Source organism: Molothrus ater, chromosome Z, assembly GCF_012460135.2.
Source record: "Molothrus ater isolate BHLD 08-10-18 breed brown headed cowbird chromosome Z, BPBGC_Mater_1.1, whole genome shotgun sequence".
In the NCBI taxonomy this organism is placed as follows: domain Eukaryota; kingdom Metazoa; phylum Chordata; class Aves; order Passeriformes; family Icteridae; genus Molothrus; species Molothrus ater.
In genome coordinates this window covers 40,587,206-40,659,294 of record NC_050511.2, presented here as the reverse complement: position 1 = coordinate 40,659,294, position 72,089 = coordinate 40,587,206, and the positions used below count along the sequence as shown (strand labels likewise).

Below are 72,089 nucleotides of genomic sequence, written 5' to 3'. Positions count from 1 at the left end.
ATGAGCAGAAAGCTGGTGTGTTAGATGTAGGTCCCTAAGTCTTATATTATACTGATCTCATGGGAAGCTACAAGAAACCCATTGAGTAATTCAGGTTTATATAGCACATGCATGAAGGTTTGTAAGTGCAATGTTTAATCATTTTTTGCCCAATGCAATGCTGCATGTACAAACAGAGCTTTCTACTTTCTAATCATAATTTTCCCTGAAACTGCACAAACTTTGAAGGTCATATATATTGTTTTGAATTGTGAGCCAAATTTCCTAATCACAGAGACTGTGTAGGATTTCTTTTTCACTTGACTGAAATCATACACATCAGTGATCTCTTTCATCATAATTAAGACCATGATACACAGAGATACTTTTTGCTACCACAGCTGAGTTGTATCTTTGGGGCCTGAGGTGTGATGCTAATAGCATTTTTATCTTCTGGCATGTTGGGGGGAAAAAAAAAAAATAAGGCAGGAAGTACCCGGGAATGACATGGAAATGTCATGTGGTCAACAAGGGCTGGAGGATGAGCAGATGCAGAGCAGCCCTGTGAGAAGGACTTGGGGGTGCTGGTGGGTGAGAGGCTGCACATGACCCAGCCATGGGCACTCCCAGCCCAGAGAGCCAAACGTGTCCTGGGCTGCATCCAGAGCAGCGTGGGCAGCAGGGGAGGGAGGGGATTCTGCCCCTCTGCTCTGCTCTGCTGAGAGCCCACCTGGAACCCTGCATCCAGCTCTGGGGTCCCAGCACAGGAAGGACATGGAACTGCTGGAGTGAGTACAGAGGAGGGGGCCCAGAGGAGCCACCAAGATGATTGATTAGAGATGGAGCACCTCTCCTGTAAGGAAAGGCTGAGAAAATTTGGATTGTTCAGCCAGGAAAAGAGAAGGCTTCAGAGTGACCTAACTGGGGTCTTTTGGTAACTGAAGGAAGCCTGCAAGAAAGATGGAGAGAGACGATTTACAAAACCATGCAGTGCTCTTAAACAACGCAGTCAGTAGGCTTGTATCACGCAATGCCAGTGACTTCCCATATGCCTACCACTATTTTCTAAATCCCATTAATTAAAATAATCCTCACAATTAATTTTTATTTCATCAGACACAAACATAAGACAGAAATATTTAATTAGACACAAACTAAAAATAAAAAGATGAGTCTGTATTTCATCTGGACAGGCAGAGTGCATGGTGTTTTAATAAGAATGGCATTTTTGGGATCCCAGCAAATGACTGTAGAGTACTGACCTATCTATCTTTCCTTCTCCAGAAGTTCAGATTTTTGAACATATGTCTAAAGAGACTGAAACATGAATTTAATCCTGTATTTCATCTTAATAAACAACTGGAGTGACATATCACGCATCAACTTTATTTAACCTCATAATTTTATGTCACCTCTTTGGAAATGATTGGTTTGATACGTGTTGTTTGGTCTCAGAATAACAATTAATTTAAAAAATCAAGAACAACATAGCAAGGGATATAGACAAAAATGTGCAAAATATCACCTTGCATGAACAAAGCTGATGAAATTCTTCTCTTATTCTCAGAGACTGATGTAAAAACCTGAAAGCAGTTATAGCTTAAGTAGTAAGAAAAAAATGCAAGTCCCTGAATTTACATGCATGTTCTACCTCCTCATTTCCCCCAAAAAGCAAGGTGAGCGGATATATTCACTCTCATCAGTCTGAAGCACAAATTCTAATCTGGCTCATAATTAGAGAAAATAAAATTTGGAGTGAATTCCAGCTGACCCAATTAAGTTGCTGGCCTAACACTCCGTGGGTTGTTCATCCCACTAGAAATCACAAACATGGTGAGCAAAAAAGTTTGCACAGCCCTTTCTGCAGTATCAGAAGCTTCTAAGTTGCATTCACAGTATCATTAAATTGGCCAATGTATGAAAGGTTTTCTGTCAGCCTAAGCATTCATGCTGTTCTTTTGCTGAAAAATGCATTCTCATATTGCTCAACTAATATAAAATAAATGCTATGAGAAGATGGAAAATTTTAATGCTGCTCATGATCAGGGGAGTAAACATCCACTGTTTGTAACAGCCATGGTAACAGGAAGCAACCTAGACTTGTGTAATAATAAGTCATTCATCTTTTAAGAAATCAGGAAAGTTAAAAAAAAAAGGGTTCTTTTAGGGATTAGCCTTAGATTTGTTCCAAAGTTCCCATGCTTCATCCCATTCATTTACATAAGCAATCATGTAACAGTCCTGATTTTGCCCTCTGGCTCTTCTCTTGCCATTTCCTCTTCACAGTTTCTTCAGTGGTGACCATCCCACTGCCTGTCTTGTGACTGGCCACTCAGCAGCACCCATCTGCAGTGACCTTTTTCTTCCTGTCTCAAGCCAGACCCGTGGGGGCTGCTGAAGCATTGCTGGGAGCTGGAGCTTACCCATAACTGCTCCATGGATGAAGCAGTCCAAGATGAATACACATCTTTTCAGATGAGAAGTTATCTGATTCAGCTTTTAAAAATTTTTCATATTTGTAAAGCAATGATATTCTAAGGAAATTGGTAGACTTTTTTTGCCATGTAGTATAACATGCATTGTAAGTGTATTTAATATTTTATTTTATATAGGATAGTCTAAGATGTACAAATATAATATTAATAATATACCTTTGATGAGTGTGGAGGTGATAAGGATATAGGGAGTTCTACTGGGGGACAAGCTGAATAAATGACAGTCTTTATCACCAGCTTACATTAAAAAATCACCACTGAACAAAATGATATCTTTATAAAATAAAAAAAAGAGGCCCACCCTTTCCATTTGACACTACCTTTGTTAAATAGTGTTCACTTTGAACTTTTCTAGGATCATAGCTGTGGATTCCTGACAACCCTCACCATCCTGCACAGCATAACCTGCAAATAAATGTAACTTTTCTTCTACTACTCTGAAATGTAAAATAAGGATTGAATGACTCCAGCCAGCCCCACCCAGCTGGTGCACTGGGCATGATGTTCTGTTGTATGGAATATCCCTTTCACCAGTCTTTGATCCACCTTGGGGAGGTTTGTGAAGGACTGTATTCCATGGAAGCAAGAAAAGAGCAAGAAAAGAGCAAGATGAGAAAGAAGTGGCAGATACAAATCATAATGAGCAGACCACAGCCCCTGTTATTCTCTATGGCCTTTGTGTGTCTGTGTGTGTGCATGCGTAGGAGTAGAGGAGACAGGAATGAAGGAATGGAGATGAGCCCCCAAAGAAGAGGAGCATGGGGGGAAGGTGGTTGCAGTCTTGTTTTTATTTTTTGTTACCCTATTCTTAATTGGCAATACATTCAATTAATTTTCTGGAAGTTGATTCAGTTTTGGCCATGCTGGTATTTGGTGACTGATCTCCCTGTCCTTATGTCAACCCATGGTCTTTTTCTTGGTATTTTGTTCATCTGTCCTGTTGAGTAGGGGGAGTGAGAGACAGTTGAATGACTGATTCATGGTTCAGTTCCTCAGTTAATAAGCAGAATATCTATAAAATCCAGCAAGTTTTCAGATTTTTTCTTTATAGTATGTCAAATATGCAGAACATATATTGGATTCAGGCATAATAATCTGATGAAAACTGGAACTCTAACATTGCTTGAATCTAAATCTTCAGTTTACTCTTTGTTGTATTAAAAGGATCTAAAATAATTTTACAAACTTCAGTAGTTTAGCAGAAAAATATCTACTTTGATGTTTTAGAACTAAAATGCATTTCAATTCATTATTAACTAAAAAGAAAGTGTTGTTTTGAACCATCTTTAAGCAATGTGTATCCACAGTGCACACATGACAGTGTCTGTAATGAAAGACACAAAGTGTATTGTCTTGTCAACTTTCCAAAAAAGCACTGCAAAAAATGAAAAGTATTTCTAAATCAAGCAAAGTAGAAGCGGTGCTTCTTACCTCAAAAAACTATAAATCTGTCAGTGCATTTAAAGAAAAATAGTAGAGATTGAAAACCTGGAAAGCAAAGTACATTAATGCAAGCTTCTTTACCTGCAATTGATCACTGCTGTTGAAATGCAACTGTGTTATTTTCTCTCCTTTTCAAGTGATGTGGAGATTTCAATTCTAGCTGCAATTCTCCAGATTTTGTTCTAGTTTGATTTTTATATTGATCTCAACATTTTTCATTTTTTGAATGGATGCCTATTTGAATGTTTGACACCATCTTCCTGGCACCAAGATTTTATATTTGGTGCTTTGGAGCAATCGATACATTTAAGTACATTAATGGAGGCTTTCAGTAAGCTTTTCTTACTTTGGAAGTTTATGCTACTCTTCAATGTTATGTATTACACATATCTAAGCATTGGATACTTTTTTCATGATTAAACGTTGCACACTTCCATATAGGTATATTGTTGAAAAAATGCACATGCCATTTTAATATACTAATATTAATATTTGAAAAATAGTAGGTATAATATTTGATACAATTTTCTGACTAAAGCACCTGTATTTAAATAATATTAATGTATTATTTAAAACAATAATACACTAGTAGAAAGACCAAAAATCCAGGTAGTTACTTCTTTTGAGAATAGAAGGTTTAATCTACGAGAGTCATCTCATATGTCTTTTCTATCTCCAATAGAAACCTGAAGTCTTTGCAAGGAATGGAATTCTTAAAGACTATTGCAACAGGCCAAGTGGCTTTCTGGTATAGTGATTATATTGATTATAAATATGTGCTTCAGGAAGAGATGATTTCAAAATAGAGTGATGACAGTTTTCTTCCTTACAGTCTTTTTGTATGTCTCTCACGGTTAAGGACTGCCTTCCATGAAACTGTTTGGCTCTCATGTTTTTCATTTGTTTTTGTGGCTGCACCACATGAAATCAATTCCAAGCAACAAAATAAAATATTTCTGAAAGCAGAAAACAGTTGTGAGTTTTATGTTTTTACTACAACTCTGCTATTTACAAGAAAACATATTAACAATGACAAATAAGTGCAGAGTCCAGAAGGGAGTTCTGAGAATCAAGGGTCAAAGCTTCTGGGCCTTATATAACCATAATCTTTCAAAAAACAAAAAAACACTAAACAAGTTTTGTTTCTCACTCTTCTCCTCTTTTAAAAGGAAGTAATAGTAAGCAACTTCAGAGGAATACTGCAAGTTTTAGTTACCTGATACACTAAAGAGTTTTAATATTCTTAGAAGGGACAAAATGTTATTATTTCTTTAAAGATTGAGATTTTAATTTTCTTCTTTAAGAATGTCTGACTCTCCAGCGGACTAATTGCCTCCATATGGGAAAAGCCTGTGCAAGAGGCACTGAAGACAATGGCATAAATCAAGGGTAATGTTATGGACCTTTACAAATCATTCCAAAATTGTTAAGAAATGTGATATTTTGCTGCAAGACATTTTCTGTGGTTTGTTTCCACTTAGCACACAGAGTGTCTACTACATCCAGACATTTGCAGCTTTCTTGATGTGCGTTTCCTTAGAAGCCAATGCTGAGAGCAGAGCTTTGTTTAGCTTAGAAACAGTTGCACCAGTAAATGCTCCTCTTCACCTTATACAGTACATTGCACTAGAAATTTGCTCAGGAATACATCAACGTGACTGTACAAGAACAACTCTCTCTGACTTCCTCATAGCTGAAACCTCACGCCATATCATCTACATTTATTTCCTTACACTATTGTTCTTCAACATTTTTAATTGACAGATCACCTACCTTTCTGAAATACACATACATAGCTGTGTATCTTTACTCTTATGCTGCAGACAAGAGACCTGAGCACTACTTTGTGTCATATGTAAACAGAAAGTTATTACTGTATTAAAGTGCATTTTATCTCAACGTTAGGAGAAACTAAGTTTACAATTTACTACAACAACAACAACAAAACAAACAAACAAACAAAAAGATGGCAGTTAGTCTGGGATGCAAGAGGATACCCACAGTAATCATTAACTCCCAACTTTCCTTCAGGGCACTTGCTGTTTCTCTGATTGCAATATTTTTATAGATTATCTTCTCCTGCCTTACTATTAACCTTTGATTTATAGAAATGTGATAAATAACACTGTAGATGTACTAATGCGCTTCCTGTGAGAGAAAGAAAATACAGATAGCATCTGGAATCAGGTGGGAGTGGGGAGAGCCTGTTGGAGGGATGGGGGCACAGGAGACAATTATAAACAAAATGTGTTTGCTTAAGGGAAGTCCATACTGGTGTCCTGCCGTCATTGAGTTGTTCAGCTGACAGCACTAAGCCTCCATAGTTTTCAGGACATGTTGGCTTGTGCTTCCACCTAGAGGAAGAATTAGTGTCCTCAGGGGAATTCCTGAGGCTGCAGCCTATAAATCATATTAGTTTGTACAAAATGCCAGGTTCAGTTCTTGGGATTCTTAGGGATCTTGGAAGCAAGTCAGGTCTACGTGACATAAAGTGTACATTGTGACATACAACATACCTATGCCATGTTAGCAGAGAGAGCACACATTTGAAATATCTATGTGGAAAGGCTATCCTTTGTAATTTTTTGTGCCAAATGGTATCAGACTCCCTGACTCTGTTTATAAAAGCATCTTCTGTAATGTTGTTCCTTTTTTGCTTCCTTTTTTGGAAGGAAATAAGTCATAAATGCTATAACTTTGGGTATAGACTGCTTCTTCATTTGCTGCTTGAAAATGGTTACAAATGCGTGGTTTTGTTTGCTCCCCTGCATTTTTTGCTATGGAGGACTGTGAAGAAGAATACTTAGAAACAAACCCTTGAAACAGCAGTTTTATTCCTGGAAAAAAGCATTACCATTATTCATTTGTTATTTGAAGAAGAAGCAGCATGGAGCAAACCTGAGTTGCTGTATCATTTATTACATGACTCTGTGAACTGCAAGTGGGAAAGGGGAACATGAGCAAAATATCTGCTTTTTCTTTCTCTTTCATTGTACCTGCGCAAAAGTAGAGAGGACTCAAATTCTGTGCAGACATGAAAATGCTTCTAAACTGACTCTAAAATATACACATGCTTAATAGTTCTATGACTGCTTTGGTTTTTGTCCTTTCTGAAGCTCAGAAGGCAAGACCCAAGACTGCATATTCAAAATAACAAAAAACTTTAAAAGAATGTGAAAGAGAAACAAATATTCATACAAGGGGGAATTCCGAGATCTGATATAGGTGTAAATAGAGCTGCAAGGGAAATAACTGACTCCACTAAAGCTTAACATTCTCTGTACTGGAGGCACATATTCTCAACTACTGAGTTTCTCAGAAAGTGCTATAATGGGTTATACCACTAGAATTCACAATTTCCCTGTACCTGGAACTTATATAGCTATACTTGCTAAGTGTGCTGTGAATTCACCCATCAATTTTTATAAATTACATTGATTCTTTAGAATGCTACTTGTTAATCACTGTCTGCTAATGATAATTTTTGTCTGGTGAGTATTTTAAGAGCAATTTTCTTCCAAGTGAAAGAAAATAATCAGCAATTTAAAGGATGGTATTAAAATTCCTGAAAAAGTTTTAAAAGCTGAAGATGTGCTATTGCAACGTATTTATAGGATCATGCACTAGAAACTGAAAACTGGAGAGTTATTTTCTGAATGGGACATTGGAGTGAAGGGGTGAGCAGCAGTAGCTGCTATGATAATTCCTCTTGTGGAAAGCTACCAAACACTACTCTACAGTGCCTGGGGATATATGAATCTGACATTCAAAGTGAAATGCTGTAAATGCTTCAACCTCTAGGCCTTTACAAAGAAATTAAATGCCTGTTATAGTTAATATTTTATTATTTTAGTAAAAAGGATAAAAGGTGAGAACTTAATTCTTCTTTTTAATCAGTGACATATATGAAGAGTCGGGGACATAGACAAGTCAAAACATTAACAATGGCTTTTCTACTACTTAATATGAGTGGAAGAAACTTTTGCTTTACACCAGAGAAGCAGAGGAACAGCAGTGTCATCAAAAGATCTAGTTAAGTGGCTAAGAGTAATGCCAGCTGAAACTTCAATAGAGGAAATATCTGGTATGCAGTTGTATACATTGGAATTTTGATATTCACAATTTCTGTTTCTTGAACAAAGTCAGGCTTAAGTAAGTATGTTCTGCCATCTTGGCATTTTTCATTTACTTCAAATTGACTGTCCTATATTTTTTAGTTGATCTTTTACATTGTACAAGCTCCTGCAAACTGTTAAACTCTTTTAATATAAAGCAAGCAGGCAACACCCACTTCAGTTATGGCTGATCTTTGATTTCCAACCCCCACAGTAAATGAATCTAAAATTATTTAGCTTAGCTGAAATGAAGTAGGCTCTGTGTTGATAAAGGTCAAACACCATCTCCCTTTCTCTGTTTAAGTCTGAAGTCTTGCATTTGAGTTTTTAGCACTAGCACCATAACTAACCTGCCATTTTCTGCTGCCAAGGATTCTTCAGCATTTTAATCTGGTAGCATTTTTTAATAATTTATTTCTACTACTAAATGTCATAAACAACACAGGAGAGAAGCATGTATTTAGAAGATATACTTTTAAAATATAGAACAACGAAAATTAAAAATGTTCCATATTTGTTGCAAACTGGATCTCACTTGATGAAGCCGTATTTTAATAATGTAATTTTCATTTCAATTCTTGTCCTTTGACTACCAAGTGCTCTCAAGATCTAAACTCTAGCACACTGATATATGTGTCTTTAAAACATGGCGTCAATGTCAACCTCACTACATGCCTGAAGCATCACTGAATGTGTTTTTCCCTTGCAGACTAAGCAGAGAAACAAGAACCTAGAAAAACTTTTTTCTAACTCATTTCCCATCAGAAATCGGCTAAATGACCTTCTGAACCTCTAAATAGTGGCTCATTTTTTTTTTTAAGTACTGCTGTGAGCCAGCAAGATTTCCCATGTGGCCGCTGTATGCGTTCTCCTGGATGTCAACATCCCTCTTCAGACTGAAAGCATATACCATTTAGATATACAAACAGGTTTACTGGTTCCCTTAATCCTCCTCATTGATTAGTCTGATGCTATTATGATGAACTAATTTTCAATATTGTCCCACAGACTGGCAGACTGTAGACTATGATCTGAATCAATCTAATTCATTTATCTGATCAGTTCATTAATAATAGGAATATTCAGCTAATCCTTGCATTTTGTAATAAAATGAATTATTTGTGACTTTGCAGAAAGTAACTACTGTTTTAATTAAATCAATAAAAGGATGGTTGGAATTATTAATGTTTTAATTGGATAATGTCTCTATCAGTGACAGAGAAAGGAGGATCAAGTACACTCTCAGCAAATTTGCAGGTGATACTGAGCGGTGTGGTGCAGTTGCAATGACTGAGGAATGAGAAGCCATCCAGAGGGACCTGGAGAAGCTCGAGAAATGGGTCCATAAGAACCTCACAAGATTTAACAAGACCACCTGGGATGGGGCCACCCTCAGTATCAGCACAGGCTGGGGAATGAACAGACCAAGTGCAGCCCTGAGGAGTAGGATTTGGGGGTGCTGGTGGGTGAGAGGTTGGACATGACCCAGCAATATGATATTTACCTAAATTTGATTACATTAGCTCAAATATTTTCATATATTTGAAAATAAAGAACCTTGTGATGAAGCATCCCAAGACTACTTTGAGAAGAAAGCCTAAATTAATGTCTACTCCTTGATGTACTGCTATAATAAAAAGGGGTAATAAGTGCATATCACCTTTTTCAATTCACAAAGAATAGAATCTTGATCTTGAATGACAACTGGCTATCATATTTTCATATAATCTACTTGAAAAATATTGATAGAAATGATGGAGAACACAACATCATTGCACTGATAAATCTGAAGCAAACCCATTACAAACCTTTTAAATACTCATGGGTTTCTCTTATGGCTGTATACAAACTAAACACTAATAAAATTGAAAATTGTTTCCAAAACTGCGGGCAAAAGGTAAGAAATTACCAATATGCTGCAGCTGAAAAATTATCAGTAATGTCAACCACTCTTGATGAAGATGTTGTCATTTTACATGTCTTTAATTCCAAGGGTGTGAAATATTGCCTTTACTCAAAACAAAAAGCTTTTTTCTTCCAAAATTTAGACTTCAAATAGAAAAGTCTTAGTATCAGGTATCACAAATATTTAATGTCATGCAGTGAGTAGAATCCAATGCTTTTAAGTCTCTTTCAAACTTTTTTGAATGTGCTGCTCTTCAAAATGCCACTAGAGCTAATTATTTTCCATTTCCAGCATTACCATTTCTTGAAATATGAATTATTTAACTGTTCCTTCTACCTGGACACGGGGAAAGTAACAGACATGTCGTAGTGCTGCAGAACTAAGTCAGCGTGCCTGCTCTTGTGTTGTCCCAGAAGGCAGCCTCCATTTTCTGGCACCAGCCCTGGAGAAGTGGTGGTGGTGCTGTTGTATGCAGAACAAGGGCATTTGGTGACAAAGGCAGTGCAGGATTGGCACGAAAAGGGCTGTCTCAGTCCAGTCTGGCAGATGAGCTGCCAGGTGAAATAATGAAAGGAAGCATAAGGGGGCAGGGGCTGCCCTTGGTAATGGAGGGTGGCTGCTTTGGACTGCAGTTAGGGAAGCCACCAGACAACAGCACACTCCTGTCTTCTCATTCCTCTGCCACTGAGCTGTATTGTTGACAATAATCTACAGGACAGATAAGAAGGCAGCAACCCCTACCCAGTAGTGGTCTCACAGAGAGCTGAAGACCTCTAAATCCTTGGGCAAAGAGACCTCTGTACCTTTCTTTCACTGGGTGGCATGGGGCTGAGCTGCTGGCATGACCTCTAGTGAGGTAGTGGCCATGTCAGTGGGTGAATGCTGGTGGCAGACAGCACAGTTCCCTCAGGATTGGTGTCTCTTGGTCATCATGGAGGCATGCAATGGACAGCTTTGTTGTGAGGCTGGGAGAGCTGTGGGCACAGTGGCAGGTGCTGCTGGCAGCATCAGAGGGTGGTTGCTTCATTTAGTGGCTCTCCTGTCTCTGACAGCTGAAGCCCTGGACAGGAACATGAGCACATCTTCTGCCCTCTCCTTCATTTGCCACTCAGCCAAGGAGTGTTGCAACTTTCTGCAGAGATATTTACCTAAACATAAAGAAGCATCCTCTCCTGCCCCTCAACATCTCATCTAGTATCTTGAGATATATAGCATCATGGTCCTACAAGTAGCTAGAAGTTCCCCAGAGCTGTGGACAGAAGCAACTCTCCAGCACCCACATTCTTTTTTCTTTCACAGAGTGAAAAAAAGTTTTTAAACACAAATTTTCTGACTCAGTAAGCTATTTTTCCTGAACCTAGTTTTGCTGAAGTCTAGTAAATCTATTCTGCTGCAACTAATAAAGTAAAATAGTATGTGGCTATGAGATTCTTCATTCAAAAAAGACAGAAACCACCATACAAACACTTTATACATTTATTCTGGATGTGTGTATATACACATTTCACAATGCAAGTGAAATTGAGTAACGGTAAGAGCAAGTAAATTTTTGGATACAAAACAAAGTTTTGAACAAACCACAATGCTAAACTCCTTAATTGTGCCATAACTGTAGTAAAAAAAAAAATGAAAACAACTGCAAAAAGGACTTCTAATTAATTCCAAGATTAAGCACAGAGAAGAAAAAATGTAACATATAAGCAAAAGCTGACTTTCTTATTCATGAGTTAAATAAATTAGCAACACAAAAGTTTCATCACAGCTGAATTATGGTGCAGTGCATACATGAAATTGGAAGATATTTGGCAAGCATCATACGAATTAACATAATGTATCTCAGTATTCAACAATCTCTAATAGCCCATAATACAGTTTCCACTTACTAATGCCATCTTGAATATCCTGGGGAAAAAAGTATTTTTAAGTTTGGCAAGAATATTCAGAATTATATTAATGAACTCAATTATCTCACCTAAAGAACTCAGAAGAAAACAAATTGTCACTCTATATTCATTATGCTTTTTTTTGGTTTCATACAGTAAATGACAGTACTCCTGACAGCTACCAAGCTGGAAATCTCTTTTCCTGGAGAAAAAGACAGGGTTCAAATATTGAGAGTCAGTGAGGCAAAAATGAAGTAAAAAACCCCACACTCTGTTATTTCTTCTTTTTTCATCCCATAGTCTTCTCATTTGTCACACTTGTTGTTTGCACTTCTCTTGTAATGACTGACTAACTATGGGTTCAATATAAAGTCAGAAATTCCATTCTCAGAATTTGAACTAAATTAAAACTCATACTATGGCTAAGGAAGGGAGATATTACATCACTTCCAAAAATAGAGTTTTGGTAAGTTTTAGATAATTTTTAAAGATGCTTGATTTTCCAATGCCCCTTACTGGAATTCTCAACATTTGATATTAGCAATAGGTTACTCTTAATTTCCCTGCATTTCTGTCCTTGCCCATTTCCTCCTTTTTTTCTCTTCCGGTGGTTTTAAAAGATAAATTTCATTTGTCATCTTTTGTATCAAAAATTGTAGCTAGAAATGATGTAGTATTAATCTAATTCAATTAAATTCATTAGAACAAGGATAACCCTTGACATTCCTATCATCATTCTTAAAGTGTAAAATGCAAAGCATTCCTATAAATATTAATTAAACTGATGTAGGAATTGAAGTGTTCTAAGCATAACAACAACAAATATATGGTACAAGAGTATTAACGTAAGTTTTTAAATAATCACAAACCAGACAATGTCAAAAATTAATTTTGTCTTTTACCCTCAATTTGTTTTCACTGGATTTTTGTGCATGCATTTTTTCTTTTGGTTATTACTATTTTTGATGAATACTCATTTGAGAAACTTCTTTTAAAACTGAATAGTAAAAAGGATCTAAAAACAATTATTAGAATAATTATTACTTATATTCAATGTAATTATTTAGTGTTGACTTCAGGAGAATTCAAACCCAGTTATATCCAGTATCCCTGTGATAACCAGTTTTCTTTCACAAAAATTAATAAATAAACACACCACTGTTCCAAACATTTCATAGGTTATGGCACCAATGACGTTCCTAATGCCAAATTAAGATGATTTGTGCTAATTTTTTTTCTTCTGTAACTGCTGTACAGCAGCAGATAAAATGGTAATGAAGTAGTGTTAAGGACAGAAAAGAAAGAAACAAATTTCAGCCACTTAAATATATGAACAGTGGCAACACTGCCCCAAACACATCAATAATTTACTCATATAAAGCTATTATAGTTTGTGCTCAATGTAGAAATGGTCAAAAAAAATCTACCAGTGAACTGAAAACAAAAAGACAATATATTCTAAGTTTACAAGATTATGCTGCCAATTTGAACAATTAGAAAGCAACAAAAAATTGCTCCTCCTCAAACTAGATGAGAAAATAGTCTTCCTCTGAAGCTATAACACCATCTAGTGGGACTTCTTTTTAATAGCTGATAGGATTTGATCTTTTCATTGCTCTGAGTGATGTGTTAGCAAGGACTACCAAATGAAAGTGGGAGATTCTCAGGTTTTGTCTTCTCAAGATTTCTCCTTAAAGGATTCTGTCTTTGCTACTTTTATAATTACCTCATCAATTACAAAGGGTTGGCACAGGAAGGAAGATATCTACCTTATTATTTGGATAAGCTGTAAAAAAAACTTAGCACATCATTGTGGAAAAAACATGATTATAAGTAGAAAAGTACAATGTAGGAATAGTGTTGGTCAATGTTCCTCAGAGTACCTCGCCTGCATGAATTTCAAAGTTGTCTTCCCTCATTGAAATTAATAAACCACAAGGGGACCCAAGAGCATAAAAGAACATAATGGTACTGTAGTGAATGCTGGGGACTAGGATATGATGAATTTAACCAAAACACTAATGAATTCTTGCAGCGTTCACAGATAAATTGCAGTATGAACATACCTACTGGTTTTATTCCATGTCTTTAATGACACAAGGAAATCAAGGAGTTAGACGGCTCATAGGTTCTAAACTCTCCTCTCCCTGGGAATGATGACATATAGAGAAGGGAGAGAGTGGAGGGTGTTTCTGGTCCCTAGTACTTATAGTTTATCACATTACTGTAACATATAGCTCAGACTCAGGGCAGAAACCATGACAAGTGCCTGTGCTGTAGAATAAGCTGGCCCAACTCTTGCACACTCTATTTTGCCATTGATTGAAGCCTTCCTGTTGTTTTATTGACAGCTCACTGAGTAAGGCTACCTTCCTCAGCACCCTGCCAAGACAGAGCACTCTCACAAGCTGCAGAGGTTGCTTTCAGAAACTTTGCTGACCAAACAACATCATCTTCTGCATTCAAATGATTCTGTAATCTTTGGTATTCATTTGATCAGTAATTTTGGTTATCAGCATTGACATACAATTCCTCACCAATTTTCAAAAGAGCACATCCAGTGAAACAAATGGGGCAATTATACTTTACTCAGACCAGCCACTGCATACTTGGAAAGCTGGTCAGACAGTGCAATTGTGGTTTCTGTTTCAAAGGCTCTGAGTCTGTAAGACTGTCAAGACTTGAGACTTAAAACTGAAGAGCAGATATGTAGAGCTACATCAAGCTTCCACCTATCCTTGTTCAGAGACAGTGTATACTTACGCAAATAGTGGAAAACACAATCAACAGCAAAGGGACTCTGACAAACTCCCCCACCTTTCTGCAGCCAACAGGTTGGAAGACTTTGTGCTGGTTAATAGCTCTTAAAAGAGTTTTACTCCATCAACTTGTATAATTATCTTTTAAACCATTTGTAGTTTTTTAACCAAAATATCCCGTGCAATTTGACTAGAAAAACACTTGCTTCTGTTGGTTTTAAATTTGTTTCTTGATAAGCCCATTTAAAGCCTCCTTTTCCTTCCTAACAGAATATCAAGCAATGACCCCATTTTCTCCATGCCAGTCAGGATTTTATAATTGTTGTTGTATCATTCCCTTCCCTCTGTTATCTCTCATATATGAAAGCCATTCCCTGACTCTTTTGTTAATTACTTCTTTTTTTGAGATGGGGTTACAATAGCATAAAGACTTCATGGATTCATGACGTACTGTAGTATTTTCAACTTCTTTCTTATCTAGTTAATTCCTATTATTTTAAAAAGGTCTATTTTCATTTTCAAACACTTTTGAGCACAGAATCATGGAATTGTTAGGGTTGGAAGTGACCTCTGGAGGTCATCTAGTCCAAATGCCCTGAGGCAGGGTCACCTAGAGAAGGTTACAGGGGAATACGTCCAAGTATTTCTTGTATTTGGAATGTTTGCAGAGAGGGAGACTATGATCTTTTGGGTAGCTTGTTCCAAGTGCTCTGCCAGCTTCAATGTAAAGAATTTCTTCCTCATGTTGAGGTAATACTATAGTAGAGGAAATGCATTTAAATATGTGTATAGAGGCTTTGCCCCGGGAGGTCCCGGTTGTCCTTGATGGGTTGCAGCTGTGATGTCCTTAATTGGGCTGCAGCTGTGACCAATGAAGATAACTGGGATAAAAGGGGGCAGGTTAGCCAGTCAGGGAGAGCCTTGACCTGAGAGAGAACAGCATGCAGCAGAAGGAGTCTGTGAAGATCAGCAGTCATGAGAATACACCGAAGAGGTATGGACTTTAGAAGTCTGATAATATCATTGTGGGACTCTAGAGAAATAATAGAACAACAACATAACACTTCTTGGATTTTTTTGTCTAAGGCCTTACCTATGAGGATGTTATAGAAGACACTATAAAAAGCTTTGCTGAAGTCAAGGCAGACCACATCCACTGCTTTACCTTTGTCAACCCATCTGCCATGTCATCATAGAAGACTATCAGATTTGGTCAAACATAATTTCCCCTCAGTGATCCATGCAGTTCTTAGATTCCTAATAACACAACTGTAAATTGGTATGACTAGTCTGCAATATTAAAAAAAAAAACAACAGCAACCAAAGTGTACCTGAAAAATCTAACCCAAGAGCAAACCACACACACAGACATGTCAGCTTCCAGCCTGCAAGAGTTCACTGGCCCTGCCCTTGCTGACTATAAGCTCATCTTACATAGGACACCCCAAACAGCAGTAAGAGCCATGCACAGCCTCCTGGGATAGAAGGGATGGGATGGGATGAGATGGGATGAATCAGCAGCTCTGAAGCAGCACAGCTCACCCAGCTGCCATAGCATCATTGCCTCACCTACCCACAAGGAGTTTCCCAGTGATGCCGAAATCAGCCAGATAGAAATTTTTCAATACGGTTTTAAGTACTAGAAAGCAAGAATTCTTTATTGCAGCATATTGCTCACCTGGGGGATCCTTCCTCCATTCAAGTGTTGGATGAGCAGAGATTTTATCACACAGACTGATTACATATCCATTAGCTATCCCCACCTCCTTGACTTTATTAGACATAGTAATACCTGTTATTGGATGTTCTTATATGATTCTCTGGGATCTGTCTTCAACATCCAGTGTCCTTCTCAGGTGGCTGTTCCTCTACCACCTGCTTTTAAGCTTTGTTTTGCATAACTTCTATTTTATCAGACTTAGAGCTGAGCTGGCGTCCTGCTAGCATTTTGCATGACTTCTGTTTCCCTAAGTTACATCCTTTATTTATTTCTCCAAAGTTAAGCAGTTGTGTTCTGGGGTCCTTGATAAGAGTGAAGGTTGTACTGTTCTACTATTCTTATTGAGTGAGTAAAATGTTGTTCTAGTGTCCTTATCAGGAGGAGAGAGGTCAGTCTGACCTGGTGCTTGTGCTGCCCTTGCTTTATTCTCTCTGCTCTTGCTTGGACATTTCACAAGTTGAAGGCAGCAACTTTACTTTGATCCTTGTAACACCATAAGATCTCTGAAAGCAGAAGACTAAGATACTGCAAGCAGTTTCCTGAGTAAATGTAAAAACTGAATTATAAGGGAGATTTCTCTCTCTTTTCTGTATTAAAATAAGAGGAAAGATGTGTGACAACAAGCAAATGTCCAAATACAGGTATTAAACTTCTGTAAACTCTTCCATGAATATTATACATGACATAACACCAACAAAGTTTTAGAAACATGTCATTGAAATAATAAAAAAGTTGTATTTCTCTTTACATATAAAGCATTGTGCTCTACATGACAGTTACCAATTTCTACCTCCAAAAAATACTACTTTCAAGTGGAGAATATTTGATCTGAATCTCCTTTTAACCTCACTAAAACAATTGCAGTGAATCTAATCACAGTGCAAATTTATGTCTGCCTAAGCCAGGCACATAGCTCTCAATGAATGCCAAAAGAATTGGACATGCTTAGTTACAGGCCATACTCAGCATCTTCAACTTGGCTATGACCACAGTTGCACTGAGTACTTCAAACAAGCATGAAAATCTTTGAGAGAGCAAGGCTTATTTTACATGGGCTCTAATTTCCACTAATCACAGGTAAATCAGTTTTCCTGTCCTTCTTCAAACAGTGCAAGGTCTGTGGATTTCTATTTCCTGTCTGCTCACTTGTGTGGCTACATATATGTTAAATTTTTTCTGAAACCAAAACCATTCAATGCCTAAAACTAATGTTCTTCATGATTAATATATGTAAGAATGGAGGATTTAATTACAAAAACTCCAACCTTTTTAAAAGTTGCTCCAAATAAGGTTGGTAAAACCCCTCCATAATGTTAGATGGCAGCAGTCAAGTTTCCCTGCAGCACAGGGAATTTGCACAGCTGCTGTACTCTACTGCAAAAGGTCATGTTCACCTTGATCCTCTGTACTTCTAAAAGTAGATGGCAGCATGATTTCTTATTTGAAATGGCATTATTTCCCATACTGTGAAAAAGACAAATATGGGACTTTTGTAGTTTTGATGGATTGGTTCTGTGGTAACTGTTATCAGATACTGTGTCTGGGATTTAGCGTTCAGTGGAACACCTGCACTGGGAGTGGCTGCTGGGGTCAGCTGCCAGGGCTCTGTAATGCCCACAGACCACTGTGATGCTCTAGGGCCTTGACTGGGCTTGTGAGGGCATTGAAGGAACCCAGAGCCCTTGGATGTCCACTATAGGGAGAGCAGTTCCTTCAGCAGACAGCATCTTCTCTGGATGCCCCTGGCAGGTCTGTGGCAGCGCATGCCAAAGACATCAATGGAGATCCTTTTGGAAACAAGAACACCAGTTCCAGCCTCCCAGAGGATCGCCCAGCTTGCAGATGAAGGCTCTGCAGAGGAGCAGCTGGGCCTGGCCCAGGCAGAGGGCTCAGTGGAGCAAAGTTACCCTGCAGTGGCAGCAGGACAGTCTGGAGAAAGAGCTCCTGCAGCAGGAGGGTGAGGACAGCCTGCCTCCCTGACACAGTCTTGGTAGCTCAGTGACAGACCCAGGCAGGTGAGTGCCAAGGACAAGATGGGATGGCATGGGAAAGGATAATGAGCCTTTCAATTCCTGGGGCCAGCTGCAGTGCCATCATCTCCTGTCCCAGAGGCCACCACTGCCAGGTCCCCAGCACACATTTGCTGGCGGGAGCTAGGCAAAACATACAAATCATGGAATCACAAAATAGTTGGAAATGACCTCTGGAGGTCAACTAGTCCAACTGCCCTGCAAAGGCAGCGCCACCTAGAGAAGGTTACAGAGGAATGTATACAGGTGGATTTGGAATGTCTCCTGAGAGGGAGACTCTGTGACCTCTCTGGGCAGCCTATTACAAGTGCTCTTCCAGCCTCACTGTAAAGAGCATCAGGAAGAACTCTTTGATAATTCCTCCCTCTTTTGATCCTCATCTACCAGGTGAATATATTTCTTGACCTTCGGCAGCTGGAGCTGACAGGCCTGGAGGGGACAGAGACCATCCAGAGCATGCAGAAGGTGCTGGAGCAGGTTGAAGCCCATGTCTCTAAGTGAGCCAGGGCTGAAGAAGAGGATTTGAAATGCAATATTGATAAAGATCTGTCCTATGAGAAGTCTGAAGAGAACCAAGAATGTCCAGTGCCCTTGAAGAGGTGGGAAGACTACAGCAAAAGCCGGGTGTCCTGAGATGTGTTGGAAGACCACAGTGGCCAAGACCTGTTTCAACATGAAGACGATGAGGGCACAGAAGCCTTAGGAGAGAGTTATAAGTGCTGCAGAAGGCAAGGGCAACCCAAATTCTTGTTAGAAGATTCTTTGTGGTGAAATGCCACTGAATAATTGGTGTTTGTAAATACACACATGTAGGGTTTATTACAGAATGTGAGAAATGATACTCACTTTTAAAACTTCAAAGGTTTATTAAACCCTAACACCATGTGATCAGCAGTCACGTGCTCCTCCACAAAATTGATGCTCGGCTTTTTACACCCTTGGTCCCTCCCAAACTCTTGTCAGTCAACTCTTTCTCTACCATCCATTGGTGGAGATCACTTTCTTACAACTTGATTGGAGGTCAGGTGTTGGCACGCTGTGCCTCCTAGCAACAAGCTCTCCCTCTCCTAAATGCCCCGACTAGTGACAATACAAGGTGGGAAGGGAAAGAGAACTATGGGGAGAACATAAACAAATAACATAACTATACAACTATACATTTTTTTTTAACATACACATAATATTCATCTCTTAATTGTGAGAGTGAACCATCTCATTACCCATTTATAACATAGAGCAATTTGGTCGCAAAGGGAAATAGGTTTTGGTTAGTATTATTTGTAGTAATATAACAACAAGGAAGCATTGCAGTATGAAAATGTGACATCACCCAAGGACACGCACAAGGGAAATGAAAGAGAAAGCACAAGGGTGTGAAGCTCTCACTGCCCATAGGCCTTTCACCAAGACTTGGTTGCTGAGCAACCTCAGTCAAAGTGGTGGTTGCAGAACTGATCTGTTGGATGCTGGGAGAAGTACCAAAAAACCGGTAGGGAAAAATCCCCAGGAAAATCTGCTGAACACAAAATCTATTTAGTTTATAGTCAGGTTCAGGTGGGATGTCCAGGTGCCTGCCTCTGGGGCAGGGAGCTTCATGTCATTTTGTGGATCACTGGACACTTTGGGTGGTGCCCTTGACACCTTCAGAGAAAACACAGTTGCCCAAGACAACATGTGTGTCCAAGACAGCACAGTTGCCCTGCCAGGGCAGTTGAGCCAATTATGGCCCATTGTGGCCCACCAGCCATATGACCCTTAGGCCAAATATGAATGTCCCTGGTAGTTGGGGAGGTGTAGGTGGGGGTGGTGAGAGAGGAAGGAGGGGAGGGAAAAATAAGGGGAGAGGCAGGGGGCATGGGGGGGATGCGGTTTGTGCAAGGGAGGACAACTTAGCATGACAAGAGGCCCCATCCCTAACAGCATTTTTTCCTATCTCACTCACAGCCTCTCAGTCACTCTCTGTTTTACCACATCAGAGGTTAGCTACTACACAGTCAAAAGATCAACTCTTCCATCTTCAAGCTGGGCTTCAACAAAGCTCCCTGCTTTCCACAAATGGGGAATGTTTTGAGTCATTACGCAACGGCCTCAATTCAGTTCTGTCTCCCACAGAGAGGCAGTAGCAACCCTCAGAGCATATCCCTGCTGTGGATGGTCACAAGGACACAAAGGATGACCCAGCCACATCCAAGAGTTGAGTATTGCCCCGGCAAAGGCAGGCCTGGCCCAGCTGTCCCACAGAGCAGCATCCAGCTCAGGCCAGCAGCACCTTGCACCCCAACACTGGCCATACACCATATCTACCACTCCTTGGGCAGAGCCCTCAGTGCCATCCAGCCCCTTGGTGTTAAGGCCCTGCTGCCATGACAGCAGCAGTACTCCCTGTTCAGGAGGGCACTCAGGACTGTGTGCAGGGTGTTTGTTGCCACCTGGTCCATGAGAGCAGCAGTGCCTGGCTGCCAGTGCTGTGCCAGAGCCTGGAGATGACTGCTCCGAGCACCAGCAGTGCCAGTCGGAGAGAGCACCACCAGGCGGCGTGGCATGGATAAATGTTGTTCTTCTGTTTCTAGAGTCCTATACTGTTGTTTTCAGATTTCTAAAGTCCATACCTCCTCAGTGTGTTATGGCTGCAGATCTTCACAGCACAGGCTCCTTCTTCTACATCTTGTTCTTTCTCAGTTCAGGGCTCCTCCAAGGCTCTCCTGGACTGGCTAACCCACCCCCTTTTTATCCTAGTTATCTTCATTGGTCACAGCTGCAGCCCAGTTAAGGACATTGCAGCTGCAGCCCATCAAGGACAACTGGAACCTCTTGGGTCAGAGCCTATGTAGAGATATTCAAGTACAATACATTTCCTCTACTATAGATAAATGCAGGGACAGCATCTCAGGCATCCAGCCATCCCAAGGGCATCCTCCTTGGGATACTCTTGGCCATGATTTATTGAGATCAACATATGATTCACCTCCAGACAATGTTGTTAATTTGGGACTTCATTCTTCTGCTTAGAAATACTTTGTTCAAACAGTGTTGCAGGTGTTTCACACTTCACAAAACCTCACTAAACTATGTGAAAAAAACCCATTAGATCTGGTTCATATTTTTTCTTCAATAAGCCAGGCAATTTAACTTCATTAACTCCAAAAAATAGATTAAAATACAAAAAACTTGCAGGTACCTAAGCTGAGATAAAGTATAGTTTTAAATTTCAGAGACTATTTTTTATTTTCTCTTAGCAAGTGACTAGCTACTGCCAGTTATAAGAATTATCTCAGAAAACTATCTATGCAGTTTCTAGTATCTTTTTAAAGCAGAAGTAGACTTAGAAGTCTACAAACCCAAAGACTACTCAGAATTCTTTTCCCCAGGATGATCTATCTTCACTTACCAACACTTTCAGCTGACATTTTAACAGTCACTCATATTCATGGTATTTCTACAACACTTCATAGTTTTGATTAATCTGAATAGCATTCTCTAACAAACTCTATGTCTTTGTTATTAATGACGCCTCCAGATAGCTTAAAAATATTGCTAAGAATACTCTAAAAAGCATAGAGCACAGAACTGGGAGGAACTGTACTAGTAACATCTCTTCATAAACTCAGTATTTATTCCTTTGTCGTGTTTCCACTTATTTGGACAACGAGCTCCTAGTAAGGATTATATATGTAGTTTAGCATGCTAACAAAACTGTTCTAACTTTAAATTCTGTATGCAATAAGGACATAAAGCAGTTGACGGGTCAGTTGAACCCAGATCAAAAATCATTACAGCTGATAATTTAATAGTGGTTTGTATATAAAGTGGATTAAATACTTCACTTATATATGTAAATATTTTAATGGTGAAATTTTTAAAATACAATCATGAATTTAAGTAATACATTTTACATGAACCTTACATGGTAGACAGGTTTCTTGCTGATACATCAAGCTTAAAATTCATACATTTCTGACTGAGGAATCTGAATTTAAAAGGTTCTCATCCCTTGGAAGCCTCAATACAAAAACCAAAACAAACCAACAACAAAAACCAACACTGAAAACTGTACAGGGAAATATCCCTTGCCTTTCAAGTCAGTAGAAAAATGGTTAAGTCTTGAAAAGAGCAAAAATATTGTTATATTTCATGGTGACTATTTTTGAAGAAATGAAAAGTTTTGTAAGAGCTTCTAGACTACTAAAACAAAAAAAAAAAAAAGTGGAAAGCAAGCATCAAATTCTACACGCAGTTGGCTTGGGCTGGCAAGGAAATGTAAAGAAAATGAGTTGAACCCCTTCCAGCCTCGCCGGCCCCGATTCTCGGAGGGAAGCTGGCTGCCGCGCGCGCCGCCGTTCGAACCCGCCTCAGGGCCGGGGGCGGTTCGGGGCGAGGGGGCGGGGGCGCGCGGTCACGTGAGCCCGGCGGAGGCGGCCGCTGCAGCCGCCGGCCCGGCCCGGCCCGGCCCGGCTGCTGCGGGAGGGGCCATGGTGGGAGCGACATGAGCCCCGAGCCGGAGCCGGAGCCGCCGCCAGCCCAGGACCGGGCGGCAAAGGAGGAGGAGGAGGAGGAGCCGCCGCCACCACCGGCGTCGTCGTCGCCGCCGCAGCCGCCGTCGTGGGAGGGCGGCGACGGCGCCAGGTGGGGCGGCTGCATCATGCTGGGCAACAGGGTCGGCCTGACGGCGCGCGGCTGCGGCGCGGTGAGTGCACGGTGGGAGCGGGGGCTCCGCCGAGGTGGCGGCGGCGGCGGCTGCGTGCGGTTCCTGCCGGCCCTGAGCGCGGCCGTGCGTTACGGGCTGGGCCGGGCGGCCCGTGGGTATCAGCGCCCGTCCGGCCGTGAGGGATAGCTCCCCTTCAGTGTCTGCCGAGGTGTTTCCTGGAGCGTCCTGCCCCTGGATGCCTTACGGAAGTTGAGGTGCGGCGGGTTCTTCGAGTCGGCCCTGCCCTACCTTGCCCTGCCCGACCCTGACAGCCCCGCTACATTCTTTAGGAGTTTTATCCAGGGCGGAGTAACCTGCGTAACAGCACCTGTGAGCAGGTGGCTGTAAATAAGTTTTCTTTTAAAATGTATGAATCCGAGGTGTCAGGAAGGTAAAACTTAAGTTTCCCTTTAGAGCTCTTGGAGGTGCTCCGTATTGAACCTTACCCACGGGGTTACGGTATGCAGTTTCTGTAAGTGGCTGTGCTGTTTCGTCTCTTCACACTGAGCGCTGAGATCTTGTGCAAAAAGAGGAGCGGGAAGGGAGTTAGTGATCCGTGCCCTCGCTGCAAAGTTGCATTAGTAAGTGTGGTAGCCGTGCCTAATTGCTTTCTGAAGAACAAGGCTTAAGCCTTTCTCTAAGTACGTCGGTGTGCTCACAAGGTGCCTTAAAACCAGCTCAGAGGTCACATCCCTTGAGCTTTCGGCGGTAGATGACAGGTGACTTGTTTCAGGCAGGATGGTGCTGGCTGAGGCGATACAACTCATCTTATTTTGTGGGAGTTAACCCAGCGCTCCAGATGGAGTAGAAGAACCCAGGAGAAGGCACAAAGTAATAAAACAGGTGATTCTGGCATGAACAGTTTTTGAAAGGGTACCGGTGCAAAACAAGGCAATGCCTTACCATGCTGAATCTTTTTCAGCAAATTGAAATCACATACATTTTTTTTTGCATCTGAATTGCAAGCTGTTAATAACTTTTCTTGAGGTATATTTATGTTCATGTGTACCTGAATAATTTAGTATTAGCTTGCTCACAAAGTTGGGTATGCTGAAAGCTCTGCATGTGTCAAAAGTTATAAAACAGTGTTAGGTTTGTGTCAGGGAGTCAGCATCTCCTTTGTGTGTTACCTGTCCTCCCACAGATAAGCATCTGTGCTGTCAGAGAGAAGATAGTGGGGCTGTTTTATGTGAAGGTGAAGAAGTATTTTTAGCTGTTATATTTAGTACATTAATGGTGTAGCATTAATGTGATATCGTAGTTAGAGCTGAAGAATATTAAAAAAAAATCCTGAAATGTGTATCTGTTTGATACACATACATTCTTTCTGCCTTACTTGTATTTGATGAAGATCTTAAGGTACTTTTAGTAGATGATTAATGCAGAGAAGATGTAGAAAAATGTTCTGTGGAATTCATTAGTAAAGTAATTTCTTTTATGTAAGTTAATTCCAAAATGACAGCTTCACACTTCTTATGGTGTATCACTTCTGTATTTGAGTCTTTCAGTTGTCTTTTAGAAATGGTTATGCCCTTCAAAAAGCAGGTTGGACTCTTCAAGAAGTGCAGCTGGTATCTGCTGTGTGGTAGAATTGCCGTTCAGATTTGTGTGCAGTATGTCTCATTAAAGAGTAGTGTATATGGAATCTGAAGTCAGACTACACAAGTATCTCTGAAAGAGTTTTGAGAAGTTAATGTTTTAGTTAAGAAACAGAAAGTTTCAGTTTTATCAGCTCAGAAGATGTGGTGAAAGAAACAGAGGATTGATCTCCTAACTGTATAGAAGAAAAATAGTTGAATTTTTTGACGTATGAACAGGGGCTAGGAAATGGAAAGTACAGGTTGGGAAATTTAAGAAGAAATTAAAGAACTGATTTCTTTCTCTAATTTGGAAAAGTAAAACTCAAATGGAAATTAAATCTATAACTGACAAAGGCTCTAACCCATTTTTTTATTAATGGATGGATCTGATAAAGTTGGATTAAGTGTTAAAAAATGCTTTTGAGAACTTAATATATGCTCTTCTGTAAGTTTGAAAATTTAGCTTCAAAATGACATAAATTCTTAATTTTGTAAAATGATCTGAGGTTTGGTTTTCTGAGTGTATTTTTTGTCCCTTCCCTCTTAGTTGTGCCCTTGGAGGACTTTGTGATCCTCTAAAGCATCTCATATGAGACAGACCGCATGGGGTCTAGCCTTATCTCAGTAGTGCATTTTTATCATGTTTGGGTCTGCATCTGTTCCTGACTGAACAGTCTGTTTTGTAATTGCAGTTCCTGCACCACCCTGTGATTCTCACATGATTGTCATATTGCTACAACTCTCTCTGCCGAGACTTTATTGAAAGAGCGTATTCACAGTAAAATATGAGGGACTGGATCATGGCTTTAGATGTAGTTGCAGAGATCTGCTTGATTTCAGTGGGAGTGCATCCCAGGCATTTGGAAGAGGAGTCTTGCTTCTTGGACTGCTGCTGAAGAAATAAATACAGAAACGAATTTTTTGTGAGCTGCTTCTTTGGTCTCTGAAGAATGTCTTAATTTTGCATTTTTATTTTTACTCTTTTTTTGTATCACATCAGTAAGACAAAGTGGAAGAGTATGACCAAGTCTGTCAGATTGTGCAAGGTTTTCTCCTTTTATCCCTCCAGCTTGGGTGTAAGAAGCTTCTGGTTTTGGATGTAGCTGTAACTAACCTCACCTTGCTGAATGCACTGGGTTCACTGAATTGAAGAGCTGAAATACAAATGCTGAACAAATGACTTATGAATTGAATTACTACCTCAAAATTAATAATAGTTAAACAATAGTATGTTTAACTAAATTCCAATGGAATTAAATAATTTTTCTTGGCTGTATTATTATGACTTCAGTGAGCCTCAGAAATTTAAGTAAATGATGCCATGGGACATTTTGTTAGCTCTTGTGCAATCTTGTTATATATGAATTATGAATGCTGGTAGTATAAAGCTTAGCATGGCATTCAGAATAGTTGCACTGTGCACTTCATTTCTGGGCAACTTATTGTCAGTAAAATGTCACACTAAGGAAACTTTTCAGCAAAATAGCGTCATACTGTCTAAATAAAGTGCTTTTGTGGGAGAAATCCTAAATAGAGTGTGAAATAAAAAGTCACACATCTGTACCTCTTTGAGAATTAATCAGATGTTGGTTTCATGTTCTTGGACACTGCAAAATGTCACAGCTATTATGAAGCCCAAGATCTTTATATATTTTGGAAAGATAATATAAACATTCTGAACTGTACATCTTGGAATTTTGCCAGCCTTTATTATTTAAATTTTATATTGGTTTACACAGCGAAGCACAACTATATGTGCCCAAAGAATTACATATTCTTGCCCTTAGTGTTAGCAGTTTTCTTTTTTATACTCCATAAAAAATACAGCGCAGTAAAACTAAGGCAGCATGATTTAATATTTTGAGACTTTACTGAAACAGGTCTGAACTCAGTAAACTGGTTTCTTAAATTTCTTGCTTGAAGAATTTAAATTATATTGCTGGTGGTAAAAACATAGTTTTTGGTAGTTCATTTGTCAGTTTGGGTGTCAAGTCCTTTGTGGAGCACTGTTTTGTCCCACACAGGTTATTTTTACTGTTAAATCTGAATAATTAGAGATGAACAATATTACATTCTCAAGATTGCCAATGTAATTCTGAATCTTCCCATCCTGTTAGATTGACATTAAGCCTGAATTGTTACCAGGAATGTTTAGCTGTTCTGTTTAAAAACAAATCATTCTGGTTTATATTTTTGCTGAGGGGGCACTTCTGCTGTTCCAAGTCTACTGTTACTGATGCTCTGGGTTCTATCAGTGTGGATGTTGTTGCATTCCAAGAGAAGCACTGTAGGCTAGATCAGTAAAAACTTAAATTATCAAGTCATAGTTATATAATTAGTCATGAAGATCCTAACCTCGCCTGCTGGACAAGGAGTTTGAGTAACTATCTGCACTGTGGAGAAGCATGTGTATTAACTAAGCAGCCAGGGCTTTTTAGAGGAATTTCTCAGTGTTGTACATATTTCTAAGTTTTACAAAGAAAACTTAAACAGATAAATTGGCTTCCAACTTCCTGTAGTGTGATATGCTGGTTATATGTTACTTCTGTATGAAGTATTTTAATTGAGCAATGCGGTATTGTCTAGAGTGGAGCTTTCAGAATGTGGCAGGATGTATGGCAGTTGTTTTCTTGGGTGGTCTTCTTACCTCAGTGGCTTCAGCAATGAAGACTGAACCAGAAATGATCTTCATGCTTTATGTGCCTTAAAATATTCTTGCTTCTAAACTTGTCCAGTCTAAACTGAAGCAGGAATGTGTTCCCAGCAGGAAACACAGTATGGCATGACATTTTAGACCTTAAGAATAGATTGTGTAAAGTGCCACTTATTTTCTTGTATTTTAGTGTAAGGAGGTGGTGGCAAATTTTTTAACACCCTTCGTGTCATGTCACTCCCAGTTCAATGAATCCCATTTGTACCTTTCTGCAAATATTTTTATTGCAGTTTGGAGGAAACTGCTTCAGTATTCCACCATATCTTTGGTAGTGTTCCTTTTCTTTCTGTGGGCCTCTTGTGCTTCTGTAAAATAGATTATTCAACAATGAATATTGCTTAAAGCTTCTGAACGAAACAGTCATAGGATAAGATGAGGATCTTTATGTAGAGCTATTAAAAATGGTCAGAACATCAGAAGAAGAGGATTAGCTAGGCAGGCACATCACATGTTAATGCAGTAATATAGTGATAATCTTTTTCCTAACAGGGGAAGTTCTTTTGAACATATGTTAGTAAGCCACTGCTGAATACTAAACTCATTTCTTTCATTGTACTCTTTTTTTTCCAGGATCACATTCCTATGTTGTAATCATCTTATATGTGGAATTAAAATTGTTTCTTCTTGTTTGCATTGCTTAAATTAATATACATTAATTTCCATCTGCCATTTAATTTGTTCTATACATTCCACAAACTTCTGTTGTTCTTTGCCATTGCCCTCATTGCCCTATAACTCTTCCAAAGTGAATTGCTTTTTGTCATCAGTGGACTTCGTCACTTCACTTTCATCCTTTTTTACAGCTCACTTCTGAATGTGTTGAACAACATAGGCACTAGGACAGAGCAGGAGGAGTCATCCGGTAATGTCTCTGTGCTGTATGAACAGATTGCAGTCAGTTTATTTCTTTTTTTTTAAATTGTCCTGGGGTTTTTTTTGTGCTTGTTTTGGGGTTTTTTGTGGATTGGTTTTTTTTTTGTTTGTTTGTTTGTTTTCCCTACGTGTGTGTCTTTTCTTTTCTCTTCTCTTTTCTCTTTTCTCTTTTTTCTCTTTTCTTTTCTTTTCTTTTCTTTTCTTTTCTTTTCTTTTCTTTTCTTTTCTTTTCTTTTCTTTTCTTTTCTTTTCTTTTCTTTTCTTTTCTTTTCTTTTCTTTTCTTTTCTTTTCTTTTCTTTTCTTTTCTTTTCTTTTCTTTTCTTTTCTTTTCTTTTCTTTTCTTTTCTTTTCTTTTCCTGTGGAAAGTTTGCTTGCTTTAAGAGCCTTTAGTGAGTATCTTTGAGTGCGTTTGCTGAATTTTTGGAAAGCTTATTGATGTGATCTGCCTTATCTATACATGTGCTTTTGAGAACTCCAGGAACTTTTTAAGGCACAATTTCTCTTTGCAAAATCTTCACTGGCTTTTCCATTTTGAACAAATTGTTTTTCTGATACTCTAGACCTGTGCAATATGATTTAGCCTAGCTTTCTGTTAAGAAAGTCTGTTACGATCTTCCAGTCCAGATAAAGATCTGCTTAAGGTGTTTGTTTTGCAACTGAAATACAAGTTTGGACGGTGTATAATCTGAATTGGTTATGATTTATATTGCAGCTCACAAGACATACCTAAAATGCTATACTGGATTGGAAAGCACTTTCATTTGTATTCTATGTATTTTTGCATTGAATTTTTGCCAGCAAAAATTCCAGCAAGCAGAGCATTTCTGGTGAACAGTTGGAATTAAGGTGGATCCAAAATGCTTCTGTTTGAAAATTAAAGAAAATAGTCACTAGAAAGTTTTCTGGGGATACTGCATGTTTGTCTCTATCTGGGTAAGGTGTGGAAGAAAGAGAATTCATTGTGAAGTTAGATGGATTGGTGGCATAATACTTTTTCAAGAATAAGCTAAAATGATTAAATAGTCTTGTAGTGAGATGTACCAGGAGAAGTTTGCATTTGAAATGGTTGTATTTTGGGGGAAGCTAATGAAATAGTAATGAAGATAAGTGTGTAAAGGGAATGAATTTTATAATTTGTCATGAACTTCAGAATCTGAATGATTGATACATGAAAGCATGTTTCTTGGAGTGTTTTACTGATTCTGTTAATTCAGTTCTTTTCCTCTTGAAAATACCAGAATTGACATAGTGGACTGCAGTGCAGGTGGTAGTGTAAAAAATGACTATTTGAATCAGTTAATTTTTGTAGTGGAAAATGTTTCTGTAGGCACTTAGAAAAAAAATAATTAAACTCATACTAATTAATTAGAATGTTGTTTTACATATTGCAGGACGGTGAGTGCTCTTTGCAAAGTTATGTCTGTACTGCAAGTAGAACAAGCAACTAGCAGACTCTCCTGAGGGACCCTAGTGCTTGGTGGGAAGGAATTTCCCAGGCTATGGTGTAGGGGGACAAAAGCAAGTTCCTGTGGTTGTCAATTCAGAAGTTCAGTTTGAGTTTGGTTGTTATCTGCCTGAAAGATAATAGGATTATGTTATTGGAAAGGTACTTTAGGGAGATACCTACCTCTTCAGGACAGGATCAGCAGTGAGGCCTGAGCAGGTTGCCCAGGGCTTTTCCAGGTGTACGATGAAACAAACCTTTCATGTCCAGCTCTGCTGCTTCACCCTTATGGGAAAAAAAAACTATTTATCCAGTTGAAACTTTTGCTTAATTTGCCTAGCAGGACTGTGTGGCCCTCATCAAAACAGAAAAAATTTGAAAAGGTGCTCTGGATGACTTCAGGATTTGAACAGTCACAAGTGATTTTGTTCTGAAAAAAGCATATTTCTTCAGAAAAATAAACAGGCATTCTTGAAATTGATGTTAAGATGCTTTTGCAGGCATTCAAACAAAATTAATTATTACATTATAGATTTGAATTAACAGATAAGTAGTTATCTAAAAACTGTATGAATAATAAGTACTGCCTGTTCTTAGTTCGCTCTGCAGATCTAGGACTGGCTATAAGCTTGCATTTTGCTGCAGAGTATTTTAGGGTGAATTGTATTAGCTGTTCTTCAGAATGTCTTAGGTAAGATATTGTTACTAATACTAGAATGCATTTCCCTCCTCCTTTTCTATGAGCAATTATTACCAACTGGATTTATCATTTTGACATTTTTTCATGGATTTATGAATGTTCAACAGCTGTTTAGCTTTGCAAAAAGATTGTACTGCCTCCCAGTAGTTATCCCAAATTAAGTTTCAGATTTACTCTGAGGCCAAGAACGGCAGAAGAAAAAAATGATTTTTTAGAATTGGGCAGTGAAAAGAGGCATTGAAGGAGCAAAATGTAAAACTGGAGAAATAACAGATGTTTTGTTAGAACTTTTAAGGCTTCAGATTTTACAATGATGGCCTAAAACATGTATTGTTAAGCATTTGAGATGAAGTAATGTTTTGCTCATTAATGATTGTGCAAGTATAAAACCTTGACAAACAGCTGCATTTGAAGGCTGTTATAATGTTCATACATAGTTTCGCAGCCCACACACAGTTCTGTCACGTTAAATAGAAAAGTAGTTTCTACTCATGTGAGTAGAAAATAAGCCCTTAACAATTTTAAGGCTTTTCTGAGGACACTTACAACACTTTCAATTTTGAGGGCAGTGAATGAGGCATGCAACTTCTATGTTGACCATATCTGCACTATTTCTCAAATCCTTTTTTATTTCTCAAATCCCTACGGGGTTCAGTAGGTTGTTCCAATACTGTTTATTCAAGAAGCCTAAAGGTCCTGTGCTTCAAGGTTTATAACCATTTTTTACATACTCAAAAGTTCTCTGTGTAAATTTCATGAAGTTTTGTTGCAGGGTATTTTCTCAATGCAGAAATGAACCTCACCCAATAGTTCTGATACAGCTTTATGAAAAAGGCAAGTGTGAAATGTTTTTAGAAAACTCTTTGATTTTGAACTGAGTAAAAAGTTTTCATTGTTTTTTTTTTTTTTTTAATTTGTGGACCAGGCTGTGTACATGATCAATCATAAACTATTTTGGTTTCTTAAAAAGTAAGTTGATACTTGATTAAAAATTGGAAGCTTCTGTGATAGAGTTTTTGGGAGCTACAGTAAAGATGAACATTCAGAAGTAACTATCTTCATCAGTCCATTTGATACTGTCAGTAAACTTTCCTGGTTTCATGATCTTAATTTTCCAATGCAGCCCTTAGCACAAGATTTTTAATTAATCTACATATTTAGGACGCTGTAAAGAAAACAGAAAGAAAATAATCAACTATAGTCAAAGTGGATAATATATTGGTAGTTCTAGAATATTTGACATAGAATGTGTGTCTTATTTTTAACAGGTACATGTTCCTTTCAAGATCCTTTTAGTTTTTCAGGTCATGGCTTGAATCCAAAAGGCTTTGGTGTTTTCTGTTTTTTTAGTAGGTTGGTGCAGCTAACTGTAAGCTGTGTGATGCTGCCAGAAATGATTTGCAGACTGTTTTAATCTCCATGCTTGTCTTTGAGTGTGTATGTACATCATTTTTCTGTTAACTGTATAAGTCTCAGATCAAATTTGCATGTAATAAAAATAGTATTAAAAAACTCCAAACACTCCAAAATTTCATCTTTCATGGCATTAAAAATGTTTGCCAAATGCAGACCAGATATTAATGATGCAGCAGCATACTTAGCAGTATAAAGTTGTGAGGGAAGTAAAGTGGAGGCAGGGGCGTCCCTTACCTACTCTGCTGTAAAACTGCTGTGGAAGGGGTCTTCAGACTTCAGTGTAATTAGTGTTAAGTGCTAGTCTGACTGACAGACATCTTGGCAAAAATAATATTCATAAAATTGTTGTCCTGTTACCTTATATAGAAGTACTTACAGACTTCATATATGAGGAGGATATTTTTTTTACCCCCTTAGCCTTTGGAATCTTTGCTATTTAGAAATTAAAAATTGCATGTTAATAACTCTAGAAAGCTTTCCAGAGATAATCTTTGATCTATGATATTGTTTCCAAGGAGAAAGAGAATTGTTTTCTTCAATTTGTCATGCTTGGAAGCAAGCTGCAATGTAGAAAATACATTGAACCTTACTAGCTAGAATACACTGCTCCTGCAGGTTTTTATAAACTGATGGATCTAAAAATTATTACAGATCTATGCATTTACTGTTTAAACACTTGGAATTTCTTCACAGTTTTTACTCTAGACAGCTAGGTTAAATGAATCTTGTAATGCAAGCACTTTCAACACATGTGATTTCTACCAATTTGATCAAAAGTTTTTGAGCAGGGGAAAAACACCGAAGGTGTCCGTACTCTACCTTCATCATAGGTTGTCTTGACTTTTTTTTTTGTGTTCAGTGCAAGATGCTGAGTTTCAGGCTCACCCTGGTGTCCACTTGCTGAAATGAGTCAGATATTTATCAGATTTTATTTGATATTTATGACTGGGTAGTGTCCCTTTAACTGGATTCTGCATTATTAAATTGCGCTCTTTTGTTGGAGTGAAATGGCCTTGGATTGGCTGGAAACACTGAAAAACAGTCTTCTGCAGGACAGTTGCTAGGAGAAAGGCAAAGATAATTTTGGAACACAAAAACTATGTAAAACAGTTACTATGCCAAGGGGTAGTCAGAAATTAAAACATCATGGAATGTTTTTGATTGGAAGTAACCTTGAAGATCATCTAATTCCTACCCCTCCACCAGTGGAGAAGATTCCATCCACTAGGGAAATTGCTCAGGGCCCCATCCAGCTAGCCTTTAACTCTTCCAAGAACTTGATGCAGTGCCTCACTGTTTGTTGAGTGAAGAATTTCTTCCTCATACCTAATCTAAAGCTGTCCTTTGTTCTTTTTAAACCACTCCCCTTCTCCTATCACATTCTCCCCAATAAAAAGTCATCATTCTTTTTTAAAAGTCACTCTTTTTTAAAAGACTCCTTCAAGCAGTGAGAGGCCACAGAGGTCTCCCTGGAGCCTTCTCTTCTGTTCTCTTCTTGGAGGCTGAGCAACCCCAGCATTCCCAGCCTGTCTTCACAGGAGAGATGCTCCAGCCTTTTGGTAACTTTGTGGCCTCCTCTGGACCCAATGTAACAGATCCATGTCCTTCCTCTATTGATGGCTCTGGAGCTGGACACAGTGTTACAGGTGGGGTCTCATGACAGCAGAGTAGAAGATCTAAAATCCTCTCCCTTCACTTGCTGGCTACTCACTCACGTTTTAACGCAGCCCAGGATGTGGTTGGCCTTCTAGGCTGTGAGTGCATATTGCTGGCTTATGTCCAACTTTTCATCCACAATAACCCCCAAGTCCTCCTCAGGGCTCCTCTCATTCTTCTCCCAGTCTGTGTTCATGTCTGGGATTGCCCTGACCCAGGTGCAGCACCTGGCACCCAGACCTCTTTTACTTAATGAGATTCTTGTGGGCCCAATTCTGAAGTTCGTCCCGCTCTCTGTGGATGGCAGCCTGTCCTTCCATTGTGTCAGCTGTACTGCACAGCTTTGTGTCATCTGCAGTCTTGCTGGAGCTGCGCTCTATCCCACTGTCTGTGTCAGGAGTGAAGATATTGAAGACCACTTGTCCCACATTAGAGCCCTGAGGGGCACCACTTGTCACCAGCCTCCACCTGAACACAGAGCCACAACTCTCTGGCTGCATCCAGCCAGCCAGTTCCTTATCCACCAAATGGTTCACACTTCAAATCCATGTGTCTCCTATTTGGAGGTAAGGGTGTCACATGGAGCTGTGTTGAAGGCTTTACAGAACTCTAGCTAAATGATGTCTGTCAGTCTCCTCTTGTCGACAATGGCTGTCACTGCAGGGAAGCCCACTCAATTGTTCAGCACCTCTTTTTAAATCTCTTTCAGGAAGAAAGCAAGCAAGCAGTTCTGGTTAAATGCATCTTTCCCAAGGGTTCTGTCCATTTAATCTAAATAAAAAGATTTCATTAATCTCATCTGGGATCAAGTCCTTTGATCTTGAATGGCAGCAGTTTCACAAAATCATGAGTACTTTGATAGTTTGTTAATTCTTTCTGGAATTGCTTGTTGACCAGTAGAATAGTTCCACAGTCTGAAGTCTGTATTTGCAGACACAAGCACAGAATCAGTTGGTCAGCAATCAGTAGAAAACAGTTGTCCAGATGACATAAACAGCTCCTTATTGTCTCATACTTTGGCATTTTCAAATAGAAAAATTGTTGCTCTTCTGATTATGTACATTGTCATGGTTTTGTTGAAGCAGTGCTGTGGTCTTAATGAAGTGGATTTGTCTTGTCACTTGTGGAGGAAGCAGGGAGAGGTATACCATTTGTCACCTTGTCGTGGAAGGGTTGTGAATGTGGGAGGAAGCCTAAAGACATGTTGGAGGTGAGAGCAGTACAGGACAATGTCAGGAATAATGCCAATAATTCTTTTCAGTCAGCAGGTGTTCAAGGGAGCAAACTTGAAGTTCCCTAGAGATCTTTAATTGTTTTGTAATACAAAACAATTTCTCCTCCCTTGTTTGGCTTGTTGTTGTTCCCAAGGGCTTGGTTAGTAGGTCATGCTGAAAAGTGGTTATGCTCAAAACATGTTTGTAAGAGATATTTGCACATGTAATGAACTGGATGTGTACAACCACTGCATTTGTTTTTTTTTCTTAGCAACAAGGTATTGGTCGGCCGAGTGTATACCATGCAGTGGTGGTCATATTTCTGGAATTCTTTGCCTGGGGGCTCTTGACAACTCCAATACTAACCGTAAGTATCGTTCATCAGCTGTTGTCTTGGTATTGACAAATGCTAATTTGCTAATTTCTAGGGATTTTGGGTTTAATTTGCTTTATATTAATGCATATCTTATTACCTCAATTCCAGAAGTCTAAGCAGCTGAGATCTGGACTGCTGAAAGACTAGAAGAGAAAGAAAAATAAATTAATTCTGCTGTACTGCTCTTTAACTCTTATTTGCCTTTTAGACTGACACCAGTTTAGTCTATTGATTAAAGTATCTCTGGAAATTCTGGCTTTTTCAAGACTTCATAGTTCAGTTAATCTTCCCATTGTAACAACTGAATAAACTATGCAACCCTTCATTGACTATGTATATTCACATGGGCTGACTGTTTTGTCAGTATGTAACTTAAAGTGCAAAGGCATTCATGTAAGAAATGGATTTCATAAGTATTTATTTTGTTCTGGTTATTTTCTAGATGAACAGATAATTTGAGTGTTTGGTAATAGGATATGAAGCATTTAATTTGAGGGCACAGATCTCGTTCATTTTAGTGGGGCCTGCCTGTGGGCAATTGCAGGAGGTCTACTTCTACTAGTCCAGGTTTTCATTCCCTTATACTTGAGACCACTTTGAAAACATGGCAAGCAAATTTTGTATGATTGAAAGAGTTATTTTTTTTTATTTCTCCAAACTCCAAGTAAGATAATGTACATAACTCTTGGAATGTGTTTGCATGTGTTTGCCTAACTTTTCTAAAGACAGTCGCTGCACTTCTTAACATAATTTAGTAATAAAGAAGTTCACATAAACAGTTGACACATTTCCATAAAGCAGTTGTCTCACAAAATGACTGTCCTCTCATCCTGTCTTGCTGGTGTCAAAATATAGGGAAGCTTACTGGGTAGTCTTTCTTGTATTTTCTTTTTCTTTGCTTTTTTTTCTTAACCAAAGTGCTCAATTTCAACTTGCCCAAGTTTGACACTACTCATTTAAAAGGATAAATATGCAAATTATAATTCTTACAGATCTGTAAACCCACACAAATTTTGATAAAACTGTGTATTATAGGTGGGTTGTTCAATAGTTGCCCATTAGTGTACTCCAATTGGAATAGGTCCATAGTTGAGGGTAATCATCTTTATTTGTAATCAGCTTTGTAAACACTGAATGGCTGCTGTGTGGTTTATATAATTTCAAGTCTGATTTGATACTTAGCACCTGTCTTGTGATGTACCTGTGGTAGCTTACATTGGCCTGCTTATGAGCTAGCAGTACTAGATGTCACATAGAGAGTGATATCTTATCAGCAACGTTCAGCCTTTGATCTGCCAGCTGCCTACTTCTGCTCAAGCAGGTTTGTCAGGTAGGAAGGGCAGAAATAATAATGTCTGGCCTGTTGATCAAAGCTCATGGTTACTCAATTTTTTGTGGTTTTTTTCACGATTCTGTAGGTCATTGTTCACTTTCAGTCTAATTAAAATGTTGCATACTATGAAAATAAATTGTTTGATGGCTGAGAATATTTAAAGTTAAATTTTTAAATTACTTTTACAATTCTTTTGACATCTGTCAGCAAAACTGTACTGTGTGTTACATGACACTATACTTGGAGAAGAAAAGATTTCAAGTGTTTATAAAGCACACAAAGGCTATTCTAGTAAAAGACTGCCCAGATGTTGTGGACATTTTTTTTTTATTTATGGACTTGTAACCAGTGTTAGTAAGTTACCATAAGCAATATTAATTACTTAATGATATGTTCTCTCTTCTATATATATATATATATTTTTTTTTTTTAATATGTATCTATTGGTAGAACTTGAGTAAAGCAGTTCCCTCCTCTACCGGTTTGTCAATTTCTCTTGTCTATAAAGTAACAAATTAATATCCAAAAACTTGAACTTAGTATCAGCAAGGGTTGCCTCTCAGGAAAAAAATACTAGAAAACAGCTCACAGGTAATTAGAATTGACTCTCTGAGTTTCCTATTTTTGTTTGTTTTGTTTTGTTTTTCTTTAACTTAGAAGACATCTACTTTTAGATCTGTAATTTGAATCTGGTCTTTTTTTTCCTCAGTTCATAAGATCAGTGTTCTAACAGGTGAAGAATTGTTTTAAATACCTAATCAAAGAATGATGCCAGGAGGGAAAAGTGATGTGAATAAGGAGAATTATCTGACCAGTAATTAGTAAGAGAACCACCACTTTGATTAAACCTATGATTTGAGAATCTGAGTCCTCCTATAAAAATGATGCTGATACTTTTCAGTGACACTTTCTCAGTATACATATAAGTAATTTTTGTAATTGGTGGCACTTATCTATAAATATCAGGTGCAAATGAATGTGAGTTTTGTTTGAATCTGAATTTTTGCACATATATCTTTTGAACATCACAATAATTTTTTTTAGTCAATGTGATAGCACCTATGAGGCCCTTAACTCTCTTGCATATTTATGGTAAATCTGTTTAGCATAGATTAACATTCTTTCCCTTGAATTAGGACTGCTGATAAAGCACCTTACATGAATTTGTAGCTGTATTTAAACACTCAGAAATCTTGCTGGTATTTATAAGCATCTACTTACTAATTGGAAGTGTTTCTAACTGTATGGCTATTTAATAGCAGCTGTGTGTTCAGTTGTGAATATAGCACTATTTTTTCTTCGTCAGTGTAATTTAGCAGAATCTCATTTTCACTCTTAAATATTGAGAGTGTTTGAGTCAACCTTTTAAATGAAGTAGCTACATAAAAATTTTGTAATTTGTACTGCCTGGAGATGGTTTTTGCTTACATTGGTCCTCTTTTTGAGCAGTGTCCCAAACCAACTATCTCTGCATTACAGTTTTTGCCAGCATAGGAACTTATGCCAATAAATAGATATTAAATCGTGTTTACATTTTCTTGTGATGACAAAAAAGAGGTAGAAGATACTTTGATTCTCATTGTTCCAGGGTTTTTGTTTTTGTTTTTTTCTTTTAGTTTTTATTTTGGGATAGGATACTTTTTTTCTAACAAGTTCTCATAGACCTATCCTGTTTTACAAATCAAATTTAAACTTGGAATCAACTCTCTCCTGACTCTCATTATTATAATGGTGCTTTTTTTTCCCCCCTCCTTCAGGTCTTACATGAAACTTTTCCCAGTCATACATTTTTAATGAATGGTCTTATTCAAGGTGTTAAGGTAAGATGTTTTTTAAATCTATGACCTAAATATTCTGTGTGTTTTCATATTTTGACTTGTCTCAACTACCTTTTCCATAAGAACATAACAAAACACTGAGAATGTAGTTAATTCTTAAATCATTTTTTTACTGTAGTGGTTGTTTCTTGGGCTGAATTCAAGTTTTACTGCGAAAGTGGCAGTATCTTGAGACAAGTGGAATGTTTCTCAGAAATTTAAATTCCTCTCATTTGAATAGGTTCCACTTGTAGCTATTTGCAATTTTGATAAGGATCTGTCTGAAAATAAAGCTAGGTTTTTGTCGTCTGCTTCCTAATGTTAAATGACTTATATCAGAGGAAAATTAATGCAATCATGATGATACCATTGAGGTAGAAAATGAAGCATTTGATCACTGTGATTTTGTCTTAAAATGCAGCATAAGAGCTAATTTTCATCAGGTTTGTTTATTTCCTGGTCCTATTTTTTTAATCAGCTCTTGAACATTCTGTGATATTCAAGATATTCAGGGCCATTTATAGCTTACTTAGACCACTGCATTCCCACAGTGATTATGCTGAATTGTGGCCACAAAAAAGCTTGCAAGAGTTTTATAGCGTAACTAATGTAAAGTCTTATCTTTCATAACTCTTGTGCTGAGAGGCTGCAAAGCCCTTGCTGAAACTTATGACTAAGATAATTTATAGTGCTCAGAAATTATTTTTCCCTATGTCGCGTAACAAATCTAAAGCATTGCTTTTAGCTGAAAGAACATAAAATCCTTAGGATCACCCGTCTTTCATGGTGAACTGGCAGAACACAGTGCACTTGGGATGTTTGTCTCAGACTGAAAGAGGAAGTTATCTTCTCATTGTTCTCATAGAAAAACAAAGCTCATGTTCCTCTTCCTGTTATAAGTTTTTCTCTCACACTGCAATATAACTGTATATTAAAAGTATTAAATAGAGGGTTCCCCATAGATTTTGTGCAGAGCATGCCTGTAGAAAAGTGCAGTAATGTAATGAATATTTGGATTGCTCCAACAGGTCTAATAAACTGGGGATCAAAGACTAGGGAGATCTTGTACTTCTGTGTCTTTTTTTCTTTAAAACTTTGTTTGTGAAACACTGGAAATGTTTTTGACAGCAAAACATGTTAGTTCATGTTGCACTTAAATCTGATTCTAAGGAACAGAAACAGTAATTTCAACTGAGTAAGACATGTAACTTTCCAAGGATCTGGTAGTCTGGCTTTACAGCTTTTGCTCTCAGTCTACTTACTGGAAATGTTGAAAATCAGGTTTGTTTGTAAGGATTTGACAGAACAGTTATTTAGTACAGCAAGTCTGTATGCATATGTTAAACTTGTGTGACTACATTTGAATAAGAGAGGTAAGCTAAAGTTAGCCAGAGTAGGCTTCCACGGTATTAAGGTGCTTACAGAACCATGCGTTTACTAATGTTTGGACTTAGGGCGCAATTGGATTGATAAATGAAGAATGTACTGATTAGGAGGAACTGTTCCCCAGTTAACAAACCTGTGAAATCCTTTCCTATTTTAATTCTCCTGTGTAATAAAATGGATATGAGGCCTAGATTCTAGGACTTTGTGAAATTCTGGAAAAATCTGGTATTTGATGCTTAGTTAATTTTTTCTGGTTTTACTGTACATGTGAGTCTGACCTTTGCCACAGGAATCTCATTATGGTGTCCCATTATCTCAAGTTGCCAGGTCTGCTCAAATGATCTTAATAGTTCTTGCTATTTACAGGTGTACTGTACAGGGTGAATATATAGTATAAAGCAGTGTTTAATTTAATTTAAACTGTTAAATTTGTTCAGAGAGCAGTTATGTTACCCAAAGCCCTCTTCTGGGACAGTCCAAGGTAGAGGGCAACTTGGGTTTGAAATCTAGCACTGAGTCTCTTGATAGAGGCTAAGATAATGTCTTTTGTGGAACTAGACTGTATTTTGGAGGTGTTAAAGATTTTGCAGTCTGTGTTACTTCTATATTGAATCAAATGGCACTTGAAAGAACATAAGCTCTTTTTTTTTTTTTAATTCACTCAAGTTTGATTTGAAACATAAAACATCAGAATCACAGAAAACTAGACTGTAGAACAAATAATGTCAATTTTCAGTTATCTACTTTATTCTTTTCTTATGTTGTAAAGTGAGCCTTGGAAATGTAGCTGCCGACATACTAATTGTTTTTCTTCTGTCACAGGGTTTTTTGTCATTTCTCAGTGCTCCACTAATAGGTGCTCTCTCAGATGCTTGGGGAAGAAAGTATTTTCTTCTTCTTACAGTTTTCTTCACCTGTGTCCCAATTCCATTAATGCGAATAAGCCCATGGTAAGTGGTACAAACTGCAGTAGCGGTCCTGTCAGGAGAGCAGATATTCAGAGAAGGTGTTTGGGGAAATGGGAGAGGGACAATAAGACAAGAAGAAAGCAGCTTTCCTTTCAAGACATGATTGCATTATTCTGGAGGTTTTCTGTTCAAGAGGTATTCAAACTGTGTGTCCTAAAAGTAGAAATAATGGAATATGAACTATATTCATGCAAGTAAAGCAGTTCTTTTAAGGATTTGACAAACCCATCTATCTCTATTTTAAGATCAGCTGTTAATTTTTTCCCTTAATGACTGACAGTAATAAATTTGTTTTTAAAGCTAAATGAACCTTATCAATTGTTTGCCACAGAAAAGTATAATTGTTGCGAGATCTTTTACCTCTTTGATTAGTACTTTGAAACCAAGTCAGTACTGCTCAGTTAAGACTTTAGTTGCATTTACATTAATTGTGAAACTTGGAGGAATTACAAAAGAATTTTGTTTACAGTCTGAATGCATTCAGAGTTCAGGTTCCACAGCATTGTATGTATCATAGTTTATTCCTTAACTGGCTGATGAAATAACTTCTAAGATAGTTAATTTTTCGTAACTTGAACTCGAGAGGGTAAAAATCTATGGATACCATGTCCTCAAAGGACCACTTCTTCTTTTTTTAGGCTGATGTATAGTAAACAGAAGAATATAAAAGAATTTAAATGCTGTTTTTCAGTATTTAAGTGAGACTGTACAGTCATTCGTTCATCTCCAGTAAAGTTCTGTGTTAGTTCTCAAGGAACCCTCCTCTTAGGCTTAAACACAAACTTGCTTATTAGTAAGATAAAAAGCAAGAAATCTTAGTTCAAATTTTCTAATTGTTGCTTTTAAATTATTAGGTGGTACTTCGCTTTGATTTCAGTATGTGGAATATTTTCTGTTACCTTTTCTGTAATATTTGCCTATGTAGCTGATGTAACAGAAGAACATGAAAGAACTACAGCCTACGGACTGGTAAGATATGCTCAATTTGGGGAAAAAGGTCAGATTATGACCTTCATATTGAACTTGTGTTTTGATGTACAGATTGTTTCCTGATTAAAGAGTTTGATAAAGAAGTGTACTATGGCTCAAGACACTGGATTAGTGTTCACACAGTGAACGGAGTGCTGCGTGCTCATGGGAGCAGAATTAATATTTGACAACTTGCATACAGGGCATGTGTAAGAAAGAATGTCTTTAAGTTTTGCAAACAGAACATTAAATGTTAAAGACAATGCGAGTAATATAATTTAGCATAGTTCTCCATCACTTCTAAGTTGCATATCTACTTCATATGACTTCTTTTTGGTATAAAATGGCCTTTTCTAATGTTAGAATGGTAAGAGTAAGGATAAAAATGCATAAAACAGTATTTTTAATAACTTAGACATGATCCTTCTTCATGATCAAAAGATGAGGAAAATAACTTGCTTGGTTAGTACAAACTAGTCCATTCAGAGGTAATATAATTCCTGCTTAGTTTGCTTTCCTAATATCTATATTACTTTAAGTTTTGGAGGTCTATTGATAGACGTCCTTAGCTTTTAAACTTTTTTTAGGCAGGCATTTAAATGTACTGACAACTTTTTCAGTGAAATCACTTCAAATTCATAATTAGAAAACAAAATAAAGATTTTAGTCTATTTGAATGTAAGAGCCATTTTCCTTTGAGCCAAACCTGATCTTGGAGTGTAAATCCTGTCTAGTATGGTGTGCTGTTGAGAAGGCAGTAGAAACTGTATTTGAGACCCATAGTTATTGTTGTAAATAGTATGTGGTTTATTTACTTTTTTGTTTGGTTTGGGTTTTTTACTTGAATTTTTACTGGGGTGTTTTTTAAATGACACTTCTAGGGAGGGGTGGTGAGCAAGTTACAGCCTTTTTCTGTAATGGGAGAATAACCACTTTGATGCGTTTGTAAACTGTTGTGCATAGGTATCTGCCACCTTTGCAGCAAGTTTGGTGACTAGTCCTGCCATTGGAGCATACCTGTCTGCCAGCTACGGGGATAGTCTGGTTGTACTGGTGGCCACGTTGGTAGCTATCATGGACATCTTTTTCATCCTGCTAGCTGTACCAGAATCTCTGCCGGAAAAAATAAGACCTGCTTCATGGGGATCTTCTATATCATGGGAACAGGCAGATCCTTTTGCAGTAAGATGCACTTCAATAAGTTGTTATTAAATATTTGGTGATTGATAAGTAATAATTATTAGTTGCAGTTTGTAAGCTTGAGAAGTCTTCAGCCTTACTGGTAGCTTGACTGTTGGGTATACCATAGTCTCCATTCTCTGCTCTTGCCCATAAAGATCTAACTACATTTAAAAAACAAAATCAAACCAAACTTTGTGGATGAAATAATTCTAGATTTGAAAATAATGTTTGGTGTGAAATCCAAAGGTACAATACTTTAACTTAGTAACTTTCTAACTTAGGTGCTCTATTTTATTGCAAACAGAAATGCTGAATTCTTATGCCCCAATATTTTAAGGTTTTACATACTCACTTTATGACTGTACTTTTGGCAGTATCTCTCTGCACTCTTGATTTCCACTTTTGGTTATGTATGATTTATTTCTAATAGAGATTGGATCTATAAAGCCTGATCTTTTTATAGGTATATATAGGAAGGGCTAAAACATCCAGTCTTTGTAGTAACTTCACTCACTCACATGTACTCAGTTACTTTATGTTTTCATTACACCTTAGTATCTTAAGAAAGGAAGAAGTGATTTTTCTTCTCAAGATCTGTCCTGCTGGGAAGTGGTTGTGAATATTGAGAGATGAATGGCATGCTTGAAAGACTGCAGTTACAGAATTTGTTTTCCACAATTTATTTGTTCCTTAAAGTAATTAATATAATTGGTGAACAAGTGTAAGAAGTGTATATTTTTTGCTAGTATCTTTCAAAACAAATAATTATTATGGAGGTCCATTAGAAGACATTAGGTATTACAATTATGTAATGCTGTTTTTGGGGAATAGTTTTGACTTGGTACAGTACTTGGAACAGTAGCTTCAAAAATCTTGATGGAAACTTTACTTAAGAATTGAGATCCCCAAACTGTATATAAAGAGATTATTTGTGACTTAAGGTTCAGCTTAACAGTGTCCATGTGTAATTGTTTTGATGTATATACATGCAAAAAAAGGGAATCTACCTTCTTTCTTCATGCTTTCATAGACTTTGTACAATGTTTTAATACCTGCCTTGTTCTTTTGTTTTACAGTCTCTAAAGAAGGTTAGAAAAGACCCTACAGTTCTCCCAATCTGCATTACAGTGTTATTCTCATATCTGCCTGAGGCTGGCCAGTATTCTAGTTTCTTTCTGTACTTGAGACAGGTAAATATTGGTCTCTTCACATCTTACTAAGGATGTTTAAATAAATATTCCTTATGACCTCTGTGTTGTTATAGGCTTTGCTTAGAGGCCTGCTTTCTGACAAAGTAAAACTTTAAAATTAAAAGCAGGGTGATTCGCTAAGCCAAAAACTGAGTAACACTTGACTCCTGATGCATAAACCCTGCAATATTTTAAGCACGTGTTTACCTTAAGCAGGCCTTTGTTCTCATTCAGTACAGCAGTTTCTGAGTCTGTCTTGAAGTGGGATCTTGCCTGTCAAAGACCTGTTGTGTTTGAGGGAGGGATAGAGAACTTCACTTTCCAGATCCATGACTTCTTCTGTCTCCTTTTTTTAAGGAGGTTTTTTTTTTTTCCTTTATACTTTGCTTGGCAAAGAGTCAAGTTAGGGATTATTCTTGAAAGTGGACACTTCCTGAATGGATACTGTACAAATCTAGAGTATAAGCAGGGATTCAGTGTTTTCATTGAAAAGATATTCACTGCTAGTAATTGTCCTGGATTGTGTTTGGCATTTGTTTCACACAATTTCTGCTTCTCTACAGGTTATAGGCTTTGGATCTGCTAGCATTGTGGCATTTATAGCTGTGGTGGGCATTCTGTCCATAATAGCTCAGGTAAGCTTTGTTTCTTAGTGCTTCTTTTAAGCTCATCTAAAACTTTTTACATGCTCTAATATGTCAGTGTATCTTGCATTCACTAAATGTTGTATTCGTGATACAGTCTGTGTAAGTTTCTTACTTTGTATAAGCTTTCCTTAGTAATACTGGATCTGGATATCAGAAAGATAAAATTTGCTAAAGTTGGATCAGTAAATTCATTGGAACTCTGACTTAAAATCACTAAAACAATACAGGAAATTTGTTACTAAATGCAAAGCATTCTGAAAGGGAAGTGCCTTATTTTAAATAAAAGTCATGCTACTTGCACCTGTTCAGTTGGTTTGTTCTATCAAACTTGCATAAAGGCAGTCTTTCCAGGGTTACTTAGGCTCAGCTTGGAGGCTGAGGAGCTGTGAGGCCTTGGTATCTTCTTGTCATATTTCTTAATTGGCAACAGTGAGCTGATTTTTCAACAAATCTTTATGTCTTTTGTAAATCCGAGTTTTTATTATGTGATCTTTGGTATCTTTATGGATACAGTTTGTCTTCCTGTTCTGATGACAAGAGGAGGAATGGCATATAGAGTATGTTGTACCCTTGCTGTCATTCTTAGCAGAACAAAGGTGTTTTGATGTAAACAACACATTCATCAATGTTTACCAGTTTTCCTGGTGTCAATTGTGGCCTTCATTAGCAATTCAAGAAGTTATTTTAATCTTTATGCTGTGGTTTGTTCTGAGGCTATTGTGTGTACTCACATCTGCCAGTTATACTTTATGCAGACCAGTATTTTTCTAAAAATATTTAAGTGGCTTTCCTTCTGGTTTATAATTTTCATTGTTAAAATGAGGAAAATCTTTTGATTTTTGAGCTTTTTGAAGAGTACACCTTACTGAAGTAATCTAGGCTTATTGACATAATCTTTGCTTCATAAATACTGATTTGTGTTGGCATGTTGGGTAAGAAAGAACTGAACACATGAAGGTAGAATTACTGTATTTTTTCTATGTAGCATTCAAACTAGAAATGAGAAACAAGAAAGCTAGGGTGAGCAGTTGTCCTTGGCTGGATGACAAATGCCCACCGAGCTGCTCCAGCACTCCCCTTTCCAGACAGACAGGGAAGAAAAATTAAGGTAAAAAACAATTCTTAGGAGATAAGGCAGCTTATTAAAGCAAAAGCAAAAGTTTAGGTGTGTACAAACAGGGGGAAAAAAAAGATTTATTTTCTGCCTCCCATGAGCTAGCAGTGTTGAGCTGCTTGCTGGGAAGCAGGACTTCCACGCACGTAGCAGTCGCCCTGAAAGGTAAACATCGTAAATAACAAATGCCCCATTCCTCCTCCTTTCCTTAGCTTTTGTATCTGAGCTGATACCATATGGGATGAGTTATCCCTTTGGTCAGTTTGGGTCAGCTGGCCAAGTTTTGTCCCCTCCCAGGATCTTACCCATTCCCAGTCTGCTGATGTGGGGGGAATGTTGAGAGACAGTGCTGATGCTCTGCCAGCACTGCTCAGCAGTAGCCAAAGCACTGGTGTGTTAACAACACCTTTCCAGCTACCCACAGACCAGTGAGAGCTGCTGTGGGAAAATTAACTACATCTCAGACAGACTCAATACAATCAGGAAGAGAAGAGAGGAAGTGTATTCTGCTCTGCAGTCCTGGTTCCTTTTCTCTGTATTTTTGCTGAAGCATTGCTGAGCTTCTCCTGTTAAAGAAAAGCATGGTCCGTTAACTGAATCAAGTTGACCATGTGGACTTTGCTTTACTAGGAAGTGTCTGCTTCTTGCCCTGGGTGTCTTGTGTCTGAATTGGGATCTCCTTTCCCCTCAGCAGTAACACTTCTAAAAAATGGAAATACTAATCTTTGGTTAGGATTAGCTTTCATGTGCAAATAAAAAAGGTCATATCAGTTATGTAAAGAGTCAGTAGAAAATGCAATTAATGGTGCCTAGGAATTGGCCAAATTTCAGTGTATGTGATGAAGGTGAAAAAGCAGCAGGATTTACCTGTAAGTTTAAATGTAAATTTGCAAAATAAGTCAGCTGACCTAAGGAGTTTACTTTCTTCCGGGCTAGCAGTCTTTTTTTCTCTAGTATTTGTAGATACTGGTGAATTCAAGTTGTGTCCAGCCTGCATTGTCTTTGCTTGGTAACAGCTTTTATTTTGTGGAGTGCTCTATTCCGTAGTACAATAGGCTTGTAGAGGTGAAAATGAAAGCCTGTTTTTATTTGAAATAGACACTGTCATCTAATATACATAGAGAAGGCAGTACATATGCTTCTGGATGTACCAAAGTAGTAACCCTTTAAGTGTTAAGAATATCTGTACATTAAATGTTGAAATTACTTATCTGTATTTCAGGCTTAATACAGGAGGAGAAAAAGGACAAGTGGTGTGAATTTTCTCATCATTTAAAAGATCCTCTGAATTACTTTGCATGGGAGAAATTACTTTAGCAAGGCTGACTTTTTAAAACAACTTTTGGTTGAACTAATTTCTCTTGCAGACTTTGTTTCTCAGTATCTTGATGAGATCTATAGGGAACAAAAACACAGTTCTCCTTGGTCTTGGCTTTCAGATCTTTCAGCTGGCTTGGTATGGTTTTGGATCTCAGTCTTGGTAAGCATACGTTTTGCTACGTGGACACTTGTTAAGGAACTGAAAGGCTTTTTTTTTTCCCTAACAAATTTTACTTCTAATTCTGTTGTCATGGATATTTGAATGTTCTGTGAATTAAGTATTCCCATTTTCATTACTCTACCAAAATTTGGTTTGTATTTTGCATATGTAGGAATGATAGAATTTTGGGTACTTACAGTCCTTTTGAAAAGGGAGTCTTTGCAACATTTTGTTCCACTGAGTAATAAGTCTATGAAAGTGGTTAAAACTTTTTCTTAAACTCACAAGCTAATAAGTAGCATGTTCTCTCTAGTAATTCCACTAGATCTATTTTACCCATTAGGTATTGGACCTATACTTGTTTTTGTAATATATTCTCTTACTATCATCAGTCTCAGAAACTATCTACAGTTTCTTCTGTAGGAAACTATCTAGAGTTTCTTCTGTCTTTAAGCAGAGACAATTGGAACCATAAGCTAGAAAATCTTACTCTTTAAGTGTGTCCTACTGAGAGGGAGGAGTGCTTGTCATTTATCAAGAGTACTTCCTAGTCAGTTGTAGAAGCTAGAGATTGTCTCACTGGGACACCCTGGGAAATTGTTCCTTTGTACAATGTTAGGAGAGGAAAGCCCACTTCACTCCCATTCCCGTTTTTTTCTCTGCTAGGATAAAATCAAATCAAATGTGCTTCTCTTCCAGCAAGTTCAGAATAATATATGGGAAGGGAGCAGGAAGATAACCAGATAATTTCCAGTTCTTTAGTTGTTTCAATATGTATATTTTGAAAGGGAACGAAGTGTTAAATAGGGGTGCTCTTGTGGGAGTGTGGGGAGTAATTATAAGGGCAGTCTCATTTTTAATTCAAATTATGTATTTAACACAGGATGATGTGGGCAGCGGGAGCTGTAGCAGCGATGTCAAGCATTACATTCCCAGCAATTAGTGCTCTGGTTTCACAAAATGCAGAGGCAGATCAACAAGGTGAGTACTTGATAAATTGCTGTTTATGCATCAGACTGCTTTTTTCTCTAGAAAGCAGAAGAGTTACCTAGGTGTACTTTTCAAGTTATCTTTGTGTGTTTTCACTTGGTAGTACCTGTGGAAGTCTGCTAGTCTATGTAGAGAGGAAGGAAATGCACAAATTTATCATATTTACATTGTAAAAGACATAATTTCTGATTAGCTACTTCTTGTCTTTCTTTCTGTAAAAGTACTATGAAGGCAACAAAAACATTATCTTTTTTTCTCTTCCTTTTATTATATGCAGTATTCTCTAAGTAAACAGTGAGGATTAATGTAACAATGCTACCTTTTTAATTACACATTTTACCAGATTGAAATAAATGTAGGAAAGAAGCTTTATTTTTTTTGTAGAAAAGTTGGCCCTATTTGATACAATACCTCAGATTTTCAAGGAATAGAAAAGGATGCCAACGTAACCAGTTAATCTGAGAAAACACAAAATTTACTGGTTTTGATGTGAAAAGCAATGTACAGTCAGAAATTACTCCTCCTTTAAAGTGAAATAAGAAGTCATCACAAATTAAAACACTGGTAAAAAGACTTTGTATTGTTCTCGAATTGAACTTGAATTTAGTATTCTCTTTAAAAAAATGCTTACATATAAATTTTGAGTATCAGTTATACTTTAGCTTTGTACAGCATGAAGTAGGTAAATGCAGGTAATCTGAGAAGTACCAAGGAGATACTGTTCCAGGAGGTGGATTTCTGTTGAAAGATGCAAAAGATTGTATTTTACATGGGTTTTTGTAATTATTCCCCTCTCTCCCATTTTTTTGAGACATTTTAAAGATTTTTAAAGACTTGTTTTCTGTTTACATCAGGAAATTACTAGTTTAGTTAGGCTGACAGGAGCCATTGAACTTTGATTTTACATAGAGGAAACTGGTGTTAATAGCAAAAGCTTTCAAGACTGAGGTTTTGCCACCTAGTGGCATGAAGATTTTAAACTTTCATATCATAAACCTATGAAGTAAAAACTTTTTTTGCATGTTTTCTTTTCCTCCCAATTTACACGTTGCTGCCTTAAGAATGAAGCAGATTATTAATATTGTAAATTAGCATCTTTAGACTCTTATTATGTGAAGTTAATATCATTAAAACACTTTTTGCATAGTTGTCATAATTACTTAATGAAGTCGAAACAGAAGTGTACCTATAGCAGTTTGATTAATCAAGCTTTAAAAAGAATCCATTATAAAATTGCAGTCAGTCAAGTATTGTGAATTTACTGCTGTATACTTAATTTACTGCCCTGAATAGGTTACTTGGTATTTAAATAAATAGTGGTCAGAATTTGTGCATATTTTCCCAATCACAATTCTTACCACTTAGGTGCATTACTCTAAATTTCACTTGAAAATAAATTGAATGGGAACCACATTTAAATGCTATCTTCGCTGTCTTCATTGCAGGCTTTGCATGAGAGTGGAAGAACTCTAATATTAAAAGTTAAACCTGCACATAAATTTCTTTATCATAATAATGAAGTATTATCCAATAATAAAAATAATAATTCTTCCAGTAATCTTCAAGTATAATGACAGAACTATGGTGTGCAGAGGATTATTTTAATCCAACAGATTTGTCTTCAATAAACTTCTTACATCTTAGAATGTAGAAATAATTATGATATGCTCTATTTTGGAACAATTATTAGAATACACTCAGAGCTCTTGGCTCTGAGCATTTCTTCCTTGCTTAAAAGAAGAAAATCTTACCTTTTTTTTCCTCATTAGGTGTTGTCCAAGGAATAATAACTGGAGTAAGAGGACTGTGCAATGGCCTGGGACCAGCACTGTATGGCTTTATTTTCTTTGTCTTCCATGTGGAACTCAATGGATTGCTACCTGATAACACTTCTGAAATTGAAACAAAGCAGAATCCCAGTGCTAAGGTTAGTTCAAAATTTGGTGTGGAGTTTCCTGTGTAGAATTCACTGTGCCAGAAATCTCTTTTTGGTTGATTTAAAATCTGAATTATTTAATAAAACTGAAAAGTGAGAATTAAGTCGTTTAAGAACAAGATGTTCTTGTTCTTAAATGACTTAATTCTCACTTTTCAGTTTTATAAAATAATTCAGATTAAGATAATTTAAATGTGATAGTAAATACTTAGATTTACAGTAGTAGCATCATTGGTTTTGGTATTGTAACAGTACCGGATAACTTATTTTGATGTAAATTTACTGGAACTAAAGTTTGAGTGAGGTTGCATCATTATGATTATCCACAGGAAACCCTTACAGCAAACAGAGGAGTTGTAGGCTGTGTTGGAGAGTAATAATAACACTTGGCAATGCAATGACAAAGGGCAGCTTTTGAAAGATTTTTGCTCCTCTCAGTGAAACCACAATTATGTGGTTAATACTCAAAAGCTGCTCAGATGAATTAGCTGTTATACTGCAAATGAGGGTGTATTAATTTGTGGAAGTTCATTTCTTCTTTGAGTATTTGTGTGTGTAGCCCCTCTTGAAGATTTAATATCATCAAAATATATTTTTGATATGTTTATATTCTTTATATGTACAGACCATCAGCTGAAAATTTAGGCCTCTGATTGTAACAAGAATTGAGGCAAGGGAAATGCCTGGTTACTGTATACTTATATTCAGATATTTTCCCACTTTATTTGAGAAGAACTTCCCACATTTCATTTGGTAGAATAAAAGTACAAAGGATTGACAAGCTTCACCTTTGGTTTTATCTAGTTTTAGTTTACACAGATACAGAAAAGTTGTTAAAGATTAAAAAAAATCTGGATTGCTTACATTTTTCTTTTGTAGAGGTTTGCCAGAAAAACCTGGCTGATTAAAATTTATGTTAAAACCTTTCTGGTGTTTGTTTTTAGTTGGGGCTATGAAATGTGGGTAAGTTTTGTTTTTGAACTTTAAAATAAACTGCTTGGAAGCAAGAGACAATAACTCCAAATACTGAGTCATCATACATGAGTAGCATGTGTCTGCAGTGAGAATGGTCTCACTGTTATTTTGCTCACCCATATATTGATTTTTTTGGGATGCTTGTTTATTTGGCTAACTTGATTCTAGATATCTCAGCCATGGAAAAGTGAAGCTAAGGTTATTGAGTACTTGCACTTCTGGATGTTGAAATCTTATTCTATTAATGTTCAGATGAGTCTTGTTGATTTTACAAGCATGTTGCCTAAAGCAAAAAAAAAATTACAAAAAAGCATCAAGTCAACATCTGTTTCATTAGCTAGGCAATCATACTTTCAATTGAAAATTTTATGTGTTTTTCATTTTTTGATCAGTGTGGAGATCGGGTGAGGAATTCGTGGGGATTTTAGATGTAGAAAATTCGCTTTACAGTGCACATATGAACCTGTTTTCAAAAATTTTATAGTCCCCATAAATATGTTTCTCATGATCTCCTGCCTTGGTGGTGTAGTTCATAATGCAGAAGTCAATGTCTGAAAAAATGAATTCTTTATTATGCTTGTTTTCCTGTAGAGAGCGATCATTCCTGGTCCCGCCTTCCTGATCGGAGCGTGCATTGTTCTCCTGGCTTTTCTAGTTGCCTTATTTATTCCTGAGAACAAAGCCAGCAGTACCAAAAAACACAGCAACAGCATCAGCAGTAGTCAGAGTAACAACCTAGACCAAAGTAACGAAGAGGACATTGAACCATTGCTGCAGGATAGCACTGTATGAAGGCTAAATTCTGAGGGGGCGATGGAACAAATTCATGCATTGAATTGTGGCTCTGGAAGCTTGGTGGGAGGTACAGAGTATCCTGCCTTTGAGGAGAAGGCAGCTGTGACAGGGGGTCACTTGCTGTATGCTACTTGAGGTTGATGCCATGCATGCAGGAGTGGTTTTTTAGAACAGCAGGTCACAAGCTGGTGTGATTCTACCCAGTATTGGACTGCAAATGCTGTGTCAAATTCTGATATTGGGTAGAAGAAGATGATATTAAATCTTCAAACCTGAATACAGAGACAGATTTTTAAAAGTTTGAATGTTTAGTTCCCAAAATTGCAAGTTAATGCAAAATAAACAGGTTTGAGTCAGAACAATTTCAGCCATCACTATAATAGATTGTTTTACATTTCTTATGCCTTTTTGTCTGCATCTATGCCACATGTAGTCTTCATAGCATGGGAGGCACTGATGTCTATATAGTTTTGGTACCTGAAATAGTGGTTATCAATGAAATTCTCAAGTATTATTTACTAGCAAGAACTTCAGTAGTTACCAGAAAGCAGTGATGAAAATGAGATGGCAGAATTGTGAATGTGTATGATCACACAGGATAGTACTTAGCCATAAACGAAGGTCATAAAGAAACCTTAAAGCCACATTCTGGAATCATCAGTTGTGTGCAGTTAAAACAAATCCAGATGGCACTGAAGAGCCAGGTCCCATTAATATTTTGCTTATAAAAAAATATATTTTAATATTAAAATGAGCAGTGTCAGAAATAGACAATTCTGAGTGAGTGCCAGAGTACTTTACATCAAAATATATATGTATGTACTGCATTTTGCCACTTTATCTGCCATATAAACAAATTTTTCCTATTAATTCCTTTCACCGCTGCCTTAACTGCTTCTTAGTGTTCGGTTATTAGTCATATTCAGCCTTCATATCACTGTCTTAACTGCTGAATATCATGGATATATTCATATCTTTGTTTTCTAAAAGATGCTTCAAAGGAGTGATGAATTATAACAAATGTGCTAATTTTTAGAGACATTTTATGAAGAAAACAGAGATTTATATGTATTTTGCTGCAGTGTAAATGGACTATTAAACTCAACTTTGATGAAGTACTCCTATGAATGTTTTATATGTATACAATATATGTAGATATTTGTAAGGAGTTTTAATTTTTCCAGATGGGGTACTGTGTAAATCATGTATTTATAAATGTAATGAGGGTACAGACAGTTATACAGTTTTTTAAAAGGCTTGCGTATTGACTGAACAAATTTTAAAAATATATATTTTGAAACTTGTTCCATGTTGAGCACGGATAAGAAACCTTTTGTACTATGCAGGTTGGTTTTTAAGTTAATAAGCTTCCTAATGCATAATCAATATAAATACCAAGCTTTCTAGGTATCATGAGTAAGTGTCTGTTTTTCCAAGTTCACTGTTGTGCCTTGGCTGCTTCAGAGCAGAAGTGGGTTTATCCTAGTGTTGGATGACAGTACCTGAATTCCTGTTGTGTTGTGTTGTGTTTGTGTTATCAAGAGTGGTGAAAAGCATGCTTTGCTTAGAAATTCCATGGGTTCCTGACATGTTATCCACTGGGGTGGAGAAGTGGAGAGTGTAAGTACAAAAAACCCTGAGAATAATTCTGTAGTAGAACACTACTACAGAATTAATAGCTTTTTCTGAAGAGGCTGACGTAGAAAATTCAATTTTTCTTTGAATTTCTTGTAATTCAAGCCTGGGCTTTTATGCTGGATAATCTTTTTTCGCTGCAGGCCGGACTGCGGTTGGGTAAGTTTTGCGTGATCCCAGCTTAGAATGTCTTAAACTTGATATATGGAATAAAATACAGGTATATTAGTGTTAAAAGTAGCAGTTGTCAAATTTATTACTGCTTATAGTATCCCTGCAATGGATCAGATTTTTGAAGTAGAATCTCAAAATCACAGAATGGTCGGAAGGGACCTTTAAAGGTCATGGGACAGGGGCATCTTTCACTAGAGCAGGTTGCTCAGAGCCACCCTATCCAACCTGACCTTGAACATATCCAGGACTTCTAGGAATGGATTATCCACAGCTTCTCTGGGCAACCTGTGACAGTGCCTCACCACCCTTTATTGCAGAGATTTTCTTCCCTTTGTTCAAACTAAACTTTACTCTTCTCATTTTAAAACTCTTACTCTTTGTCCTGTTGCTACACACCTTGGTGAAAAGCCGCCTCCTATCCTAAAAGTCTTTTTTGTACATTGAAGGGCTCACCCCAGGGCCTTCTTTTCTGCTGCCCGAACAACCCCAAACAACCCCAACTCTCAGCATATCTTCACAGGAGAGGTGCTCCAGTCCTTCAGTCATCTTTGTGGCCTCTTCACTCCAACAGCTCTATGGTTTCCTGTGCTGGGGAATCCAGAGCTGGATGCAAAAAAAATATTTTGTGCACACACCCTTACTCTTTATAAATTATTATATGTACTACTCTGCTAATTAAGTACACAATAAAAAAGTAAAAAGGTAAGCTATAGATGAGATAAACAATTTTCAAATATTTTTATGAGTAGTGTAAAGTATTTTTCTGTTCCCAGTAGAAAATTAGTTAATGATTCTCAGAAATACCTGATGCGTCATTATTTTTAGGAATTTTTGTTCAACACAGTGGGGTACAGAGATTTTAAGATTTGGTTCTAAGTTAATTTATCTTGATTTTAAACTTCAATATGTATTTAATATCTGTTTCTAGTATCTGTCATTACTGAAATAGATACCTCACAAAGATATTTATCCAAATGGAAAGTGTGTTGAAGGCTGTGCTTACTAAATCATGATCCTTGTTTTTCAGTCCTGCCCACTACTTATGCAGAGCTGTATTAATATTCAGGTTAATACTCAACTAGGAAGTTTCCATTTTCCCTGATGTCAGCCAGTTGGATTTGCAAACTAATTGAAAGGTCTTGAATTTTTGTGTTAACAAATTGATTAAAAAACTTCCCTCTGGAAGATTTTTTTAAATGGGTTAGAAAGTTACTTCCCTGTAGAAGTGTACAGATAGTAGATGTTTTTATGGCTGAGACTTCTGCACTTCTTTTTGCAACAAAATTGCATGATGATGGAAACATTTTCAAACTTCTATTTTCAAAATGCTCCCTCCATAAAATACCTTTATTTTAAAAGGAAATTTTTTTTGCTTATTGTTAGAACAATATCTTTATCTTGAAGAGACACATTGAATGTTTTTATTTTTCAAAAATACTGGCATAGTACTAGCAGACCCTTTTTGTCACAGAAAAGGTCAGGAGATGTGGAGCAACTGCTTTTCTTTTCATGAAAGAAAAATAAAAGTTTCACATGGGATAACCAGTGAACCCCTGTAGCATAAAAGACTTCCATGGTAAATCCCCATCTATTTCCAAAGTACTGTAAAGATTCTAATATTGAAAGGTCTTGTTTTTATACAATTACCACATTGATGACAATGTAGGACTTTATGTGCTTTTGTTTCCAGTTTATTTGCTGCACCAGCTTGCCCATGAGTGATCCAGTGAATAAATTTCACTCTTGCTGTAACCTTATCCTTAGATCCCTTTTTTCTAAGGGATTCTATTCAAAGCAGCCACTTCATCAGTGGTTACACTTGTACAGTTTTTTCACAAAACAGACCTTTAAATATTACTGTTGAGCAGCTGCCATTTCTATTACACCTTTTTATCAGGGACTAAAAAGTGGTTCATTATGTACTTAATGGAAAAAAAATCTAGCAAGTATCTTAAACTGAGACAGGATAGGAGCACTTCTAGTTTCAAATCTTCCACAACCCAGAACTTGTTCTAATATTTGTTTCTTCAAGCCTTCAGCATTCTTCTTCAAACTTCAGAGTGTTTTCCGTGAAATCTGTGAAATAATGGATTGAATATCACAGGACTTCAAACAATGCTGAAAAAACTTACAAAGGTTGTTCTTCATGTCCTGGATGACTGATTTGTAAATGCCCTGTTAATCCTTGTGGCTCTATACGATTGTTAGCTAATGCCTAAAGGTACAATATACACTTAAAAAGAGGTTCATTGTTAGAAATAGCACTAGTAGATTTGTATTTCAAGTACTTACTTTGACTGTTTTCAATTTTTTTGACTAACTTTTTCTCAAATCAACTACATTGTCTGTGATATTACCATGCAAAGTGGTTGATGAAGGACTTGCACTAGAAGCAGAAGTATCACCTCTGGAACTTGTCTGTTTGTGCTTGTATCATTTGTGTTACCTTTGATCTGCATTGGTTTTTTTTCCAGACCGTTTTTGAGAGACCGGGTCATTTTGTGAGAGTTAGTTTAGTTGCAAATAGGTAATACAGTCTATAGATGTGCTTTACTGGGCACATGTAAATATCAATACACTGAAAATGAAAGAAGGAGTGAGGGCATCACTGTCAACTCCCTTCTGCATTGTGAAGCACCCAGTCTTCCTCAAGGGTACCTTGTGTTCTGTCTACCTTGAGTGTGACTGTCCGGCATACACACAGATGACAGTGCAGTGTCAAGATATGTTATATATTAGTAAAGTTGTAATTCTTAATACTTTTAGGTGGTAAATAAAATACTTTTTAACTAAAGCTTTCCTCCTTGTACCCCTGAGGTGTGCTTAACCTCTATGTAGGAGACCATTGCTCCAGAGCATGTTTTATTGCAATGTAACAACATGTAATACGAGTTCTTCGCTTCCTTGGTGTGGTAATGGGCATGCTTCTTTGGGGCAGCTGCTGATGTGTGTGTGTGTGTGGAGCTGTGCTTCTGATCCAGAGAAACAAGGTTCTAGTTGTTCTGATGAAATGTACCTTTCTTTTTCTTTTTTCTTTTTTAAATTTTTTTTTTAGAAGAAATCAAATACAGCCCCCCCCCCCCCCGCAAAAAAACAAAACAAAAAAACAAAAACAAACAAAAAAAAACCCCAAAAAACCAAACCAAAAAAGCAGGGAAAGACATTATGAATTAACAGTACAAAGATCTGGCAAACTATACTTGGGGAACTTCTTTCCTTTTCCTCTGTCCTCAGAGATTTTCCTCTGTTGTGTACATGCATTTATTGAAATATGAAAATATTTCAATAAATATGGTGCTACTGTATTTTGATTATAATATACTAAAAGATCATAATAAAACCTATGATAAATAAACTTATTACTTAGATTGTTTTAACAGGCATGTTAAGCAATCTGTTCTATATATACTAGCATCATTATGTCTCCTAACAAGAAGAGAATTTGATCCTAAAAGTTGTTTAAAATTTTCGGTCATACTTTTCTGTTCTGGTCCAAAAGCTTTCACTCACAGGATGGCTAACCTGAGACCCTTCCTGGTCAACCTGAAAAAGTTGGTGAAGCAAGATGAGTAGATCCACAGAATAGCCTATTTTTTATGTGATTGAAGAAACTGAGCATGACTTCTAGTCCTCTGTTTAGTGGCATGCTGTCTCATGGGTTCCTTTTCAGGAGGTTAGTGGTAAGATTGATCTAAGAGTAAAATCTTGAATCCAGCATGTGTAAAGAACTAAATTAAATCAGTTTTTTATTTCCTAGACAATTTTTCTTGAACAAGTCATACAGAAAAGAAGGTGCTGTTTGTCTTCTCCCATTGTCTAAAAAGAGTAGTCTTGTTCTGTTTTCTGAAAGAACACTGCAGTAAGAGAATGGAAGATTGGCATGGCTCAGGGTACAGACCCAGGCCTAGCATTGCTGCTCTGCTGCCCTTGCAGTCTATTTTCTGTTGCTGTAAAACTGCCTTTATATATTGCATTTTCAGCACTAGCACCTTAAAGCCAATGTGTTAAAATCCTTTCTTAATTTGAAAGCAAATGCTGCATCACCAGCTGAATCTCTGGGAAGTACAGAGCTGCATGATTTAAGTGCAATTGACTGCATTACGTGCTAGCAGTTAGGAAGTCAATATTTTTTATAGTCCTTTTTTCTGTTGACATGAAAAAATGGCCACTTCTGATTGCATACCCCAGTGAGAGCTTAGGCTTATGGATTTCAGAAAATTGCTTGTATCTGAAGTGTCCCTTGACTGATGCTTGATGTACGCCTAAATGCTTATGTGTCAATATAATTGTGTTAAGAAAACAGCCTGTAAAGAAAACTGTGCTGCTAGCTCTGCTCATCTGAATGTAGGCAAAAATCTGCTCATCAGGACCTTATTTGATGATGATGCAAGAAAAACTGTTGGTAAATAACAGGCAGGCAACATTATTCATGACAAAGTACTTTTCTACACATGTGGAAAGTGTTGATCTTGAAAACTTTGCAGTGGTTGCATTGTTTTGTCCAGAAAATCTGTTTTAAAGGAAGTTTTAAAGGCAATTGTTTTTTTTTTCCTTCTCCTCCTCCTAGTTTTGATGAAGAGTATTTTTAAGCATATTTTACACTTTGAAGCAAGTCAAAATGTAGTCTTTTACTGCAGTCTTTTCTGAAAGTCCTGATGAGTTCTCTTTAAGTAAGAGAAACTTAATCATATATGGGGGTGTCTGCTTTATCATATGCAGGTACCATTTTTGGTAACTTAATGCTGTTTCTCAGTGTAGTGGTTCAAACATTCTCTGAAAAGCAGTGGAGGGAAAAAAGCAAAACATGACAAAATCATTTTAGTAACAGACTGAAGTGTTAAGCACTAAAGAAAAAAGTTACACATGCAGGTCTAAGAATCCTTCCATGTTGCTTAAAGCCCAAAAGTAGCTCTTTGTTGCTGTCTTACTTCTTTATGACTACATAATAAACAAAATGTATTTTTTCATCATTGGCATCATCTGTAATTGGCTTATAAATAGTTGAAACATCACACTTGCCCAGCTACCTACTCCTACTATGCTTTGTGCTCATGCTTAAATGCATTGTGTTAATTCAGTGCATCTAGTGGTCCCAGAAAGTTCAAAACACGTATTTAAGAAGAATAGTAGCATATTTTAGGTAGAATATTTAAAGATGCATTCAAAAGGTATACTTTATATATTTTTTTAACACTGAAAGAAAAATAAAACTGGAAGGGAAGATTGAGAAATATAATATTTACTAGATTATGCCACCTAAAGTGAATTGCATTCTGCATATCCTTGTCAGGCACACATTTTGACCTCGGAGAGATGTTGCAGGCCTCTGTGCAGTCCTTAGAGGAAAGCTGTTTGCAGAGCTGATGATTTGTGACTTTAACTGAGTGGTTAAGGATTTCATCTTCTTGGACAATAGATTTCCATTTTTCCTCAAGAAGTAAGCTCTCCCTACCAATGAGTTAGCTTTCATTTTTCAGACATGAAGGCATGTTTGGAAAGAACCTTGGGAAATACAGAGCACTAGAAACTCTTAATGATCCTGGAACCAAGTAATCAAAAAAAGTTCAGATTTTTTCCTTTTTTTTTAGTACAAATCGCAAAAACCAGAAGATGTTGCAAGATCAAGAGAAGCACTTAATTTTTAGAGTTTTAGAATAATTCTGAAATTATTTGTCTGTGTATGAAATACATCAACAGCACCACAGTTGCCCTTCCTGAAGGTGACAGGAAAGAAAAATGTGATAAAGGTCAGACTGTCAGGCAGCCTATTATGAGCAAAACACTTTCCTAGGATAGAGCCTCGCCAAGGGTGGGCTGGTTCCACCTTGACATTACAGCGTCTGTCAAAAGGAAAAACAACTCATGACTCCAGGTAATAACTGAAGGTAGTAAAAACAACTCATTTGCCCTATTTCTTCCATCTCTAGGGGGAAAAAATACATCAAGCTACCATGTAGCAATCATATTAAAAAGTTCTGCACAGTTGCCTCAAGCAGTTGGTTGAGATCTTTTACTTTATTACTAAATACACAAAAGTAAAAGCTTATCTCTAGGTTTATGGAAGGAGCCCATGGTAAATATATTTGAATTTATTTGGCTTTATTCAGTGTTAAACATAGTCATATTTGGAGAAAGAGCAATAAAAATGGAACAGCGAAGATGTGTACCTGTAGAGGTAAATTTTTAAAATTCTGTTTAAAATTTTTTCCCTAATTGCAAAGGCTCCAGACTCAACCTAAGAGTTTTGGCTTATTTTATTGTATTTCTTGCATAATTATGAGAAATGCCAAGCTACCTAGAGCAGAGTGCAGACAGGATAATTAAGTATTAAAAGTGCATTTGACAAAGCATGGTATTACTGAAGAAAGAGAAGGAAAGAAGACAGCATGACTTTCTAACCAACTGAATTTTCAAACCTGATAAAAAACCTCATGAGGTAAGCAAGGTTTATCTGTATAAAGTAACACGAAAGATTAACATTGGTTGCAGAAAGTTTTGTAAATATCATTTTGATAAAAGGTGTTTTCCTTGCAGACCTAGCTTTGAATGGAAATATTTTTGACATGACACTGATCAATGATTTTGGCAAAGGTTATATATGAAATATACCTAGATTTTTAAATTTAAACCTATGAATCAAAAGCTAATAAGAAAATCTGCACAGCAAACTTGATCTCTGAAAACTGAGAAATGGCCTTCAAAGAAGAGAATTCATCCCCATCTGACATATCCATTTTCCTCTGATACCGTGTGCCACAAACTTACAGGAAACAGAGGAAAACTTACACCTTTACATAACTTGTTCTTTAAGATGGAAGGCTGCTTTAAGATGGAAGATGCCACAGGTCTCAGGTGTCCGTTTTGCGACTAATTCCAGTAGGATACAATTTCTTAACTACAGTGCTTAAAAAATGTCTTTTATTTATTTGTTCATGATGCAATATTGTTTTCACCCTTAGATGACAATTCTTTCCTGTCCATGCATATGTTGAGGCTTGTAGCTTTTGGTACATGACAGGTTTAGCAGCAAATACCCATGCTTTAATTGGAGTGTTCACATGCTTGTTATCAAAGGAATGTTAGTTTGATGCTGTCTTGTGTAGCTTTTGTCCTGCATAAAAAAAGACCTAAAAGTGTAAGGGAAGGCTGACACAGCAGTCCTATTTAGAGCATTGAATGTGCTGATCACTTAAGACTTGACTGCATTGTTTCTTTACTGCCTAAGGTTGTGGTGATAATGCCATTGCCAGGAGGCAGTGAAAGTGTCTGTCACTGTTAGTTGCAGATGTCTAGAAAGCCTACTGTTAGCAGCAAAAAATACCAGAAAATCTTGGCTTTTGTTTTCACAGTGTCTATTTTCACGTCATGGTCTCAAGAGTACTGTAAGGTGCAGGTGTCATTGTAAAAAGATAGTACCACTTTATTCCTAAGAGAAATTAGTCATAGAAGAAAATCTTAGCTGAGGAAGTAGTACATCCATCCACAATCCCCAGAGTGGTATTTGAGTTAGAAAGTGCCTTAAGGCACTGAGCTTCAAATACTTGGGTAAAACATCATACATGCCTCTTCGATGTTAGTCTGAGACCTTGTCAGCTCTTTTAGATGATAGAACAGCAGTGTTATATCAAAAAGATACTGAACTATCTGACAAAATTATATCTGGCATCACCATTAAACTTGAAGGACCACAAAAACCTTTACCAACTGGAAGCAAACTGTGGTGCCAATGCTAAATAAGACAACTCCCAGGACAGACATACTGAGGAAGTAAAAAGTCTTTGTTGTCTCTTTGAAAGTACCTCGTTGTCTCTTTAAAAGACTGTGAAATCTGAGATCAGTTTCATTAATGCATCCTGTGGATAGACTAAAAATCCTCACCTATTAATGAACAATCTTGTATAGTCCTTGTTGTTCAAGTCTTGCAAAAATTTTAGTAAGCTTGAACAGTTGTCTTGCGTGCGTGTACAGATTAACCTGCGTTTCATTAACTTGAAAAAAAAATTAATTAAATAATATCCAAAAATACTCACCCTCTGTGCAGTAGAAATATGTTTGCTGAAACAGGTGATGGCAAGTAGAATAGACTTCTGTTTTATGATTAAATGCTGTAAATATCAGAATACCTTTGGCAAGAGTCAGCTGTTGTGTTAAATAAACTTGCAACTGAAAGTAGTCAGGCACAGGAGGAGTCATGCCTCTGTGGGGTTAGATGGCTAGATATTTAGCACATGCCCCATTATTGAAAAACAAATGGATACAAAATAATTAACTTAGAGAATGTATAGATATGTATACCAAAAATATTAAGATTGGTGTAACTGAAGCATTAACAGAAGAATATATTAAAGCCTTAAAGACAGCCAAGCCAGGGGTATGGTATGTGTTAATTGCTACAGAATGCTGTATATAGTTTGTCATTCATATTCCTTGATAGTGTCATGCATTGACATTGGCTGGATGTCAGGCACCCACAAAAGTTGCTTGCTCACTCCCCTCTGCCGCTGGACAGGGGAGAGAAATGTAACAAAGGGTTCGTGAATTGAAATAAGGACCAGGAGAAGTCTCTCATCAAATATCATCAGGGCAAAACAGTCTCAAATTAGAGACATAAAGTGAATTTATTACTAACACAATCAGAGCCAGATAATGAGAAGTAAAAGAGCTCTTGAAAACACCTTCCCCTCACTGCTTCCTCCTTCCCAAGCTCTACCTCCTTACCCCAATGGTACAAGAGGACAGGGAATGGGGATTATGGTAAATTCATCAGCCGTGGTTTATCCTGCTGCTCAGGGGGAGGAGTCATTCCCCAGCTGCACCGTGGGGTCCCTCCCACGGGAGACAGTTCTCCATGAACTTCTCTGATGGGAGTCCCTCTCAAGAGCAGCAGCTCTCTGACCCACTGCCATGTGCGTCCCTCCCATGGACATACAGTCCTCCCAAAACTGCTGCAGCGTGGGGCACTCTTCCAGGGGGTGCAGTTCTTCAAGGAGACTCCACAGATCTCTCACAGAGCCTTTCAGGCATCCCCCTCCTCCAGTGTAGAGCTCCTCCGTGGGCTGCAGGTGGATCTCAGCATCCCCATGGACCTCCATGGGGCTGCAGGGGACAGCTGCTTCACCATGGGCTACACTACAGGTGGCAGGGGAATCTCAGCTCTGGTGCCTGGAGCACCTCCTGCCCCTTCTTCACTGACCTTGGTGTCTGCAGGGCTGTTCCTCTCACATGTTCTCACTCTGCTCTTCTTTGGCTGGAATTGAAAGTGTGCCACCACTCTTGTTTTGATTTCTTCTTACATATGTTATCACAGAGGCCTTACTGCCATTTATAACTGGCTCAGCCTTGGCCAACAGCACACCCAACTTTTGAGTCACCAGGGATTGGCTCTGTTGGACATTCCAGCAGCTCCTCTAACAAGACACCTCTGTGGCCCCCCTGCTACCCAAAAAACAGGCTGTACAAAGCCAACAGAGATAGCAAGAAGAGAAAACTTGCAATGTTATTGCTGGTAAATTGAGAGATCTGGAGCCACAAAATGTTCCTAGAGGAAATTAAAAGAACCACAAGTCTTGGGTATTTGCTCCAGTACCATCCACATTAAAGGATTATGTTTAGCACATTCCCCAGTCAGTGTGCAGGAGTCAATCCAAACGAAATCAAGATGTATGAGAGTTCTGTAGAGAGCAGTGTTGGTCCTCCATGGTGTCACGATCTGTCCTTATGAATGGGTTTTGTGATGGTTCGTGGATTTGATCTCAGGGTGCAAAAAACCAACATGGCACAGGGGTATGCAGTAATAATCAAAACAAATGCACCTTTATTGAAATGACCACAGTAAAATGCGATAGCGGGATTAAGAGAGAGAAAAAGATAGAGAAAGAGAGAAAGGGAGGGATATAGCTACCAAACATAGACACAAAGTCCTTTGGTCCAGTCCAGTCGAAGATCTGCCTGTTACGTTGGGGAGATCTCAGAGGTGCAGTCCATCTGGACTCTAATTGAACTCTTTTTTGATGAGGGAAGGGGGGAATGGTATTTGGAAAGGGTACACACAGTCTATGTTCTCAGTGGTGGGTGAGAGCCATTGTCTTCATGGTCTAATGCTCACACCTGCAACATCCATCTTGCTCTGGTCAGCTTGCCTCCCCCCACACACCTCCCCCGGGTTGGGGGTTTCAGTCCCAGTCCTTGGAGGGAGGAGAGAGGCCTTTTCACATGGGGGTTTCATGTCTCAGTCCTTGATAGAGAGACTTCTTGCATCTCAGTCTGTCTGTCACAGTGGTTGTAAAACAGGTGAGGGTCTTCTGTGGGAGACCACCCGAAACTCAGGAGAAGTCTGGCCAGGCCGAGAGGTGGGACAGCCACCAAAGCTATTGTTGCACACGGGGCACGGTGCTCCGTTCTTAGCATACAGCAAACAACACTTGTGAAAACAATAACTTAGCAATGCTCTCAGGTCTCAGGGCCTTGTTGGCATGTGACTTTCTCCTTCAGAGCCAGAGATTTTAGACAGTGGGGTCTTCTCTTTAGTGGTCTGCCAATGACAATCGTGAGGCAGATGAGGGAAAATTCGGACAAACTTTCACACATGGTGAGCCCAAGGGATTCTCACCAGACTGCTTAGGTGTCATAGAACTGTAGAACCATGGAATGGCTTGAGTGGGATGTTAAAGATCATATAATTCCAACCTGCCTACCATGGGCAGGGATATTTTCACTGAGTCAGATTGCTCAGAGCTTCATCCAACCTGGCCTTGAACACTTCCAAGGATGGGGCATCCACATCTTTTGTGGACAGCCTGTTCCAGTGCTCACCACTCCCCTAGAATTTCTTCCTAGTGTCTAAACTAAACCTGCTGTCTTTCAGTTTGAAACCATTCCCCCTTGTCCTGTCACTGCATGCCCTTGTAAATAGTCCCTTTCCATCTTCCTTTAAGGCTCCCTTCAGGTACTGAAAGGCTGTAAGTCCATTACTCTGAAGCCTTCTCTCCAGATTGAACAATCCAAATTTTCACAGCCTTTCCTCACAGGAGAGGTGCTCCATCCCTCGGATCAACTTGATGGCCTCCTCTGGACTTACTCTGACAGGTCCCTGTCCTTCCTGTGAGACCTGTCCTGTCCTCTGGGACCCCAGAGCTGGATGCAGAGTTCCAGGTGGGCTCTCACCAGAGCAGAGCAGAGGGGCAGAATCCCCTCCCTCCCCTGCTGCCCACGCTGCTTTGGATGCAGCCCAGGACACGTTTGGCTCTCTGGGCTGGGAGTGCCCATGGCTGGGTCATGTCCAGCCTCTCACCCACCAGCACCCCCAAGTCCTTCTGGGCAGGGCTGCTCTGTATCTGTTCATCCCCCAGCCTGTAAAAGAAAAAGAGAAACCATACCTTGGTACTTCAGAGAATGCAGCTGCATGCACAGTGTATTTGAGATAGTTTTCTTTAATGAAATCACCTCCCTCTTCTGTTACATCTTGCATTTAGTTTTGCTTCACTAACTTCTCATAAATATAGGAGTGAGTTAAAAGCCTTGCCATGACTATTGGCATTTTAGCAGAGTGGATGATGACTGCAGAGCACTCTGCTTTGTGTTGTCAAAGGCAAGTGGTGCTACCAAGAAGGAAGTCTGTCAGAGGATCATTTCTTGCATTGCTGGCAATGCTAGTTCTGAAACATTTTGGTTTTAGTGTCTTTCCTTTATCTCAGGCAGATGGTCTGGCTGTGCAACTGCATTAGAGAAGATTTAGGAATGCTGCTTTCTGTACAAAAGGGAAGTATACAGCAACAAATGTTTTAAGTATATTAAAAAATAATAAAGCATATGTACGTGTATTGATGGTAGTAATTGCTGGAAGGAGGAGACTTTGTTGACCCAATACCTATTTTTGTATCTTCATTAGGAGATCATATGGTACCTCAGGAAGGGACTGGTATTTGGAAGCTTGTTCTGGACTTCTGATTTTGTTTACACATATTTTTCAAGGGATTTACTCTGAGTTATGTCTAGCTTGGTCCCCTATGCTAAAAGTCTCCACCACACAGGTAGTTTGGAGATATCTAAAGATGAAATGTTTAAAGGCTGACTAGACTTTGCTGTGAAAGAGGAACTAATTGCAATGCCCAAGGCATTTGTCCAGTGTACAGGAAAACCATCCTGTGTAAGCAAACTGTTCAGTAGAGCGAGCTAAGGGAAGGGTGAGGCGGCGACAGCTAGAGGCGTCCCAGCAAGCAGGCCAGCACTGCTTGCAGCTAAGGGGGCACTATCCCGACCTTAATGTCAGGCACAGCGCCTAAGGTCAGCACCCTGTGTTATAGTAGCAGTGCCGCCTTGAGGGAGGACGTGCCCGCGTTAAAGCTTCAGCCCGCAGGAAAGAAGAGAGCACTCTTCAGTTGTGGCTAGTCTTCATTTACTGTAAATCCAGGGAAGGCCAGGAACTGAAGAGGGAGAGGGAGGGGTTACATCAGGTTATAAAGGGTGTGGGAGGCAGGGGTGGAAACTGTTCAGGAACGAATGGGAATCCAGGGGGGAGTGGGGTACAAGGGATTGACATAGAAGAAACACCAACAGTGACAAACTAAAGGAGGGGTCCCGGCCACTGAAACAATCACTCAACACCTTAGCTAGAGTGTTCCAGAGAAAAAGGTGGGGGTGCAGAGTGACTGGCAGTCAACTGGGGTGGGATTTGGAAGAAGATACATTGGTCTCCAGGGAGACCGGGGAGGAGTCAGGGAAACTGGCAGAAGGAGATACATTGGTTTCTAAGGAAACCAGGGAGGGATTCAGGAGAGGATACATTTGTTGTCAGGGCAACTGGGGAGGAGCTAGGAAGACTGACAGAAACAGGGAGGGGAGGAGAATCAGGGCAAAACCATTTCAACATAGAGGGGGAATAGAACAAACCAACACAATACAACAGCTCCCTCTTTTTTGTTTAAAAAGAAAAATAATGAACGGTCTAAAAGGAAGTGAACTAACTTGGTTGTTGTGCTCATAGTCCGGACATAAGTCTCCAAACCAGGGGTGGCTTAGAGGGGCAGAAGCCCACTGATCTTCCTCCAGGGCTTTCGCTTCCTCTGACTGTCCAACCTCAGAGGCCACCACCTGGTTAATGACTGGAGTAGGAACGATCCTACTCAGTAACCTCTTGATCAACCTCCAAATGATTGAGCACGCAACCAAAACTATAACTAAGATGAGAAGAACTAAAAGTATGGTCTTTAAAATTGACCCCATCCAACCCGAAAGGCCCCATTCTGAAAAGATGTCCCCCAGCCAGTCTGACGTCTCCTTCTTAATGTCATGGACCAAGTGTTGCATTTTGTTGATGGCTGTCCTGGCGTCCTCGGCCTTTGAGATAGATCGAGGCAGCAGAAACCTTCAAACTCCTCGCACTGGTGGTTGTGGAGCAGAAGAAGAAAGTCTATGGCTGCTCTATTTTGGAGCGTTGCCTTCCTTGTTATTTCCTCGTCCGATACGAGGTCCGATAGCACGGCTGATGTAAGGTTGGCTTGTTTAGCTACCCAACACTCTAGGTGGGCCAATTCACCTAGAGCCTTGGCTGCGGATACCCAGGGCAAAAACATGGTGATCTCAACCTCTTTTGGCTTTGACCAATGATTAATTTCGGAGTCACACTCGGCCGAATTCAGTGTGACATTTTTTGCTTTCCAATTATTAATTTGGGTTATGTTGGGCATAAACAGCGTTGGCCGTCCCAAAGTACAAGGGCCTCCGATAAGGTGAGAGGGGATGCCTGCCCATGCTCAGTCTCCACAACTTAAGAAACCACCACGGGGTAGGGACAGCGGCTTGCCACCAAACGTGGATGGAGTATGTATTTGGGCAACGATTCTGCACCATTGGCTAGCCATGTATTCTTTCTTAAATTCCCACACTAATTCAAATCTTTTGTCTCCAGGGACTGGGGAGAACACAAATTGAAAACAAAGAGAGGCATTGGCAGAGCCGAGCAAATCAAATTCAAGGGGTTTGGAATCTAAAGGGGCCAGCCCTTTGATCCTGTTCCTCCAGGCACTTTTAGGGTCGACGGGAGAAGCAATCTTTCTGGGCATCAGGGTAGTGAGGGAGGTATTAAGGGGGAAAGGTAGATCGTTAGGAGGGAGAGGGATCCCCACAAGGCAGGACGACATTGGGTCCTCTGCTGATGCCGTATTAAGGCATATATGTTCCTGGCCGAGGACTTTGGCAAGAGTCCGCCAGATGTTGGCTTTTGGCTGGGGGACGATCCAGGAGTCCAAAGATGGAACAAGGGACCCAAACGCTGTCACCAGCAAAAGGATGTTGGTTGGAAAACAGGCCATCTGGGTGAGGGTCACTAAAACCATAAAGAAATAAGAATGAGGAGATAAACTCAAAACTTTGGTTCTGCCCTACGGGGATGCTTAGAGGAGGTCTAAGTCTAGGGTAAAGGGTTTTTGCCTCCTCCTCCAGTAATCCTGCTCAACCTGTGCCACATTTCCGACCTTTGATACCTTCTTCGGGAAGAAGGGCCTGACCCACTTAGATGGAATCCATTTCAGCACCGAGGTATTGGACATGCAAGCGTATCCCCTCCCCCAGATGACTAGGTCAAATAGCCCTTCCATCTTCCAGGTCTCCGGGTCCTTAACTAGGACTGGAGGCCTGGCCTTCGGCTGCAGCTGTTCGTGTTGCCCGAAGTGTCACACTATAGGAGGGTTCAGGTTCTTGAAGGAACAATTTAAAAAATTTATCGTAAAGATTGCCTTTGCAAGATGGACATGGGGGGACTCCACCTTCACAGCCATGCGTTGTTGCTCTAGAACCCTCTTTAGGCTCTGGTGGGTTCTCTCCACCACGGCTTGGCCTGTTGGGGAATAGGGGATGCTGGTCTTGTGCTCTATTCCCCATTGCTGCAGGAAACTTCTCAGTTCCCTGGACTTGTATGCTGGGCCGTTATCGGTTTTGATGACTTTGGGGATGCTCAGGACAGAGAAAGCCTGAACAAGATGCCTTTCTGTGTCTACTGTCCTTTCACCTGTGTGGGCAGAAGCATAGACGGCACCGGAGAAAGTGTCCACAGAAACATGTACGTAGCTCAACCGGCCAAAAGATGGGACGTGCGTTATGTCCATTTGCCACACCTCACAACTGGAAAGGCCTCTGGGGTTAGCTCCGGAGCTGAGTGATGGGAGCTGGTGGGACTGGCACTGGGGACATGTAGCCATGATTGCCTTGGCCTGTTCTCGAGTAAGTTGGAACTGCTGAACAAGGCCAGGGGCATTCTGATGTAATTGCTGGTGGCTGATCTTCCCCTGACCGAACAGATCCAGGAGCGGGGCCATTTGGACAGGAGCAGCAAGGGCGTTGGCTCTCCAATTACCCTCTGCAATGAACCCCGGCAGGTCGGTGTGTGACCTGATATACATCACAAAAAATGGTTGCTCTCGGTGGGAGACCAGAGTGACCACCTTTGAGAGCAAATTAAACAGAGGGATGTTAGATATCTCTTGTGGAACTGCGTTTTCTGCTCTGGACGCTACACCTGCAACATATGCTGAATCTGTAACCAAATAGAATGGTTCAGAGAACCTCTTGAAAGCCCTGACGACTGCGTTGAACTCAGCTACCTGAGGTGATCCTTCCACCTTGGCAACATCAGCCTTCCAAGTCATAACAGAACTGTGGGATGTTCCAGACATGTCAATAAACACAGTCAGTGCTTCCAAAAGGGTCTGACTCTGAATTCTTTTTAATGACAAGGAGAATTGAACATCTTGATTAAACAATTTATGGGCCGGCCGATCGACAGCAATTTAGCCAGTGTAACTGTCCAGAGCAAACTGTAACATCTCATTAGTTTCAAGCAGTTCATCAAAAGTTCTCTTTTTGAATTGGCCCGATTCCAATTTGATAGGGATGTGAATGCAGTCGAAGTCACAATCAGCCAACTCCCTGATCTGTGATCTTGCCTTTCGGATCAGTTTTGCCAACAGCTCTGATGGCTGTATCATTCTTTTGGACCTATGATGGCTCAGGAAGACCCACTCTGTGATCAAGAGAGAGTCTCCCGAGCCTTGGTCCTTGCCCTTGATAGAATTGTCCCATTGAAAAATCACCCCATGGAGGTGTGGCAACTTTCCTAGAATCACAAACCTGAATGGCAGGCCTGGTTGGTATCTGTGGGCCTGCCTGGCCGAAATGGACCCTTGGATTTTCTCCAGTGCTGCCTGTGCCTCTGGGGTAAGTGACCTAGAAAAACTAAGCTCCTCTCCCTCTTTCAATAAATTGAAAAGGGGGGCTAGGTCATCAGTTGCTATTCCTAGCCAAGGCCTTACCCAATTCAAAGACTCACACAGCTGGTAGACATCCGCTAAGGTCTTAATGTTAGTTCTGATGGCCAATTTTTGTGGAACAATGGTTCACCTAGTTATCTCCAGACCCAGGTACTTCCAAGGTGGCATCCGTTGAATTTTGTCCTGCTGAAGCTCGAACCCTGCAGCAACCAATGCATTGATTGTCAGGTCAAGCACGGGGGTAAGTATGTCATCTGTCGGAGCACAAACAAGGATGTCATCCTTGTAATGGTAAATGACGGCATCCTCGGCAGCTGTACATATCGGGGACAGCAAGGAAGCAACGTACCATTGGCAAATGACAGGGCTGTTCTTCATCCCTTGTGGAAGAACATGCCAATGATAGCGCTTACTTGGGGCTCCATGGTTGATGGCAGGAACCGTGAAGGCAAAACACGGGGCATCAGCCGGGTAAAGAAGAATTTGGAAAAAACGATCTTTTATGTCCATAACAGTCAAATTCCAATCTCAGGGGAGCATCGTTGGGGACGGCATCCCTGGTTGGAGAGGACCCATATCTACAATGATGTTAATTTGGCGGAGATCGTGAAGGAGCTGCCACTTAACTTTATTTGGTTTCTTGATGACAAACACTGGGGAGTTCCACTCTGACATAGTCTCCACCAGGTTGCCTTTAAGTAGCTGCTCCTTGATGACCTCGTTGAGCGCCTTCAATTTTTGTTTGTTGAGCAGCCCCTGTGCTACCTGTACTGGTTTATCTGATTTCCAATTCAGTTTCCAGTTAGGGAGTGCCTCAGTGACCACTGCCCGAAAAACCTGGGGACCTGCTGGAAGGTCAGTTCGGGATCCCCACTGGGCAAGGAGGTCTCTCCCCAACAGGGGTTCCGTGTAGTCCAAAATGAATGGGCGCACTGAAGCCAATTGCCCATCCAGCCCCTTAATTTGCTTGATGCTCTTTGATTGTTTTGCCAATTGCAAACCCTCAACACCTCGAATGTGACCCAACACGTCCTGCAACTCCTGCGCAGAGAAGAAGGGATTTTCCCGCTTTAGCCATGTGGCTCCCTCCATCTTGGACTCCATGGGAGCCATCATGTGAAGGAAGACAGAAACGAACTGAGGGTTTCCTAACTGGGGGCTTGTGAACTGGGAAAAAGGGGGAAGGAAAGGGATCCCTAAGAGTCCGGCCAGGACTCCTAGGGCGGGGGGATTGAGAGCTTTGAGGGGAGCCAGGGGAATGATGGACTCCCTGCACCTGGCTGGAGCAAGCTGCTCCTTTCAAAATCCCAACTTTAGGGTACACAGGAGAGGGAGAAGGGCTAGGAGCAGGGGTAGAGGTAGAACTGGGGCACAAACTAGACAATGAAGGCTGTCTTCCCAATTTTGAACTTGATTTTAATATAGATCTTATTTGAGAAACCCAATAAATTATTTTTGTTAACGAGGAGTCCCCTGACTTAACCGAATTTTGTAATTTAAAATTTACACCATGCCAAAAACCAATGTCATGTATTTGTTTGGGGGAAACTTCAAGAAATTGAGAAGACAGCCATTTAATCAACTTGTGTAACTCCCTTTTTTGAACTTTAAAACCCACCCCCGCAAGGATTCCCACAACCTGGGTATAAGCTCTCTTTTGGGTTGCAGAAAGTCTAGCACCCATGATGAAAAATCTTAAATGGTGCAACCCAAATGGGTGTCCCCCATTCTGGAAAAATTGCAAAGAAAATAAGGAAGAGCCCCACACCGGCCCCTGTTAGAAGTATAAAGCTGTGCAGTGAAGAGAAAGAGAAGAAACCTTTGACACCACCCACACTGCAAAGGGACAAAAAAGGCTAAAAGGACAAGGCAGAAAAGAGGAAGCACTTACAAATCCGATGGGGGCCAAAAGAAATACGGAGCGGGGGGTCCTGCAGTGGGAATGACTCCTTGGGCACGAGGAGCTGCCATTCCTGGTCCCCCAGGAGCGCCACCCACTAAAACTGGGTCTGCTCCCTCTGGGGAGTTCAGCGGCCAGTGAGACTTTAGTGAGTCCTGTCTGTGGGGTCTGTAGATGCCCTCAGGCAATGCGCTCAGGTGAGGCAATGCCAGGAGCTGCTCTCAGGCCCCACATTGGGCACCAGAACTGAAGTGGCGACAGCTAGAGACGTCCTGGCAAGCAGGCCAGCACTGCTTGCAGCTAAGGGGGCACTATCCCGACCTTAATGTCAGGCACAGCGCCTAAGGTC

General features: G+C 39.0%; 1 protein-coding gene across 2 annotated transcripts; it reads left to right on the top strand.

The window, feature by feature from the left end:
- Nucleotides 1–22,771: 22,771 nt before the first annotated feature.
- Nucleotides 22,772–53,179, top strand: MFSD14B (major facilitator superfamily domain containing 14B). Of its 2 annotated transcripts, none has more exons than XM_036403623.2 (12): nt 22,772–23,014; nt 34,883–34,978; nt 38,078–38,140; nt 40,346–40,473; nt 41,346–41,460; nt 42,424–42,642; nt 43,719–43,832; nt 44,396–44,467; nt 47,033–47,073; nt 47,957–48,054; nt 49,833–49,990; nt 51,566–53,179. In XM_036403623.2, exons 1-12 carry the CDS (start codon nt 22,814–22,816, stop codon nt 51,764–51,766), a joined length of 1,506 nt encoding a protein of 501 aa, XP_036259516.1. In that variant the 5' UTR covers nt 22,772–22,813; the 3' UTR covers nt 51,767–53,179. The 2 variants fall into 2 exon arrangements, with proteins under 2 accessions (XP_036259516.1, XP_036259515.1); XM_036403622.2 differs by having other exon boundaries at nt 46,961–47,073.
- Nucleotides 53,180–72,089: the final 18,910 nt, after the last annotated feature.

Bases quoted from the DNA above. Each gene is read 5' to 3' on its own strand.
- MFSD14B (XM_036403622.2), top strand. From the start codon at position 22,814: ATGAGCCCCGAGCCGGAGCCGGAGCCGCCGCCAGCCCAGGACCGGGCG. The intron at 44,468-46,960 runs GTAAGCTTTGTT...TTTCTCTTGCAG, and splicing joins TTCTGTCCATAATAGCTCAG to ACTTTGTTTCTCAGTATCTT. The intron at 47,074-47,956 runs GTAAGCATACGT...TATTTAACACAG, and splicing joins GGTTTTGGATCTCAGTCTTG to GATGATGTGGGCAGCGGGAG.